Genomic DNA, 71,306 nt, shown 5'->3' with positions numbered 1-71,306 from the left:
AAGGTGGCAGGCCACCCTGAGATATATTCTGAAGAAACTGGTGCTTGAATTCTGCTGTTTCAGAAGGCCATTCTCAGCATCACCATGCTCTTCTCTTGAGGCACACTCAACTTCTGCCATGGCTCTGTCAACTGGCTCATTTCCAGCCCAGTGCAGCAGGCTGTCTCGGGCTGCTGACCTCCCAGATTTGGTGTTATTGATCCCACCACCAGCTGACACATGAAACCTTGGAGCAAAATAGGCTTTGGAGTATAAACGTCTCTTCCACCACAGCCCAGCCCAGCAGCTCCCTTGCCTTCATAGCTTCCCAAACCATGAGGTCTCACTAACTGGGTAAAGAGAGAAAAATCTGAGAGTTTATTATAGTGTAAATTTAGCTCTGTACAATCTGTGTGTGCTAGCCCTGAGTAAAGCACCCCCGTGCAACCACATGAGAAGGTATTCCTATACACAGTTCTGCCAAGTTTCAATTTGGATTTTGGAGGTCTTTGTTTTGTTTTGTTTTTATGACCAGTCTCATGCTGCTTGGCATTTCCTTTAATGCCTGGCTCCTAGACTCATGTGATTATACAGAAAATGTTTGAACAAAAGTGAGGGTCCAATTTGCCGTCTTGGAGAAAAACTAGAAGACCTCATGCCTCAGAGAAGCAGCACAAGATGGCAAGCAGTGCAGTGCCAAACTAAACCTGCACATCAATCAGCATCATCATAAATTGATCAAATGTGCTGAGGGCTGGAATCCAGTTTCCTGAGCATTGTGGCCACCAGCCACAGTATAAGTCAGCCCCATTTTTAAAAGAGAGCCCATCCAAGATATTTTGTTTGATACGGGCAAAAGACAGTCACATTTAGTAGCAACAGCTCATCTTGACTAGTCCTGAGTCCCTGAACAGCTTCTCCTTGTCTGCTGTGCCCACAGAGAGGTAGGACAGGATCCGTCTGCCCTAACTTCAGCCACCTGGTTTGTTGCTCTACAACCAAGCTAGCTGCGTGGGTTTCTACTATAATCGCCAGAGCAATGCAGACAGCTTCCAAAGGTGACACATCGCTCCCTTTAATAGGTGCCTAGGAAGGTGGGCATGAATTGCCCTCTGTCTTTCTCCACTAAATACAGAGGCTGTCCAGACTTGGCCAATGCATTACCAGTATGTGCCTAACGTCAGTGAAGATAAATCCCATCTGCAGTCAGTGCTGGATCTGATAACTCAACTGCTGAAGCCACATTTGAAATGCAGACCTTGCTTTTAGAAAAAGGTATCACAAACTTATTGGTCTCAGATGTTCTCTATTCATGGGCACTCCTAAAAGGGGGGAGGGGGGAGGAGGGATAGTAACCCCTTGATTGTGAAATTACATGATTACTAAATGAATATGATTCTCCAGCAGGCTGTTTTTAATGTCTAGGTTGTGTTTTTAATGAAGGAAAACATGTTGTATCACTGATCCATATCGCAGCGCTCATGCTGTCTGCTATCAAGACTAGGCAAGCTCTAAACACAGGATCTCAGATTTTTATTCATACCTGCAGAAATAAAACCAGAAGGTTGGTCTTTTTTAAAATCAAAATAGTCTCTGTGCAGTGTATCTGATTCAAACCATATTGCTAGCAAGGTGGAACCTTGAAATCATTAAGATTTTTCTATGGTAAAAGTTAAAGATTAGAGGGCCCTGAGGAAACAGAACACATGGGCCAAAAGTTTTAAACCCAAATATTAAAGATAGCCAGCCAAGTCAAAACATTGGCATCTACATGAAGGGGACGTGAATTACAGAGGGACCGAGCACCCACTGAGTCTGTTTATTCCCTAGCACTTCTGAAAACTACTCTGACTTTAAATGAATACCTTCATGGGGATGAAGCCACTTCATTTTTGTACAAAGGAATTCATACACTCTTTGCTTTATTAGAGGAACCCCCAAAGGGTTGGGTCCCTTGTCTTTGTCCACCAGCAAGGGAGGAACTATGAGAGCAGTCTTCGGAGCTGACAGATTTTTTTTTTATCTGAATCAGAAATAACCCACAGAGGAAAAAAAAATAAAATAAAAAAGGAGAGTCCCATCACATAATTCACCAATGGTTCAGCAAAATGATTTTGGAGGAACAGATACCTCCCACCACAGCTTAGGGACATGGTTTAGTTGGTGACATTGGTAGTAGGGTGATGGTTGGACCAGATTATCTTGAAGGTCTTTTCCAACCTTAATGATTCTGTGATTCTGTGACTTCAGCAGTTTTGGGATCAAAAGCTGGGCTAGATGGGCTGACCCTTCTGAGCGGCACAGCTGAGTTTCCACAGCTGCTCCTGCCTATGGTCCTCCTGGGGCTGCAGACAGAAATGCATTGCCTTGAGTTACCTCAAGGAGCTGTACTCACCTTTCAAGTATGAGAAAACACAACACTGAAATAATTTCAAAGCCAAAGTTTAACTTCTTTGAATGACAAAATCTTGAATTACTCCAGATTACATGGTAAAAGACAATAGGTGTCATATTTTAGGTTGAAATCCAGTCTTTATATCCCACCTGACAGAAACAAGTATCTGCTACTGCAGAGCTAAAAGTGGCTCTCCCTCACCAAAGTCAGGCGGACCTTTCCTAATCTGCAAGTTGTGACAACAAAATGTGCCATCTGCTGTCCTTCTGGCCTCACACTCCTTGTGGGGTGGTGGCATGGGGCGACTGAAGAAGCAGAGTGGGGAATCCTCCACCGAAAGGCATTGGGGCAGCCGTCCTTCCACTGCTCTTCAGCTAAGAGTGGAGGAAAAACTTTTCCTTTCTCAGTTTAAAAGATTCTCTTAGCTGAAACCCATAATTCACATTTGCCAAAGTAACCACAAGCCAGGGCTTCTCTGCTGTTCCTGTCCTTCACTGAGCAGCATGGCTTTGGACAAGGCACAAAAGATTTGTCTGTAGACACCTTCTCCACTTGCAGCGTAGTGAGCCCTGGTGCCAAACACAACATCATGAGGGATGCCAGCCTCAGGGCAAGGCACTCGAAAGCTAAGTAGTGAGACAACTAACTTTTTAGACATGCAAATCCTTCATTGGATGTATTCATAAACCTCTCTAGCCCAACTCTTCATAGGTGGTTAATGAACTGGAGTGTGACTGATTTTTTGTGCCTACTCTGAGACACCCCAGCCCAACTGTCAGAGGCTGTCTGTTTTATTGTCCATAGCCCTGAAAATACATTCTTGTTTCAGTGTAGACAGAAATTGCTCTTCCTCCCAATTAGAGAACCAGATGAGCATTCCCAGACTCAAGAATGAAAATCTATTCCTGTCTGAGGATATACACATTATGCGTTTCCAATTTCTTGCCTATAAAACCAGTTCAGTGGCAGTGCTCTACTTCGTTTTAGCCCTGTGAAGCTGGGTTTGTTTTCACAACCTGGAATAAGTGTGAGGATGTTATTTTTTAATTATTAGGCTCAGAAGATGTCAGAAGTTTACAAGGGATGGGAATTATAAATCACACTTTCACCTCTGAAAATGCGGAATCCGATACAATTTGACCATGCAGCAGAAAATTGATCAGGCAGTCATTACCAACGCCTAATTGTCTTTTTTATGTAGTGGCCCATGATGCAGCACCGTCAGAAGGGATACAGCCCTGGTCACCTTGCCCTTCAGATTCCTTCTGGTGTGTAGGATTTTTTTGCTCTATGTAATAAATAAAGAGAGAGCACCTAAAAACTCTACTTCCAGCTGTCAGGGGATTTAAGAGCTGAATTTCAGACTTTTTTTTTTTTTTTTTTTTTTTTTAGATTTTTCTGCATATTTGGCCATTCTTTTCCTCAAAAGGTGTAGGCAATCTAGGTAGATGAACCCCATTTCCAAACATCATGGTGCCCATCAAAGATGTTTTGGATTTTACAACAAAATAAAAAGGGGGTTAGAAATTAAATATTTTAGGGATTTAAGACTAAGGTCCACACTCAACAAAAGATTTAGACTTGTAACTCTTGTTTAGGCTTTTATGTCCCTACTGGAATCTGGAAGAAATTGGGACCACACAGGTGTTTGTAGCCTAAACCTTTTGTTTGCGCTGGCCTTAAATGCCTTAGCAGGGCTAAACTTAGGAGCCATTGGGTGTCAGTGGCACTCAGGTGCCTCATCATCCAAAATCTCTTTGGCAAACGTAACCCGTCCATCCAAGTCCCGTGGGATTTGCAGCATGCAGAAGTGATAGCCAAGGGCATTGGAGAACCTGGGCTGAAACATAAATAAAGTTTGAGTGGCTGATGCAAATGCACCTTTTGCTAGCCAAGGCTACACTAATATTTTATGACCTGAGACACAGACAGAAAGATTTCTGTGCTGCTTTGGACCTGCCTGCCAACGTGGAAGACGTATGTAAATACAGCAAAGCCGGTATGTGTCATTAAAGGTGTTGCTCAGACTCTGCATCTGTAGCAGTAATACAGAAGCAGAGTGAAAGTAAATGTTAAACCTGATCAAAAACCTCTACCCTGGGTTAGCAGAAACGCCTCATTGTAACACGAGGCACTTAGGGGTGGCAAGAGATGCAGAGAGGTGGCAGGTGCCTGTAGAGACTGGCTCTGACCTTATGTGAGCCCAGACCTGCCTTGGACAGTCTCTGTTACATTTTGCTGCCTCTGCCGCGGGACTGGGGTGAGCAAGCTGCTAATCTGGGCAACTCGCTTGGGGCCTCAAATTCATTTTGGGAGGTCCGCTGCCTCCCAAAATAAGCATTGCTCTGGCTGTGAACATGGGCATGGTCGCAGTGCCCTGGCAAAAGGGCCACGTCGTAATTTAACCTTCAAAATGAGCATACGCTCCAAAGCTTTGGGATCACAGAGCTCGCTGGGATGCCAAAGCAGCAGCAGAAATGGGGACCCTCACTGCCTGCAGGATGCAGCAGCCTGCTGGGGCCCTCCCAGAAGAGGGATGTCAAATATCTCAAATATGCTGGGCTGGGAGGGCTCCCTCCCACCCACCCTCTGCTCTGTTCAGCTTGGGATTTATTCATTCCTCTTTTCCCTCCGTTATCCCGCCCCCCCCCCCCCCCCCCCCAAAAAAAAAAAAAAAAGTACCTTTACCAACTCTTCGCATCTACAACGACACAGATAAAGGCGAATAAATTAAAAATGCGCAGGCTGGGGGTTGCTCGGGGGGGGGACAGCCCACAGTCCGGGATACAAAGCACAGCAAGGGCACCTCCCCGCTGCCCCATACCGGGGGCGAGGGGGTCCCGGGAGGAGCTGTGCCAAGCCGAGCTGTGCCGCCCCCGCTGCTCCCTGCCCTGGGCGGCGCGGCACGGCTCGGAGCGGCCTCCGCCCCCCGTTAGATGGCGCTACAGACTTTACAACCACGTGTTAAAAAAAATAAATAAATAAAAAATAGGGGAAAAATCAAAAAGAAAGAACCGCCTCATTGTCCGAAACGGGGACACCCGGCGGTGCGATGTCGCCTCCTCCTCGGGTCCCCAGGGCAAGGCGGGGGTCGGGACCCCCGGTGCCGGTGCTGCTCCAGGGGAAGTTCCCGCACCGGGTGGGACTTGGGGGGGGGGGTTTCGGGCCGGTCCCGGGATGGGGGAGCTCGGGCAGAGCCGTGTGCGCGTCCCCGTCCCTCCCCAGCATCACTTTGCCTTTCCCAAAAGCCGCTCGGGCAACCTGCGCGGCTTGCCTGGGCTTTGGGGTTTGGTGTTTCCCTCAGTTCCGTGCGTGCCCTCGCTTTTTATTTTATTTTATGGGTTTATTTTATTATTTATTTGGGACGTTCGGGACGCGGCAGTGAGGAAAAAAAATTTAAAAAATCAAGTTTCCAGGAATTCAGCCACCGCCGCGGGGAAGCTCCGGGGCGTTGCGCACCGCAGAGGGGGATCCAGGGGGGATCGGCGCCCGCCCCCCCTTATCTCTCTGTCCTCCCCTTGTCCCCCTGTCCCCCCCCTTGTCCCCCCTGCCTCGCCCGGCCCCGTCCTGCGGGTGCTGCTCGGTGAAAGCCCCGCAGGCTGCGAGGCAGCCGGTGGCCGATTTGGGCCAGCGGTGTCCCGAGTGTCCCGGTCCCCGCTGCCTTAGGATGGGGTTAGGGCCGCCGGGTGTGTATGTGGGGGGGGGGGAAGCAGAGCAAAGCCCTCCCGCCCCCCCCAACCCCCCCCCCCCCGAGCTTGGCGCTTGGCTGTGAACTTTCCGCTGGGGTAAGTTCTCCTTTAAGAAAAGGAACTGCTCCTTATGCATATTTAACGCCGGGTGTCTGCAGTGCCCAGATGACGCGGGGCTGGAGGCTCGCAGGCAGGACCTGAGTTGTAGGGGAAGTAAAGGAGCCACCCTTCACCCGCACCCTCTCGCTGGGAGCCCCTTGCTCTGAACCCATGTAAGTCGGAACCGCGGGGCTGGGGAGAGGGGGGGGCTCCCGGCAGGGCGACGAGGGGGCTCTGTGGTCTTCCCCACCACAAACCTGATAATGCGCTGGAGGGCAGGACACCCCGGAGTTTGTTATTATTTATTAGCGTCGTTTTTCTTATTTTCCTGGGGGCGCGGAGCCGAGCTCAGGCGGGAGGAGCCCCCCGGAGCATCCCCCCGGGGCCGAGAGTGCGGGATGAGGCCGGGCAGCCTCCCCCCGCTGGCCATGTGCGCTCCTGGAGCCGTCCGAAATGCCAAAATTGTAGGGGGAGGTCAGCCGGGAGCTCTTCCCCCGCAGATCGAGTGGGATGGAGAAAAACTTTAGGTGCTGCGCTCTCGGCGGTTTCCTGCCTTTTAAAGTGAACTTGATCGAGTGCGTCGCTCCCAACGCCGTTCAGTTGCTGTGCCTTCAAATTAAGTTGCTTTCTCGGTCCTCACTGGGAAAAGCAGACATGTGTCCTCAATTGTATAGTATTAAAAAAAAAAAAAAAATAAAAAATCTACTAGGTACTTTATGATTCCATCTGGAGAAATTAAAAGCCCAGAGCTGTAATGTTTATTCTTACATAGTTTACAAAAAAAAAAAAAAAAAAAAAAGGGAGGGGGGGAAATGTGTGAGACACATGTCTCCAAATATAACCAAAGTGCTTTCCCTTCTGGTTAAAAAGTTGCATGCGAATGTTTTCGTTTTAGCACTCCCTGCCACCTGTACTTCGCAGGGAAACTTTTCCTGGCGTTAGCGGCGGAGCACCAATAGTCCTTATTAATGGATTAATTATTATTATGGCTGCTGAATTGACTTAAAGTGCTTCGGAGGCCAAACTAATCCATGTTAATCAGTTACAATTAATTGTGTTTCAGCTGCTGTTTTAAACACAGTTTCCCAGAGAGGGGAGAGGAGGCTGCTCGTAGAGGGGGGGATGCTCCTGGGTGCCCCCCCTGCCCCCGGGGGTCTCTGAGACCCTCTCAGCCCATGCCCGGTGCCCGCATAGGGGTGCGGGAAGGTGCGGGGGCAGCTTTGGTGCCAGGCTCCGGGTGCCGAAATCCTCTCAGAGCAGGGGGTGCGGAGCGAGGGGCACCTCCCGGAGGAGATTTCCCCCCCCCTCCCCAAGAGCTCGTATTGTGTAGAGGGCAGCAGAGGTGGGGGCTTGTCGTGCTCTGTTTGCTTGGCCGCTTCGGCCCGGGGCTTTTGCTTTGTCCGCGGAGAAAAGGAGGCAGCGGTGGGCAGGAGAGTCAAGGGAGGGGGGAGAGGAGGGAGGAAAAAAAAAAATCCCACAGGGGACAGCGGCGGCTGGGCTGGCCCAGCCGGGCAGGGAGCGAGCCGGGCCGGCTGGTGGCAGAGTTGGGCAAAGTTTGGGAAAGCCCCCCCGGGGGTAGGGGGGCACGCACCCGTTGCCTGCGCCCCGGGGGAACCGGCAGGTGGGGGGGCTGCCCCTCTGCTGCCAGGGAACGGGTTTTTCCCTAGGAATAATGCTCCCCCACCTCCAAGCTCCCTACCAAACTTTGGGACGGGGAAAGGAGGAGGGATGGAAAGGGGCCGGGGGTACCCGGGGGGCAGAGCCCGTCCAGGGGGACACGAGGGGTCACCAAGGCCAGCTCGCACCCCCTAAAGCAAAATCTGCCCCCCTTCCAGCCCTAGCCTTCAATACGATTATTTTTTATTATTATTATATTTCTTTTATGGGAGTCCACAAAGTGAGAAACTACACTCCTCCCATCCTCTCTGAATTTAGGTTGTTGGGATTTTTTTTTTCAGTTTGATTTTTTTTTTTTCCATCTCCCACTCCGGTTCTTTCTCAAGGATTCGCCCTCTTCTTTTTTTTTTTTTTTTTTTTTTTTTTTTTAATTATTTTTTTTTTCCCCATCCCATTGACTCTGCTCAGCTTTTGCATAACACGGGCAAGCAAAGCACCAGCCGGCCCTCCCCTTCTACATGCAGACGGACCTTTCCTGGAGAGCAGCAGACCAAAGAAGCAAAACAACTTCTACCTGCAAGGTAGAAGAACAGTGTGCACCGCCAGCCCCCACAGCTGTAATTGTAATAACTTGGAAATGTGGGGAGGGGATGCATTTCTCCCGGGGGAAGGGGACAGACAAGGTGGCAACGGGCGGCCGGGTGGGCAGGGCACCTCTCCCCTGCTCGTCACGCGTGGAATCGTTTTGTCCAGCTGGAGCAGCTCTTGGTCTTCTCCCAGGGGTGCAGGAAGCACAAAAGGAGGCTGCTTTTGATGTGGCACGCGTCCTAAGCAACTTTCTCCCTCTCCCTCCCTATTTTTATTTCTTTCTTTCGGCTGCGGGGACGTTGGCGCCCGGGGAAAAGAAAAAAAAAAAAAAAAAAAAAAAAAGAAAAACACCCTTTTGCGTTTGTGCAGGCACTTTGTCGTCGGGGCAGCACACCCGCATTAGATTATCGCCGGGGAATTTATTTGCATGCAGCTGCAAAGCCGCAACCCGGCTGCTGACCGCTGCGCATAAAGGGCTGCCGGGGCCGGCCCCTGCCCCACCGCCGCGGCTCCCAGCGGGAGGGGGGCAGGATCCGGACCCCCCCCCCTCGCCTCGCCCCGTGCTTTTTTTTTTTTTTTTTTTACTCCCGGCACAGCCCCGAGGGGTCCCGAGGCTGCAGGTGCGTGCGCCCCAAGGCCAAAAGGGGCGCTCGGCGGCCTTTTTGGAGAGCACCCCGAGAAAAGCTCCCCCGACGCGTGCATCCCAGGGAAAAGGGCTGGGGGCGAGTCCCCAGCATCTCCAAGGGCTTTTTTTTTTTTTTTTTTTCGGTGCTTTGAAACCTCCAGTCGTCCTGCTGGTCGTTTTTCCCCCTTGTCCCCTCTCTGAAGCCCAGGCAAGCAAGCTGGTAACCTTTGAAGCAAGGACTTTAGGCTCTGACCACCTCCGCTATCCCCAGACCCCTTCCCCACGCGTGGCGAGCGTGGGTTTGGCAGCACCCAGCATCTCCGCGGCTCTCCTCGGGCCTCCATCCACCTAGGTCCAACCTAGACCACCGGGCTAGGTCGCCAGGTCTCCTTCACCTCCTCCTAGAGAGCCAGGAGGTCCCCCGGCCTCGGACCCCAAGGGGGGGAAAAAAGCCCCGAGAGGGGCCGGGGGTTCCCTTCTCTGCGTTGCAGGATGGGGTTAGGGGAGCCCCCTCTCCGTCCCCCTGCCCCGACCACAAGCATGGGGCTGCAGGGATGGAGACCCCACTGTCACAGCCCGCTCCTCCCCAGCCTCCCACGGCGCTGCGTGGGGATCTCCTTCTGCCACGCGGGGCGTGGGGTGAGGCGGGGAGGGGGAGCCTGTCGGTCTGTCCTTCTGCTCCCTGCAAAAGGAGCAGGACGCGGGTTTTGGCGGCCGGGAGGCAGCCCCCGGGGCTCGTCCCGTCCCCGCGTGGGAGCTGCGTGGAGCCCCCCGCGTGGGGCGGCCGCGGCGAGCCCCGGGAGCTGGAGCCGTGGGCGCTGCCAGGGGAGCAGAGAGCAGAGAAATGGGAGCAGGAGTGAGGGAGCGAAGGCTTTTGGCAGCCTCCGTGCGGAGCGGGGTGCGTGGGCAGCTCTGCGGAGGGTGCTTGGGTTTGGGACAGCGGCCGGAGGGGATCGCTCCTTCCCGGGAGATGCTTCCCTATAGGGGCGTCGGGATGCAGCTCGGGGCCGAGGAACAAAGCGGGCATCTCCCGTCAAGGTGACTGACTGGTCCCCTTCCTTTGTTCCTGCCATTGTTAATGACGGGGCTCGCTCAGCTCCGGCCTCGGCCCTGCTCTAGGCGGCGTTAACATCGCCTTGGCAGGGCAATTGAAAACCCCAAACCGAACCCCACCGCGACATCGAGGGCGTCAAACCCAAGCCTAGCTCTTCAGGTAAAAGCCGCCTCTTCTGGGCCGCTGAGGGTGATGCTGTCATCTCGCCTGGGAGCCACAGAAATCCACCTACCATTCATAAGATTAGGCACATCCATATCCATCGGTAACACCTAAGGGAGACGCTAACCCCATCCCTTAGCCCAAAAGAGCATCATTTTCAAACGTTCACTGCTAGAGCACAAGGGAGCTCTCACCATCAAAAATAAATAAATAAAAAAGGAAAAAAAAAAAAAAAAAAAAAAAAAAAACGAACAAAATAATTCTTTTAATTACGATCATCTAAACGTAGCAGATAACCTGAGTGTTTATTGACTCATTTTCTTCTTCTCGAGGTAGCGGATGGTATTTAAAGTTCAACATTTCACACAGCTCCTTGTTTAGTTTAATTTCCCCGACAATCTAGGCGATTTCGGCAAACTGAGTTAAGAATTTTTGTACACATTTGGGTATGGATCTGCATAAAATAGAGAAGGCAGCAGAACTGGAGAGCAGATAATTTATTATTTTAGGACGAGAAGGAAATGTATGTTTGCATGTGTGTGGGGGTGTGCGAGAGAGAGAGGGAGGGAGGGAGAAACAAATGGAGAGCCTTGCACCTTACATTTGGTCTGTGGCTTTAGTGTGGTCTCTGCAACAAACATCTATTAGATTTCTTTGAGAAATGTCCCACTCGGGCAGATGGGCCCCTGTTTTGAATGAGAGATCTAGAAGATGAAAGAAATGTATGTTTCTCCAGCACAATTCTTCACCAAGCCATTTTTTCCCTCCTTTTAGAAAGATTAGTTTCAGCTCTGCTTTCCTGGGCCCATTTTCTGTCGGGGCAGGGATATAATAATGATCAATGCCCAGCAGTTCTCATTTCTTTTGTACTTGGTAAATATTCGGGATGCCTTGGACTTGGCAGGGAGGTGGAGAGGTGGACCCAAACTCAACCTCTGGTGTCCCCGTCCTCTGGCTCTCACCTGCAGCCACACAGAGGGGGAAAACCCCAAGGAAACAAAGAAAAACAGCCGAAAGAAACCCCAATCTGAAGCCTCCTACCACCAGGCAATTGCTTTTGGTATTTCAGCCTCGTGCTGGGTGAAGTGCTCTACTAGGCTTTACGCGAGTAGCCCCAAGTGTACAGCAATAGTGCTCCAGTTGGAAATGGAGCCTGGAGTTGTTGAGCAAACAGCCCCTGCTCGGCTGTAGCGCGCGCTCAATGCTCTACAGTCAGCTCGATGGAGCGCTGGCAGGGAAGCATCACCAAGCACTTCCAAAACTAATAACAAAAAGGTTACTATATATAAAACGTTTCTACATCCCACACTGCCTCAAGTTGTTTAAATTTCGGTTTTCTGCACATAAATATAGCAGCCATGCGGTTCCCCATTAGCCAAGCCCCTGCTTTTTTAAATCAATTCATTTCAATTTGAAAGGATGGCCCCGGACACAAGACAGTCAACAATCCTTTGGCTTTCTACACTCAACATGGACCTGGGAAAGAAATAGCGTCTGTCTTTGTCATTTCACACGCCTATCGCGGTGCCTTGACGTTGGGTTTAAGAGCAGGCCTACTCCCGACAAGGGCAGCAATCGCCAGCTGTTTTCCCCTTTCTAATCCATTTCTCCTCATCTCATTTTAGGCTCCCTCTGAGGAAAGACCAATTCTGCTGGCACCCCGTGTCTGGACTTTGGCGGGCATGGCACAACAGCTGGATCCGAAAGCACCATCCCCATAGATAGAAATCCTCTTCTGCACTACGCGACTTGCAAGGAAAGCAACAAGGGGACACGTGGAGAGCCCAAACGTCTGGCATCGAGGAGCCGAGATCCACCTCGCACTGCCCTGAAGGAAAGTTTGTTCCCAAACTGATTACGTTGTGGTGTTCAGTGCTGTTGTCAAATCGGTTTGAACCATCCCAAGTGTAAAATAAAGATCTCTGCTCGGGTACGCCCGTCGTGCCAGTGAGCGTGTCTTGCTAACCCTCTTCTGTTTGCCTTGAAGGTATCGAGCTGATGTAGCGCTGTCTTTTCACCCCACCAACATGCGCAATAGGAACAATTCAGGAAAGTTATGTTTAGCTTTTTTTTTTTTTTTTTTTTCCCCCTTGCAGCTGAAGAAATGCAAGCTATCAGAAACAAGCCTATGTTTGAAGGTACAGTTTTCAACACGTGAGTGGGAAACATATGTACTGGCACAATCCTGCTGCTCTGCAAGGGCTGCGTTCGGATTTTGGCTTTTAATCTCAACTCTGTTAGGGAGAGGGAGAGATGCAGAATGGAAGGGAACATGATTATTTGTGCTGTAGCTTTGTGATAGTCATCCTATAACCGTTGGGAAGAGAAGCAAAACACTCTGCTAGAGCTCTGGGTGAGCCTGAGATTCAGGGGGACTCGAGTCTTCACAGGTTCTCACTTCACTGCCTTTCTTCCCTCGGTGTTTGTTATATGGGGTTCTTTTTTTGTCTGCTGTTCTACGTTTTAAAGTGAGTAGAGGCTAAACCCTGCTGAGAGAGCGAGCTCCCTCCCTCCATCACAAACTCACGTTTGAAAACGTCTACCCCCCTTGACCACCCCCCTTCAAGCCATCCTCCCCCTTTCAGGGGAGAAAAGAAAACCTCAAAAGAGAGTGAGAGAGAAGGGGGTTGGGAGGGAAAAGGGAGGGGGACCCCCTGATTCCTCAGTGACCTGCACCGCTCGGACAGCCCTCTGAGTTCCCCTTCCCCTCCTGTGGACAAACCCCATCAGAAAAACACATGCCCGGACCCAAGCAACTTTTAATGTGGTTTGGGTTTCTTACAATTCAGTTTGTGTTTTAGTACTTCCAAGGGGGGGAAAAATAAAGGTGGGGATGGGGAGGGGAAGGGAGGAAGTTAGGATTTAGCCTTTTGCTGCTGAAAAAGCACCATAAAATAAAAAAAAAACATAGCCAAGAAGAAACTAAGCGAGCCTGTCCCACAGCCAGCCTTCCCTATGAGGGAGCTGAAGGCACACACAATAGCACACAAAAACCAGCAGCTCCAACTCTTAATACCAGCACCCTGCACTCACTGCCATGCCGAAACGCCCTGGCCTGCTCTTGGTGGTGCCCTTCAGAGCGGCCACCTTCTGTCCCGCTCTGTGGCCCCCGTCCCCCCTGCCTGGGGACTCGAGACTTGGCAGGAAAGTTTCTGCGCTGCTGCAGGCGTATATACACACACAGGGATCTATGTTATCCACACACATGCACACACAGCTTTATATATAGCTACGCATGTAGGTGTAGAGTCTATGTTTAAATACTCCTATATATACACACACAGTCCTCCTAGGATGAGGTCATTCCACAAGATCTGGCTGCATCGAACGCCAAGATCTTATCTCCGCCGATCTAAGAGCAACACAGACGACACGCTAGCAGAAGTGGAAAGAAATTTGGGAGACAAACATTCAACAAGGTGTCCCTGGAGGCCCCTCTGCCGCCCTCCCTGGCCCAAGCACCCACTCGCTGCTTGCCTGAGCTGCGCCCTGCAGTATGGGGCTGAGCCCTCCTGCTGCTGCACCTTGAAGTTTTCCCCCTTTTTCTTTCTTTTTGCACTGATACTCGCCTCCCTAACGCGCTGGTGGGCTGCAGCTTAATACATATATGCATTTTTCCCCCGTGGCTCTGAAAGTCTTCATGTTTTTTTGATTTCAGCAAACCGAAAACGGAAGGGGGGGGGGGAGAGAGGATGCTCGGCTGCAGGACTCCGAAAGGTTTCGCTTTCCAGCTATCAGCAGCGCCAGGAGACAGCTCCATTAAAAAAAAAAAAAAAAAAAAAAAAAAAAAAAAGTAGTTTTCCACTGCTCTTGAAAAGCCGTTATTTTTTACATCGCTTTTAGGGAGATAGATTAACAAAACATCACATTTCAAGCCACTCTGATCTGTAATTAAACGGGGGAGCCGGTTTGTATTCTCCTATGGCTTTTACAGAAGTTGCAGTGATCCAAAGTCAGGTTGCTGTGTCAGAGTGGCATTTTTATTAATGAGAATACAAAAAGCTTGCATATTCTTAGCCCGGCTTGAATTTAGTTGCTAAGCAACCGCTGTATGGTAATTCATCCGCGAAATTTAAATCGGGGAGAAAGGATCGTGCGGTTTTTTGCTCAATGGGCGCCACGAGGAACACAACTTGTGGGACCCGCAGCAGCCGCCGCCGCCGCCACCGAGCCGCCCGCCCGCCGCACCCCGGCACGGCCCCGGACCCACCGGAGCCCCCCACAAGGTCCTCAGGGGACGAGGACGGGGTTTGGGGTCGGACTTAGGGTCGGGGTTGGGGCCGGGGAAGGGAGCGGTGGCCGCCTCGTCGGGGCTGCCCACGCGTGGGGCGCCCGCGAGTGGCCTCGGCCCCGAGGGGTCCCGGAGCGCCCCGGTGCCGCTGCTCGTTTGGCGGCGGGGAGGCCGGGAGGGAGGCTAGCCTCCCCTCGATCAGGCCTTAACCCCTCCGCTTTTTGTCTCACCAAAGCCTCTGTCGGGCAAAGGAGAAGGAAAAAAAAAAAAAAAAAAAAAAAAAAATGAAAAAAAAAAAAAAAATAAAAAAAAAGAAAAAAGCAAAGCTCCCTACTGCTGTGTCATTGATACCACGGGGTCGCTCGCTCCCTTTCTTTTCGCCTTTCTCAAGCCTCCCATTGAAGGCTGCACCCGCTCAATTATCGCAAACTGCAACTGAAAATCCTGGTGGGCTCGCTGGCCATGTGCCTCCGCTGCCCTGAGCCATCCTCCTCGCCCCAGAAAGAGCGCTCCCCTCGCCCTACCTGAGCTCCTGGGGGCCTCGCCACCTCCTCCTCGCCTTAAACCCTTCCTTCCTCGCCCGCATCCGCGGCCAGGACTTGTTGCATCCCTTTTAGAGTTTGATTAATTACCCTGGAACTTAAGCAAACTACACTGCATGTGGCGAAGGAGCTCATGCCTACAGTGCTGTCCTGCAGCTGCCAGCCCCAGACGTGATTTTACGCTCTCGTGCGAACTGGAACGAATAGGACTGTGCCCCTAAAGGGCTACCTGCGTAAATAGATAGAAGTAGCAGCTTGAAGGCGTCGACCATTTATTACAAAAATAAACGAATAAATACGACAATATGTTGTTGCTTTCAACAGGATAAATATTTTACAAATATATCATTAAAAAAAAAAAAAAAAAAAAAAAACGGATTGTTAAGATTATTTCAAATGTTACACTCATTGATAAAATTATCGGAACCGATTATTCCCTAAGCGTTCCATTAAAACCCGGCCGTACAAAACGAGTTGGGAACATTGCAATGTGCAAACACGAGTCACTACATTAAAGCAGGAGGATTCTTTAGAGATCACTTCCGAGAGGGACCGCTGCGTTTTTCAACCAAGGCAGAGCTCTTGGCTGAATCCCGGGAAACACGCGGCCCGGCAGCGGTGAGATGACTATTTAAATACACCTGAAAATGATTTATTGTACACAAGACGAGACGGGGGAAGGATGGGATGGGAGTGAGAAGACCAGGGCGTAGCAGAGGACCGCAGGAAATGAGAATGTAAACTATAAATAATCACATCTCGGGATTACCCAGACTGAGCAAACATAACTTTGTAAAAGCATTTGGCTTTCCTTTAGGTAGGAAGAAAAAAAAATAAAAAAAAAGGAGGGAGAAAAGGAAAATGATGCCGACTCAGTCACCAAGCACAAAACACTGATATTATAAATGAACACAATTACGAAATTCATTAGGAGATCTGGCGATCTATAACAATATTTTCATTATTTACACGTGTAACAATATCACCCTTAACGCCAAACCTCTCCGTGATTATCTACCCCTGGTTATCTCGCAGGCTCACAGCCCTGAAATTCCCAAATACATTCAGAGGATTCAGTTTCGGGGGGGGGGGGGGGGGGAGGAGGATGATGGGGGGGTGATGGGGGGGGAGCGGAGGGGGGACACGAGCGCGGCCTCACTTTTTTGTGCATGACGAGCAGACGGAACCGGGCACATTTTACAAGTCCCTACAACCGCAAGCTACCAAACCCTTTAAATCCCAGCTCCTCGTACGCAGCAAAACCGCAAAGGTTGCCTTCTAATGGCAACCAGCGCCAAGCCTGGATGTTAGCTCTTTGTTGCCATCCAACTCCCAGGAACCGAACCCCGCCGAGAAATGTCACCAGCCCTTCCCCGTGCCCCACGGCCCCCTGTGTCCCCCCCACAAGGTGCCAGCACCGGGTCCCTCCTCGCGTGTCCCGAGCGCCCGCCGCCTGCGCCCCGGGGCCGGTTCCCATAAGCGCGACACCGGCCGGGCTCCTGCTACAGCGAACAAAGAAGCAGCGTCCTTTACCCTGTCAGGCTTTTTTTTTTTTTTTTTTTTTTCCTTCTCCCTTTGTGTTTTATTTATTTTTTTTTAATCACCGTTATCACCATTATTATTTGTTCTTCCGTGTTAGCAGGGCCTTTAGGGTTTCCCGGGTCGAACCGGCGGTGCTGTTTGAGCGGCGTTCGCGTACCGCATCCCGGCACGCTCGGCTCGCCCCTGATTTATGAACTGACACCGGGCCTATCTGCAAGGAATAAATGTTTTGTTGTTTCTACGGCGGTTTTCTGGGGTTTTAACCCCTGCGTCCATAGCACGTAGAGAAGCGAGGGATGGGGAGGGTGGGGGAGGAGAGGGGGGAGCGGTCGAGGGGGAGGGAGAGGAAGGCGAGGAAGGAGCCACGGACTGGATGGATCATAAAAGCAAACCTTATTCTCCCGTACAGCGTTAGTGGGGGCGGGCTGAGGCGTTAAATGCAGCAGCTATCTGCTTCCCACCACGTCCCCGGCTCAGAATGAAGCGAGCCGAAACGGTCAGTCACTTGTCCGCACAGCGCCATAAATTCAGCGGATAAATTTGACAGGCTTACCCACCGCATCCAGCGGCAGCTTCACCGCCACTAACACGCACGCTTGCTCGCGAAGAAGGTATGGCAGCACTACCGCAGAGAGAGAAAAATAAAACAAAACAAAACGAAAAAAACTCTTGCTACACCACTTCACACCCCATTGAAAAAGCCTAAACCAACCACAAACAACAGCAGCAGCAGCAACAGAAACGGTGAACCGTGCGGAGGATGCTGGAAGCATTATCCTGTATATCCTTCTGGGGAAAAATAAGAAAAAAAGCACCCTCTCCTTCGATAAATTAAACCCCAATCTTTGCACAGACACGAAATGCTTCAAAATCATTGATAGCTCGCCCCCCTCCCCTCCCCGAGCCTTAGTTTGAGAAGAGAGAAAACAAGAGTGAACTTTTGGAAACATCCCTGCTTTCAGCATCGGCCATTGATTATCGGCGGATACACTCGGGCATGCCCTGCCCCTGAAGTGCGATCCTAAATCCAAACGCTACCATCCCCTCTCGGAGAAACGTGGCCCTTTATCACCTCTAATCTCGCCTCACTTTCCCATGCCACGGGGTCCCTGTGCGGGTGGAGGACGATATTAAGAATTTTGACTGAGAAAGAGCGAGGATTGTGCTGAGCACCCGGCGGGGATGCTGGCAGGCTGCAGCCCCAGGGACCCCGAGCGGTGTGCGGAGAGCAGGTTGGGCTTGGGAGAGCCCCTCACATCAGCTTTTGCAGCATTTGCCTTCCGAGAACTTTTTTTTTTTTTTTTTTTTTTTTTTTTTCGACACAGTGGTTTATGCATCAGACACAGACTCTTTCATTCTAACAAATTTATTTTCTCAATCAGCTCTTACGGAATCACTACTCAAATTAAATTACAATCAAATTATCACATCAAAAGATACCCTTATTACCTAACAACTGTCCATATTTTCATTTCATTTTGATTTGTGCTCGTCTGAAAAAAACACGTAATACAAGATCTGGGGAAAAAATAAATTACCGTTTTGCAGCAGTTCATAGGTATTCTGAATAAAATATTAAAAGAAGTCATTTAATGAAAATATAAAGCAAATTTTTTTTTTTTTTTTAGATCAACAACGGATCTAACAATTCTATATTGCCGTCTTTTTGAAAAGTCTGTTTATTAAAACCTACCAAAAACACTGCTTGGAAATGGCAGTATTATATAATCACATCCACAGCACCCATTCAATCAAAGTTGGCAACGGATTTAGGAGAGGAGAAGTTCAGATAAGTGCAGCTGCAGATGCTCAGTCCTTCTAAATCCCTTTATCTGAATCAGTCCAGAAATAAAAAATAAAAATATTAATAAAAAAAATATTAGCAGTGGATTTTTTTTTTTTTTTATGACTCTTCCATGGTGATTGGCAGCCGTCAGGAGCAGGACTTTGACAGCCCTGAATTATTTCCCTTTCTCTCGCTGGTTCCCTTAATTCATGCAAAGTCCTTCTACAGAGCTCGAACTTTAGGGACCAACAACCTCTCCTTCTCCCACCCTCCCCCCGGTGTCTGTCCCTCCCCCCTCTCTCCTCGGGGTCAGTTTTCGGTGTGCGGGCATTTATTTCCATATTTTTGTTCTATAGCTATACCTATATATATAGATAAATATATATATATGTATTTGCTTCCCTATGCAGTCTGCTTGTTTTTAGTGCTGTGTGCATATTTTTTTTTTTCCTGGAAAAAGTGGCCCTTTTCATTTTTGCAGAATATATAGCTATATAGATATATATGTTTTCAGAGTGGATGTCTGCCTTGCACCAAAATTCTCCAGTTTGGCCAAGAAAAACAGGGTGCTGGAATGCAGCAGGCCCCCTCTGATTAATCAGATTATTTTGCTTCTGCTTCCCTTTTTTTTTGGATTGCTCCCATTTAAGAAAAAAAAAATAAAGGAAAGAAAAGAAAAAAAAAAGAGGGGGAAAGAAAAAAAGGGGGAAGAAAAAAAAAGGAAGAAAAATAAAGGGGAAAAAAAAGAGAGGGAGAAAGGGGGGGAAAAAGTTTCTGTGATTCAGAGAACAGAGCCCTTTTGGGGATAGGGGGGAGAGTGCAGGGGGGGGGAGGAGGGGAGAGAAGAGGTGCAGACATCAGTGGCGTTCCTCGCTGCGAGAGAGGGGTAACTGGGGGAGTAAAAAAGCAAAACCCTAAAGAAACCAAACGAAAACCCACCCGGCCAACCCCTGTTCCCACAAGCAACCCCCCGACACATCTGCAGTTTTGGTGCATTACCGCATCTCCGCCCCGTTTTACCCAGCACAGTCTAAACGCTCTCGCTCGGATCCTTCCTCCACCGCTCCCTCTTGGTCTCGCTCTCACATATATATATATATATATAGATGCACGCCTCTATCCATATATATATAAACACAAGCAGTCTGAACGAGCCTGGACCGTGTGTGTGTGTGTGTGTACGTGTGTGTGAGTGCGTGCGTGCGGGTGTGAGTGTGTGTGTGTGAGTGTGTGTGTGTGTGTGTGTGAGCGAGCGGGTGTGCGCGGCGCTGCCGCTGCCGGTACCGCTACCGGGGCCGGGGCCGGTGCTGGGGCCGGGGCCGGTGCGGCGGTGCCCGGCCCGGCCCGGCCCGCGGTGCCCCGAGCTCCCTCCCCGTCCCCCTCCCCGGCCCTGTCGGTGCCCCTCACTGCACGCTCGTCTGCAGTCCGTGGTGAGGGGGCGGCGTGTCGGAGTTGACGGTGCCGACCTGCGAGTAGACATCGTCGGGGGTCTGCTGCTGGATCCCCGGGGGGGTCATCCGTTTCTCTTTCTGCCTCCGATTGCAAAACCAAACCCTGACCACCTCCTTCTCCAGCTGCAGGCTGTCCGCTAGGTTCGTAATCTCCTGGGCGGAGGGCTTGGGGCATTTCAGAAAGTGGCTCTCCAAGGCCCCCTTGACACTCACCTCGATGGAGGTCCGCTTCTTCCTCTTCCTGCCCTGCGCCGCGATCTTGTCGATGCTGGTGGGGCTGCCCGTGGAGGAGTCGGCTTCCTCCAGCCACTTGTTCAACAAAGGCTTCAGCTTGCACATGTTCTTGAAGCTGAGCTGCAGGGCCTCGAAGCGGCAGATGGTGGTCTGCGAGAAGACGTTGCCGTAGAGGGTGCCCAGCGCCAGCCCCACGTCGGCCTGCGTGAAGCCCAGCTTTATCCGCCGCTGCTTGAACTGCTTGGCGAACTGCTCCAGGTCGTCGGAGGTCGGCGTGTCCTCGTCCGAGTGCGGGTCGTGGCTGTTGACGCCGCCGTGGTGCGCCGGGTGGTGCCCGGGGTGCTGGTGGTGGTGGTGGTGGTGGTGCCCGGGGTGCTCGCCCAGCTCCGGCGTCTCGCCGCGCACCAGCCCGGGGTGCACCAGGCTCTGCCCGCCGGGGGGGGGGCTCAGCATGCCGTTCACCGTGAAGCCCCCGGGCTGCGAGTAGAGGAGCGACTGCTGCTGCTGCTGCCCGCCGGCCATGGAGGGCAGGTGGGCGGCCGCCGCCGCCGCGCCCCAGGCCGCCGGGTGCCCCTGGTGCGGGGGGCCCAGGTGGGGCGCCCGGTGGTGCAGCGCCGCGCCCGAGTGCAGGTCGTCGCGCCCGCCGCCGCCCTTCACGTCGGGCGGCGGCGGCGGCTGCTGGGGGCTGCCCGTCATGCCCACGGGGCTGCCGGACCAGGGCGAGCCGGCCTCGGCGGCGGCGGCGGCGGCGGCGGCGGCGGCGGCGGCGGCGTGGGGCAGGGCTGTCACCCACTGGTGGGCATGGCTCAGCATATGGCCGCCGTTGCTGGCGGCCATGGCGCCCGGCATGAAGTCGCTCTGGACCATCTTGGCCGCCGGGTCGCCGCGGTAGCCGCCCGCCGCCACCGAGGTGACGGCCACGCCGCCCGGCTGCATGCCGCCGCCGCCGCCGCCGCCGCCGCCGCCCGAGTCCGCGTGGACGATGGAGCCGGCCGCCAGGATGCCGGTGCCGGGGAGGTAGGGGTTAGACGTGGCCGCGGCCATCCCGCGCCCGCCGCCGCCGCCGCCCGCCGCTCGCCCCCGCCGCGCCGCCGCCGCGCCGCCGGCTGCCGGCCGAGCGCCCTTGCCCGCCGCTGCCGGGGCCGCTGCCGGGGCCGCCGCCCGCGCCGCCGCCGCCGCCGCCGCCGCCGCCGCCTTCCCAGCCTCGCCGGGGCGCCGGGGCGCGGGGTTCACCTGCTAGCGCTCCGCGCCGCGCCGCCGGCCGCCCGTCCGCCGCCCGTCCTGCCTCGGCTCCGCGCTGCCTTCGCCTTGCCTTCTTCTCCTCCTTCCCCTTCTGTGGTCGTTGTATTTTTCTTTTTTTTGGCTTTTTTTTTTTTCTCTCTCTCTTTTTTTTTTTCTCTCTCCGGAAAAAAAAAAAAAAAAAAAAAGAAAACACACAAATTGTATACGGAACGTGGAGGGGGGGGGGGGTTGTCCTCCGCCGCCTGCTCGCTGCTCGCTGGGAGGAAACCAAACAAAGGCTAAAAAGCGAAAAAGAAGCGGCGGGGGGGGGATCGGAAAGCCCCCGTGCCTTCTCCCCTCCGCTCCCCTAGGAGTACATCTCCACCTCGCAGCCTTCCCCTCTCCGAGCGAAACTTTTCCTTTTCTTCTTTCCTTGAAGGCTCGGGGCGGCGGGGGGCTCTTTTCCTCCTCTGTCTCTCTGTCTCTCTCTCCGCCTCTCGCCTCGGCTCCTCGGTCTCCTCTTTGCTCTTTTATCTGCAAGTTTTTGCTCGGTGTCCTACGAAAACTTCCCGTGACGATGATGATGGTGGCGGTGGCGGCGATGATGCATTGCTCAAAGTTGTGCTGCCGCCGGAGCACTTTGTCCCCTTTGAAACAAGAGTCCTGCCGGAGCCTTCTTGCTAGAGTCACAGGCTGGATAAGACATCTTTTTGTTTTTTATATATATATGTATATATATATATATATTTCTCTACCTTTCCTTTAAGCGGTTGGAAAAAAAAAGAAAAAGTGGAAAAAAAAATCAGAAAAAGTTGAATTTTCTCGGTACCTCGCGGATTGTTTCTCTCTCTCTCTCTCTCTCTCTCTCTCTCCCTCTCTCTCTCCTTTTTTTTTTTTTTTTTTTTTTTTGGTGTTTGTTTTGCTTTTTTATTTTAATTCCAGCGGCCGCTCGAGGGAGGAGGCGGAGGAGGAGTGCCTTGCCGGAGAGGTGTGCGTTATGTGCGTGTGCATATATGGTATCCTTTATACACTAACTCCGGCGGGCAACTTGGGCTGCCGGGCTCGCGGCGCGCACTGGCGGGGCCGGAGTCCCGCCGCTCGCCTCTCCCCGCCTCCCTTCCCTCCCTCCTCCCTTCCCTCCCTCCCTTCCCTTCCCCTCCCCTCCCCTCCCCTCCCTCCCTCCCTTCCCTCCCTCTCCCGGGCCGTGCCCGCGCCGCCCCCTCCCCTCCGCCCTCCCCGTCCCCTCGCCCGCCGCCGTCTGCCCGCCGCCCCCCCCCCCCCCCGGAGGACCCCCCCCTCTCCAAAGCCCCCCGGTCCCCGTCCCCTCGCCCGCCGCCGCCCCCCATTGGCCGCCGGGCCCCCTTCCGGCCGTTCCGATTGGCTGCCCGTTAATTTAGGCAAAGCGCAGTCGGGGCTGGAAGTCGCGGCCCCCCCCCCCCCCCCCCCCCTTTTTCCCCGGCCTCCCTCCGCCGGCCTCTTCCCCCCCTTCCTCCTCCTCCTCCTCCTCCTCCCCGCCTCCTTCCCTCCAGCCGGCCCTCCCCTCCTCCCCTTAACTCTTCGTGCACAGAGAGAGAGAGAGAGAGGGGACGGGGGGGCGCACACACACCGAGGGGGGGGGGATTTATTTTTATTTTTTGGGGGGGTGTCCCCATTAACAACGAGCAGCGCCGGGCACGGCCTCCGCGCAGCCTCCCCTCCCGTCTCTCTGCCTCCCCCCGCTCCTTTTGTCCTCCCCCCGTGTCCCGAGCCCCCCCCTCCAGCCTCCGTCCCGCCGTCATGATGGGGGGGGGCTCGTCCTCTCCCGGCGAGCAGCAGGCAGCCGGCCTGAAGCCCCCCCGGGCCCGCACCCCCCGCGGTTATTTCTCTTTTCCCATCCAGCGGAAAGAGTTAAGGGGGGCGGGGGGAACGGAGAGAAAAGGGGAGGGGGTGGTGGTGGTGGTGTGTGTGTGTGTGGTGGGGGGGAGAGAGATGCGACCGAGCGGAAATGCTGCCGCACACGGGCAACCTCAGTGAACCGAGGGGAAAGGAAAAAAAAAAAAAAAAAAAAAGAGAGAGAGAGAGAGAGAGAGAAAGTGGCAACAAAAACAAGGGCGAATTGAACGCTCCTCGGGGATTTCCAGCGCAATAACACAAGTCGGACGGTCAGGGGGACGCACCGCCGCGCACACGCTCCCGAGGTGCGGGGCATCTCCCCCCCGGACCCCACTGTCCCCCGAGCTCTTGGGGCCGAGCTCCGGGCCCCCCCCCCCCTCCCGGCAGCGCTCCCCCGGCGCAGCGAGCCCCCGACGGGCGCCCGCTGGGCTGAGCCCGGCCCCGGCTGGCGAGATCCCATCTTAGGTAGGTCTCGGGAAAGAAAAAAAATCCCCATCAGAGCCAAGCTCCGAAGGGCTCTGGGAACTAAAACCCTAAGCAGAGCCCTTTTTTTTTTTTAATTATTTTTTTTTTATTTTTTTATTTTTTTGTTCCCATGCGTCCTCCAAAGGTTCCTTTTTTATATATGTATAAAAGATCCAACACAGATTTCATTGAATAAATCTGAGATCTCCAGGTGCAGACGTTTGAATAGTCGGTGCCAGAACCCCATGTTTTCCTTTCCAGCCGATTTTGCTTGGATCAGGCTCAAAAACCGAGCGAGTCTCGTGGTTTTGTTTACACTGAATGGGGAGGATAGGAACGGTGCCATGGGGCCGTCTTTCATTAATATACAGTGAGGATTTTGTCTAAATTACTGCTATGAATTTCACAGTACACGCTTTCAAAAGCCGTCTCAGGTGGCCTGATGAAACGTGATAGCGCCTCTGCAAACAGATCTACTTTCTTAATAAAAAAGGAGGGGGGGGGGGCGAGAAATCCCCCCCCCCCCAAATAATAATAATAAAAAAATGTACACCCTCATAACCGCGACAACAACAACAAAAAAATAAAGCTCGAACCGGAGTAATGTCTTTTATGTAAAAAAAAAAAAAAAAACACAAAACAAAACACACAAAAAAACTTAGTTCCCCAACTCTTCCCACCCCCTCCCTTGCCGAGTGTGATTGTTTTGTCTGGAAAAAAATCCAAAGTATAACAAGGGGAGAACAGTTAGTGCTGATTTTCATTTGCATAAATTTTCATATATTTTGGTGAAAATAATAGACTAGTGGAGAGCGGGGCTTAGTGGAGTCAGTGCAAAGGAAAATCTTAACATGGATCGTTTCGCTGGAGTTGAGAACATGATTTTCCCCCCTGTCACCTTATTAAAATCAAAAATTAAAAAAAAAATCTCTAAATCCTGGAAGTATGATCGGTAAGTGTTTTACATTTTTTTTTTCTTCTACTTTTGTTTGCTTTAAAGTCTTCTGGATATGGGGTTTCAAAAGCCTAGGACAAGACAGGGAAACCCATGGCAACTGCCTGGAAGGAAACAGGCTTAGGGAAAGGGAAAGGAAAAAGAAAAAAAAAAATCCCACCAGCAACAAAAACCACCTTAGTGAAATATTACATAAAAAGCGTGGATTCATTCCAAAGCTCGAGGCAGCAAAGCAATTCTTCAGACTTTTCTGGGTCCCTGCTTCACTTTCCTGGGCACTCTTAATTATCGTAACGCCGGGGCTCGGGGCAGGGGGTGGGTGGGATGGAGGGGAGAGGGAAGGGGGCGGGGGGGGGGGGAGAAAGCTCTCGAAAACCTTTCGGGGATGGAAAGGGGGCTCGGGGACAGAGGAGGGGGCCGCTCCTGGAGGGGGGGGAGCCGGGTGCGGGGAGCCGGGCACCTGCTGGCGGCGGCGGTGCGGGGGGGGGGGCCGGGCGCGGTGCGGTGCGGAGCGGTGCGGAGCGGTGCGGAGCGCGCACAGGGTTAACGCTGTAGCTAGGGAACAGCCGGCTGGGCTCAACATCCCGGGCTGGAGCGGCGCAGGTCCGTCGGAAAGAGGATAATCAATCAAAACTAAGCAGGGCATCCCTCCGGCTTCTCCTCCGAGGGGAGAGGGGGCCGGAGGATTTACAGGGCAGGTTGCACTTTGTTTCTCCCTCCTGCCCCCTCGCTCCGCTTTTCCCTCCTCGATTCCGGCTAATTGAGAGGTGGAGGCTAACGAGCCGCAACTATTTTTTTTTTTCTTTTTTTTTTTTTTTCTTTCTTTCTTTTCTAGCGGTGGGGTCAGCGCGATAAATAATGTGATAAATAATGTAGGCTGAAATTAGTAGGCCAGCTCCCTGCAAACTTTACCGAGGCTTCAATATCCCGTTACGCGACTTTCATTTATTTTCATTTCGCCGTCCCATTTGCATAATATACATATATATATATATATATATTCCCCACTCTGTGGCTGCTCTTTTGGGCACACAATAGCTGGCGATCATTGTGATTTCCTAGAATTAGTTACTTCTTTGCAAACGGTCGATCGTCGAATCAATAAAACGGCTTGTAAAACTAGGGAGGGATAGGTTTCAATTTGGGGGGGGGAGAAGAATCGCTCATTTTCCACTTCTTGTTGACGTGCCCGGCGTCTCTTTTGACTGGGGTTAACTCTGTGTGCTCCATTGGAACAGATGCCGTATAGAGCTGCTCCCTCAAGATCATTTGTTTCCTTGATGGGGGAACATTTCTGAGCAGAACATATTGGTTGCCATAGAGAAAGAAATAAAAGGAAGAACACTAGTCACATTAAGCTATATGTTTGTGCACTGGGCTTTAGATAAAAGGGCCCTAGTTCAGCCAAAGAGAGCGCGGCCAAAGCCGAGCTCCTTAGCCTCACCAAAACTAGCTTTATTTTGTTTTGGACTTTTACAGTTGAAACATGTAAGCTAATTTTATTGGCTCTCGTTAATTTTATACGAGGCGGCTTGCTGAACAAAATAAACTTTTTCGAGGCTGAGGGAGGACGGCAGGGGGCGCCCGGGTGCCCTTCCCGGCACGGCTCGGCCCGGCACGGCCCGGCGGGGGATGCTCGGGACCCCCGGGCACCGCCGCCCCCTCCCGCAGCGGGCACAGCCCCGTGGCCGGGAGCCCCGGGCTGGGGGAGCCCCAAATTTGCAGGGGAGAGGGATGCTGGAGGCTGGAGAGCAGGGGTCCGACGGGGCGGGAGGGAGGCGGTGGGGAAGGGGGTGCGGGCTCCCAGGCGGCCCCCAAAGTGTCCCGGGCGGTGCGGTGCCTCCAGCGGAGCCGAGGCCTGCGGGGGAGCCAAATCAGCTAATTAAACTCAGGGCAACCTGAGGTGCCACGCATGTTTTTTTTTTTTTTTTTTTTTTTTTTCCTTTTTTTTTTTTTTTTTTTTTTTTTTTTTTTTCCCCAAACAACGCGCTTAAGCCTCTGGAGATGCAATAAAACGACTCTTTTATTTATTTTTTTAAGATCATTTAATATTTAATTGCTGTGTTAAAGCTGGAAAAGTAGCTTTTTTTTTTTCTCTCTCTCTATTTTTTTTTTTTTTTTTTTTTTTCCCCCCTCCCACTGGCCCCTCCTTCCCTCCCCTCACGCCTTTTCCCCACTGGCGAAGCCCCCGCCGCCCCCCTTCCAGCCCCCCCATCCCGGCCACAAGTTGTCGCCAGCCGGGACGGGACACTGGCAGGAGTTAACCCGAGCTAAAACCAAGCACATCGACGGCCGGCACGGCTTAGCCCACCACAGCTCGGCCCTCCGGCCTTTTGCAAAAGCGCAGTGTCAGCCCTCTGGCCCAAATCCCCTCCGTCTCCCCCCAAACCCTGCCAGCTGTCGCGATAGGGGACAGCAACGACAACCGCGTCGCTGTCGCTCCCCCCACCCCTTCGGGGAGCAGGCTGGCCAGCGGGGCTGCAACACCAGCAGAGGCACCTGCGAAGGGATGTCCCCACGGTCCCGGGGGACACACACACGAGGGCACTTTGTTCCCCCCTCCTCCCCGAGCTGCAGCCCCAGCGGTTTCCGTGCGGCTGGGAAAGTTTGATTCCTCGCCTCCATAAAGGAAAGACCAATTGGAGCCCTGGAAATCACACAGCCCATAAATATGATAGATGCTGGCAAGATGAACTCCCCGCCTAAAAACCTAATGCATACCCAAAAAGAAAGAAAGAAAGAAAGAAAAAAAAAAAAAAAGCAGAGAGAAAGAAAAGTAGGCAAAGAGGGAAAACGACCTAGGAGAATACATCCACTTTTGATTTAAAGTGGTGCTGGTTCTTCCTTGGGAAAACGGAGTCAAGCCTCAGCGTGTGTTGACCGTGCGGGAAAATGCTCGAGATATTTGCGTGGACAAAACTTTCCACCTACCGCATTTGGCCAAACAAGCAAGAGCAATATTCCAGCCCGGTGAAACACATTTCCAGAGCGCAATTCCCACCAGGAAGGCGGTCGCTTTTTGGAGCTTTGCCGCACTTTTAGTGAACATTTCCCTCGCCTCCGAGCGGGCGGGTTGGAGTTTGAGGAGCCCAGCAAAGTTCAGAGCCCCGGGCTCGAGGTTCAGAGGCTCCCCTCTCCCAAAATCTCCTCTCCCTCCCGCTTGCCCCAACCCTCCCCGTGTACGAAGCAGACCCCGAGTTAGCTCCTCTGCTTTCTGCCCGCGGTGGGCAGCAGCAGCAAGACTTCGGGGCAATGCAAGCAGCAAAGCCACCGCTAAAACGAGCAACAAGTTAGCTCGGCGACAACTTGCTGTCCCGGCTGCGGTTCTGGGGCTTGTGCCTCAAGTGGCCCCGTTAAGAGCCTATTTGGGACGCCTTTGTAAAGTGGGTGTGTAAACGGAACGGGCACCGAAGTGGGGAAAAGAAAGTGCGTGGCGACTGTCTCGAGGAGTCGTTTACTCAGGGTGGGAAACGCTTAGGTATCTCCTGATATAACGGCGGAGACCGACTGCCTCATTAGCATTTACAAATGAAAATGTTAAACATCGAGACATATTCCGTATACAGCGTGCTATATGTAAAACACAGCCGTGCATAATCCAGCAGTCAGCTGAAAACGCCGAGTTGACTGGGTTCCAGCTATGTGGCATTCTTGGCTAATGTGATTTGCTCTGTGTTTTTCAAGCTTACCCATGCTGTAGTTCAGAGTTCTTATGACCACGTTGATAGCTGCACTAGGGATATTAGACTAACCAATCTGGAGAAAACAGGAAAATACACATATTACTTTTAAAGGCTTACAATAATAACGATAAACACAATAGGCAGGCGGCTCATTTGTCCATACCTTTTATTATGAAGGCTTCGCTCCCAACCTTATTTATTGTTTTGAGCGTAACAAAGCGTTTCTGGTTCTGTAATAAATTAGAACAATAACACAGGACCGCACATGCAAAGCTGGATAGGTTTTAAAATAGAGGTCCTTTCTCTCCCAGCTGCATAATTCCGATATTACCCAATGTGTCGTGCTTAGGGCTCACCTCGCACGCACTGTAATGAAAGTTGCCAAATGAATGGAACAATCTATCTGTTGACTTGAGCTCAACGCAGACGCATTACATATGATAGAAACCTAATGCTCCCACCGACGTTAAAATCATAGGGATGTATAGTTACCATCCGGCTCCTTGAACATGTAGATTTTTATTTATAAGAATAATCGTGCATGTAGCAACATAAAAAGGGGATTTACAAGTTGGAGTCCTTTGTAAAAGACTGTGAAAACCTTAGCCCCGCTTTTATTAGACATGATATCATTCTGATTTGCGTGCTTTTTTGCACACGTGAAAAAAAAAAATAGAATGAAAGAAAGAAAGAAAGAAAAGAAAGAAAGAAAGAAAGAAAGATCCATATGCATTACATAGATTTTCTTTTACGCGCATAAGGACTGGCAGTCTCTTAGTGGATAAGAGGGTGAATAATTGTGCTACACCAGAAAACAGTTCGTGCAGTTTGGCAGCTCTGTTTTTTATTATTAGATTTTTTGACATTTGAACTTGTCTATTGTCTGAGGAGCTCAGTGCAGATTGCAGCAGGTCAACCTTAAGGCTGCTCTTTTTGGCATTGCACACAAACATGCACACGCTGTCTGTTCTCCTTGCGTGAATGCAGCAGCTACAGTTTTACCGTGCATTTTTTTTTTTTTTTTTAATGCACATGTATTTATATTTATTTAATCCGCTTGGGGTTTTCACGGTCGTGCGGTTAGTTTGTCCGTGCCATCATTTTACACCAGTTCCTCCCCATCTATGCGTTTTTTTCCCCGGTGCTGGATACTTTTAAGCACTCAGCCGCTTTTACAGCAGGGTAATTCCAGCATCACGATGCTTAATAAAAGGGACTTCAGTAGCCCCGGGATTAAATGACATATTTCCCCGCAGCTTCGCTCAACTCTATCATGACTCCTACAGTCAAAAGTTAACATTATTCATCATGTCCTCGCCTTTCTTCCCTCCTCCCCCTCCGCATCCAGCCCCGGTCCGGCTCCCCGAGCCTTTGAGAGGGCTGGGGTCGGCCGGGGGGGTGGGCAGAGGCGGGGACCCGGTGGGGAGAGGGCGAGGGAGATGCGAAATGGGGGTCGATGCCCCCCGGGGCCGCAGGGGGAAAGGGAAAGGGAGTGGGAAGGGGGTGGAAATAACTTTTCCTGGCAGCGATTTGAGCCCCGGTGTGCTGGGGGTCGGGCTGGCTTTAAAGCGGGACCCTTTTCAGAGTGCGGGGAGGGGGGGGAGGAATCAGGCCGAAGAGCCGACCTCCTCCTCTAGCAGGCTTTCACTGGAGCATATACGTGCAGACATACAGACGTGCACACGCTGTGCGCCCACCGGCAGGGGCATGAACCCCGGGCACGGCCACGCACCGCGCGGCTGGGTTCGCTCCCCCCCCCCCCCCCTTATCTTCACCCCCCTCCCTCCGTCCTTCCCCTTAACAAGCGCCTGATAACGCGTTTAAAGCTTGTTATTTGAACTCTCCCGATCAGCATGCAGAAACGTAATTGCATCGTTTTTCATCAGGAGAGAAAAGAGGGGAGGAAGGGGGGGACCCCCCCATGCGCCCTCCTCTTCCCCCCCCCCCAGCTCTCCGTAACCGCTGAGTCACCGCACCGGGGGGCAGCGGGGACGCGCAGGAGGCAGCAGCATCTCATTGCTCACCCCGGCTCAAAACGCATCCCTCCTCATCTCCAGCCCCGCAGGTCCCTCCCTCCTCCTGGATTTATCAAGCCAGACTTGGAAGAAAGTGGCCCAAGTGCGGCCAGGGCCCTCCTTTGTCACTGGGTGTCCTCCTCTGGCGCACTGTTGTTGAGGAGGGAAGAAAATAAGCCTTAAAATAGTGGTTTTGAGGGATTTGGGGAGGAAGAGGGATGGATAAGCACCGGCCACTTCACCTGGTGGACAGAGGACAGGGAAAACATCTGGGCACCTTTATCCCTATAGACTCCTTCTTGCTGCCGGGATTTGTCTCAAGCAAAATGGGGGTGCTGGTGGCTGGGAACAAAGCTGGTGGCAACCAAGCGACCCCCCAAAAGGGGGAGGAATAGTCCCTTCAATTCCCTGTCGAAAAGCGTGCAGTGACGCTTTCTGCTGGGAGCTGTTTCCTGGGGTCCCTGCGCAGCAGGGGTGCTGAGCGGGGTGTCTGGCTGGCACCCACTTACCAGGCCCACTCAGGGAGGGTTTTGTACCCCCAGGTACATGCCAAAGGGCCTCGGGGACAGTTTCTGGGGGCTGTTGGGTTGCTTGAGCAGCCTTGAAATCAGTTTGCAGCAAGGCCTGCAGTGGGAAACAAAGAGGCAGAAAATGTTGGGAGCCCAAGGAGAGCCTGAAACACAGAGAGAGGCATTGAGCTTCCCGGAGATGCTTCAGCTCCTCAGTGGGGAACAGAGCGGTATCGTTTTTGGGCTGGCTCCGTGCAGCTGAGGGCTGGACTGTACAGCCCACACTGAATCAGAGGCATTGTGTGCAAATGAATAAGCGCACATTGTTTTGAAATGCTGCTATTGTGTTTGGGCTAGGGGGAGGAGGTGGCTGCATTTTGAGTGTGTGCGTGTCTGTGGGCTTTCTAAAGGTGAGTGCAGATTGCAAGAGTTGCTGCTCTGTTTTTGTTTGTCAAACAGGGCCCTTCTCTTGGGAGAGGGGCATGTGGCGGATCCCAGCCCAGGATTACATTAATCAAAGCATTATTTCCCCAGGGATGCGCAGCACAAATGATAGTAAATCCTAATAAAATTGGATCGCTGAGAAATTGAACGCTTAAAGTAATCTGCTCTGCCTGATAAAAACTTCAAATTTATAAGATATTATGCATCCCCACCCCCAAACACCTCAGGTATCACCACTGTGTGTGTGCATTACGCATCTATCTGGAGGAGAGAAAACACTGCTCGGGTTAACAGGCCCCTCGCTACTGAATGTATACATATACACAGATGTGTGCACGTGTGCGTGTGTGCACACATATTTCACACACGCACACGCACGTGCAGAGCTGTGAACTAAGCTAACACCTATACGCACGTTGCAGTAATGAGGATGGTCAATATTTGGCTATGCCACCTTTGCTGTGGCAGGTGCTGTACGAGGCTGGGACATGGTGCTGTGCCAGTGCCATAACATGGCCTGGGGACTCTTTGCTCTTGCTTTTTAGTGGTGCCCACCATGGGCCTCCATCACAGCACCTGCGATCTCAGCCCTGCTCAGAGCAGCTTGGTTTCTCACGGGGCTGGTGGGAAGATAAATAATAATAAAATAAAACACTAGATGGACATGAATGTCCAAAGCTGAGCTTAGAAAGCCTTTGGGAGGATGAATTTCAGATGGAAACTTGGACCAGGGGCACAGGTGAAAGAAGGGAAGAGTTTGCCAGGTTTTCCCTGGGGTGCACAGCACACAGCACCCGCAGCCCCCGCACCCAGGGCCGTGCCACCACAGCCCCTGCCCCTCGGCGAGGGTCAGCCGAGGCCTGGGTAGCCGCTGGCAACTCGCTTAGCTTCAGATCCTCAGTCTCAGCTACTTCCTCTCTGCAGAAGGAAAGTTTGTTTGTAATTGCGGGACATTACAGTACGCTCAAAGAACCCCACTGTCCGGCGCAGAAAAAAAAAAAAAGGGAAAAAGAACGAATTTTTTTTTCCCCCTCCTCCTCCCCCTTACTGCGCTTCGAAACGTGGAAGGGGCAGAAGGCGTTGCCACTCGCCCAGCTGAAACTCTTTGAAGGGCTGCGCGTTTCAGACATGCCGATCATTCCTCCTCGCCCCTGCCCTCCCGGGGACCCCTGAAATGTGGCACGGCGACACCCCCCCCTTCCCGTGAAATGCCCCCACGCGTGACCGTGGCCGCTCCCGCCCCCTGCCCTGCGCCCCCCCGTGCGCCCCTCGCTGCCCCTGGCACCGCTCGGCACCGCTCCTGCCCCTTGCGGGGGGGTTTCATGCCCCGTCCCGGCTCCGGGGGCTTGTGGAGGGGGGGATGTGTGCGTGTGAGGGGGGGGGGGGGCGGCCTCGTAGCGCCCCGCCGGAGCGGGGGGGTGGGGGGGCTCGCCCTCTCCCAGCCCCGAAATGACGCAGCCCCTGCTCCAGCATCGGCTCCCGTTCGGGCTGGCTCCATTTCAGGAGCTCCGTCTCCCCCCACCCCCTTCTTCCCAGCCTTCCTCCTTCCTCCTCCTCCTCGCCTCACCGTCACTCTCAACCCCCCCCCCCATCCCCCCGCAAGTCCCCGAAACCCCCCAACCTTCCCCTATCCCCCCCCCCCCCCACCGCCCCGCCGCCCCAAACTCCTTCCTCAGGACCGTGGGATGCTGGCGAGCCCTGGCGAGAGTTGCCGGTCTCCATTTCCAAGCGGGGAGCCGCCGGGAGCGGTGAGGCAGCCGGCAGGGATGGGGGGGACGCGGGGGGGCTGCGCGGGTCCGGGAAGGGATGTTGGGAGGGGGAGAGAATGAAGGATGGGGGGGCAGCACCCCGAAACATCCCCCCTGCAGCCTGGATAGGGGCAGCGCCTTCCCTTGCCCGCCGCCGGCACCGCACGGTGGCCCCTCCTCATCCCTCCTCGCCCCTTCAGGGCTGCCCGGTGCCCCCCCAAAATCCCCCCTTTTTTTTAGGGGGGGATCGGGCTCCCCTCCGCCCTCCTCCGCGCCAGCAGTAGGGGGACCCGCTCACCCCGCCGCTGCCTCTCCCCCCCTCTCCCCTCCCCTAAAAAATAATAATTAAAAAAATCTCCATCCCCTTGCACACCACGAGGCACCCTTGATCCCCCCCCACCACCTCTTTTCATTCCGCCCCCTCCCAGACCGACCCTCTCCCCCTCACCCGCCCCGCATCCCGGGTGCAAGCGGATCACCAAAATCCAAGCTGGTTCCAATTTCCCCCAGTTGTCTGCCTTTGAAACCCTCAGAAGGTAGGGATGGCTCATCGTGGGATAATGCGCTCCCACTCCCCATGTGTTCAGGAAGGTGGCTGCCTCCCCACCCTCCCCTCCCCGCTTTCTTCGCCTTAATTGGCTCTATCTTGATGTGCACTTGTTTTGTTTAGCCTATTTTAACATTGCGGACGAGATAGGCAGAAAAAGGAGCGTTTGACTCGGTATGTCTCTCTGATTTTTTTTTTTCTCCCCCTTCGGAGGTTAATTTGCATTTGAGGTCTAATTCATATTGCAAAATCCTGGCGTTTGAGGACTGCAGAGGAACAGGGCATTCTTTTCTGCTTCTGAGCAGGAGGCTCTCCTGTCTTTCACTCTTCTGAGTATAATTTCATTGTATTCACAATTGACAAGGATTTGCATCAGTCATTTGGCAAGTTATTTTTTTAAAAGAGTTGGGTCAAATTTTCATTTTTTTTTTTTTTAATTGCAAAAGGAACAAATATCAGCATTAAAAAAGAGGATACCTTACTAACAATGTTACAAACTTAAAGTTTAAGGCACAGGCTATATATTATTATAAGTCTTAATCTGCATTCCTTGGAGTTGGATTTCTAACTCCTGAACATCTGATTTTGATGGAAGTCAGGGAAAGTCGACAATACAAATACCGAAGTATATTTATAGCTTCTTACATCTATTCACAGGTGATTTTACTGCTGTTTGCCACTCTTGCTCCAGCATTTTGTAATTATTTCACTCCTGAAAAGCATTTCATAGGATTATATGCTGCTTTACTTATTAAAGGTTTTCAGCCTGTCCAGCTATAACTTTCATTCACGTCTCTGGAAATAGTTAAGTAGCCATGTGGACTTTATGGAGAGATTATAAAAGATACATGGTCATATAAAAAGATTCTGTTTTATATCCCCTGTCTTTTAATTCTTTGGATGTGATGAAGAATCCACCTACATTTAGGCCTTTGTAGCTCCTTTAAGGAATACCTTCACATATTTTATTTATGTATATAAAATGAATTTTATTTATGTATATATAAATACAAAGTGATTACATGAATGGCATATGTTGTATAATATGCATATGAGACATTTCAAGCATCTCTACGCGCACACAAATTTATTTTTCATAAATGGATATGTGTGTGTACGTGCGTGTATATACACGTGTGTGATGATATACATGCTGGAAGATAAAACTACAAAAAGTAAAAAAAAAAAATATTCATAAAGGAAAATCTGTAAAGGTTGTTTTCTCAGAGTTCGCATTTAGTTCCTTGTAAAAAATCACCTAAGTTACAGACTTTACTGTAAATACCTACTTACACCCCCACCTCAGCATAAAAATATTTGTGCATATATATTTGTCCTAGAACAAACTAAACAGGGCTATGAATTATACCTAAAAGACGATACTGAGATTTAAAAAAAAAAAAAAAAAGGAAAGCAAAAAACAAAACCAAACTTATAAAATAATAATGGAAAATGGAATTTTATATAATGCCAACAACTTTAGCATGATTCTTGGCATAAGCAATTTAGTGCAATTTCATTTGTCTGAACTAGAGTGATATTACAAAGTGAATTAATAGAACATTAGTACTGAAAAAAAAAAAAGAACAGTTCTTCCTTTGAAATATGAAGTGCCTCTAACTTGAGATGAAACCTGAAAGTCAGTGAATAATATATGGGAAATATTAATATTTTAAATGTATCATATTTAAAATTGCTATGAACTTAAACAAGGTTTCATAGCAAGAAAAAACAAGTAATTCATTTTAGATTCCAATTTTATATGCACCATTTTACAAATGAAGCAATTCACTAAAGAAGTGAAGTCAGGTATGTAAGCATATTTTGTTATTTTGCACATGAAATACGGTCATTATGGAATATAAATTTAATTTGGGAAATGATAAAAAAGAACATTTGTTTCATTTTCTACTGCACTGCAAGGAAAACATTTTTAAGTAGCTGATTAATGAGATGAAATGAAGTGATACAGCCCATAATACCTGCACGTGTTTTTATACATAGTGAAACCGTACCACAACGGGACATTTATGAAAAGTATGAACTCAAGTAATGCAATAAGACTTTACATTTAGAATGGGAGTTTATACAATTCAGCCTGATGTTGTAAAAAGTGAGCCCTGTGGCATTTGACTTTGCATTACTGAAAAATTACTCCTGCAAGAGAAGTTAGTAGAGTGTAGCAGAGTTGAATCCTGCACTTCAGCGCAGGCGAAATTGAGGTGCCACTGGCTGCCTTGCCATTGGTTTCAGTGGGAAGAAGGTGCAGCCCTCAGTCCTTTCCCTAATATGAGGTCTATCGACTCCTGGATTTCATTGCCTTGCTCCAACCCAAGCGAGCAGGTACAGCTTAGCCTCTGGGAGCCAGCCGTGTTCCTTCAGTTGGGCCAAATCCTACTTGCCGTGTTCACTGAACACACCTGGTGTTTTGTCTCACTGAAAAGCACAGAATCTGGCCATCAGTCCTCTTCCTGGTGCAACTCCTTTGGACCTTAATAGAAACAGAGGGATTATTTTTGCATGTTTCTAATGTCAATGAGAATTCTGCTGGGCTCAGGGCTAGGCTGACCTTGCACTTATGCTGAAGAAACCTACGGTTTACACCCTACCTACTTTGGCTCTGGCTTCAGTGAACCAAGCCAGCAATAATTCGAGTTGATACATACAATACATAGGATACATATGAGTGGGCATTTGGAACAGCTAGGCAAAAAAAAAAAAAAAAAAAAAAAAAAAAGTGTGTTTGCACCAGTGGAAAGCACTGGATGTGTATGAGTTTAGTGAAGAGGGAAATGACACCTTCTGGCAAGTGCTAAGGCTGTCATGAGAACTATAAGCACCTAGGAACTGTCTTGTTGAAGGAGAGCAAAAGCCTGGGTAGTCTGTAGCCTGGTTCCCAGCAGGAGTTAGTCACAGGTGCCACGGAAGAGGGCAAAAGTTAGTGACCGAGGGGGAGGTAACACACTTGTCACCTTCCACATGGCAGATCTCTTTCTCACCACTTTTGCCTGAAGCCCTGGGGCATTTGATATACTTCCCCAAATGACTTCCCATTAATTTCAGTAGCTTCCATTTTTGTTATAAATGGCCAATTCACTTCTGAAACTCACTATAGTTATTTTAAATTCAGAATAATAGTGACGAGAAAAAAAAATCCTTTTAAAACAGTTTTACCACTCTTTGTTTAAATATACATTTCCCTGCTGTGAAATAACCTTTCTTTCCACATCTATATGTATATGAACAATGCTAACTCATACTAGGAACAACATTTTAAAACTGTGTCATGCTTATGGGATAATTATTAATCTTGTCAGAATAAAAAGCATACTAAAAGTACTCCATACAAAGGTTTGTGCCTTAATGTTTTTGAAAGTTTTTTTTTTTTTTTAAAGTAATCAGACATGTCATAACAGAGGAAGAAACTATACAATATATAGCACATAGTAAAAGTATATGACTCCTACAGGACTATTTAGAAATATACAAAGATTAATTTTTCTCCTTTTGCTTAGAAGAATACTTGATGAGAAGGTATGTTTTTATTTTTATTCCTGCTTGTGTCTTACATTTCTGTGAAGATGATGTGGAGCTACAAATCCCAAATTTTAGTGGCTATAAATGATATAAAAATAAGCAAGAGAAATGCTCGTGTTACGTATCTGGAGGGATAAATACACAATAATCATGCAATTTGGTAGCAGAAAGAATAACTATTTGACAATAAAACCAATGCTAAATACAAACAGGATAATATTGTTCTAGTGAAAAATATAGCAAATAAAAATATACAACAAAAAGATGATCTTGAAATTCTCTCTGTTGTTTTCTCTCTCTCTGATTAGATCTTTTTCAGTTGAATGTAGATTTTGAATGTTTTGTGACCGCTGAGACCCTGTTAGTGAACAAGTTAGTCAAAACTTTTCCATCTTGGTTATCATATCCCATGTCTACAAATCCAAAATGTAACCGGTATCAACCCCACTTAACACTAGGAAGGTGTTTTTGCTGTTCATTGCTTGGGATTTGCTGGAGGTCTGATTTTGCGTACACTTACTTGAGTGCTAAAATTGCTGGGTTATGTGAGTGGTATTTGTAGGTTCGTCTACTTATTTTGTGCAGGAAGGCCAGCACTTTCAAACTGGGAGTTTATGCAGGCACAAGAATGGGATACCTACTGCAGGGGAGGGGCCTTTTTGTCAATAGGCATGGGGCATTTTCAGCTTCGTTTGACTTCAGTGAGAACTGTAAAAACTCAATATCTTCCAAAAAGATGGGCCACTTTTTTTGAGAAAGTCAAATGTGGATATAAAAATCTGACTTCCTGTACTTCTGACTAAAAAAAAAAGGTAAAATATTGGTGTTTTATCTTCATATAGGTTTAGCGTCAGCCCTACGGATATAAATCACAAACCTACCTTTTCCCATGTGACAACTGTTTGCTTTGCCTTTCGTTTCACAGAGGTAGGATAAACGATTAAACCACAACCACCCTGAAAAAAAAAAAGAAATAAGACATCAATAATAGAAATTATTGTTCATTACTCAATTAAGAAAATAAGAAGACTGGAATCTACATAGGGGGAATTATGATTTTACGTGTTGATGTTTTGACTTTTGGAAATTAGGATGTTAGTACTAAACGTTGCCACGTATTTCTCCCTAGCTTTAGGAAATAATCACATGCAAATTTTACAGGTCTTTTTGAGGGACAGCTTCCTGCACTGTGGCACACTGAAACTTGAGGAAAATATTCCTAACATTTGGAGGGGCTGCCAACAGCTGGAGAGGTTACAAGATGCCAACGACCCCTCTGCATTGGTAAATCAGGCAGCAGGCGGCCTCTACCTGGCTTTACGGGCCCATATTCAGAACAGGAGAATTAGGAGAACTGAAACAAATGAGCAAATATTGGCGCAAGTCCCCTCGGTACAGCATGACCATTTTTGTGGTCAGTTTTGGCTGGAGGGTGTTGAGCAGAAAGCAGGAAACAGGCCCAGTCCAAAGCCTCCTCTGCACACACCCAGCTCTGGGCCTCTGGGCACTCATTGCTTTGTCTGCAAGTTGGGGGTGAAACAACGTAAATGAGTCTATCGTCCCAGCAAAATCCCTAAAATTAGTAAAATGAGTAAAATCACATCCCCTGTTTGTGAGCCGTGCCCTTCTTTGTCCTGCTCCTGGGCAAAGGCCTTTGCTGGTCGAACCTGTCAGGGCCGGGCCCCCTTCCAAACTGTGGCTCGAACTTTGCTCTTTGGTTTCATCCCAATCCCAAACCATGCTTTGAGCTTTTTTTTTTTTTTTTTTATTTTTTTTTTTATTAATTTTTTTTTTTTTTTATTTCTTTCTTTTTTTCTTTTTTTTTTTTTTTTTTTTTTTTTAAATCTTTGCTTTGTCTAGAAATGATTGGGCTTTGCAGAGAACCGACTGTCTTGATAGGCTTGAAGTCCCTGGGAAACCTCAATGCTCGCATTTTATAAAAAACAGTAAGCAAAGCACACTAGCATATTAATAGGTGAAAGACATTTTAAAGGGACACTCTCGCTCGGTAATCCAGTCCAGTAAAATTTATAAACTGAGAACAGTTTGCAGGAGCTGCAGCAAGCCACAAGTGTTCTTCTCAACGTAAGGCTTCTGCATTTTAATTATTATTTCTTTTTCTGCCACTGTGGCTGTGTAAAAGATCCCTGGAGACAATGGGGACTGTGACACTGAGGGACAGGTTGCACTGACGCCACACAGAAAGCCATAAAAAGCACAAAACGGGCACACAGAATAACATACAGAAAGAGAAAAGAACAGTTTCTCTAATTTCTCACGTTTGTAGTAGTTAAGTTACATCAGGGGTGGGTAAAAGGAAAAAAAGCAGACAGAAATGTGATCCCTAAACTGACAGAGCCTCTTTAAATTTGCTTGAAGAACCATCTCAGGGAGAAAAAAAAAAAAAAAGAGGGAAAAAAAAAAGACTTACTACACTGTTCTGGATTTTATTTGTTTAAATGCAAATTTATGGAGCTGGCCACACACCAAAAATTGAAGAGTTTGGTACTGCAGTTGCTTTGGTGTATTTTTCAGCATTGTAATGGGCTACAGGGAGACAAAGGAGAATATGAATATATGGCAGTTGGTATTGAGATTTGGGTGACATTTTTGCTTGTTGTAACTGTCATTTTTAAAAATCCATTTTCATTCTATCACGTTATTGAATCGCAGCAGACGTTGATATATAAAAGCTGGAATTATTTAATAACCAAAATTAGGAGTGATTTTTGTACTACATTTCTCGCTACCAACCTCATGATTGATCACAAATCCTAAGGTCCAGGATCACGAATCCTAAACTTGCCCATAGGGTAGAGTAGACTGTTCAAGGAGGAGATGATAGAAAAAGTAGTTTCTTTTTAAAGCTGTTCAAAGCATACTGTTTCATAGGGCATCAAAAAGCAAGCTCAAGTGTGACATTACTATCACACCTTTCACAGTATTTTTTTTCAGGAGTTTGTCCCCAGAATTAGTCCGAAGGAGCTGCTTTGGGGAATCGTGTTTGCAGTCCTGGTGTTTGCCTGCTAAGGAAGAGGTGTGCCCTTTGTCCCTACCTGCAGATGGTTTGGATGATTTTACTCTTCGGAGGCAAGCACTTCCAGTGGGCTGCATTCAGAAACTGCTTTTCATAGCATTAGTACAGAACCAAGTTACAAAAGAATATTAATCTAATACATTCCAAAATTTAAATATGTGTGATTAATAAGCATTATTATCTATAAATAAGGCTCTAATGATACTTTGGCAGTGTTGTAAACACAAGAATCAGAAGCAATTATTGTCATTATTGTTCTGCAAGTACTTTCCATGAATACCAAATGGATATTACTGTCCAGCTCCTTGGCACATAGAAATCCTGTAAAGAAACAGTTGTCAGTCAGTAAGGTCTGGCCGGCTGCTGTTAACTACGTTTGTCTAAAACGCAGGGTACCTAAAGACAAAGCGGGCGAGGTATTGAAAGCAAGACAATAGTTGATTTAAAAATTCTTCTTTGTCTTTTTCAACCCACCAAATTATGTTAAATAAAGCCTATGAGAAAGTTTTCACATCCTGTGAGATGAACTGTTTGTGTGATGGCTGTGATTAAAAATGGAAACGGGTTCTCTGCCAAAAAAGCTACCCTTCCTTGTGTGAAACCTACAAAGGTGAGAAAATTCCAGATGAAAGGTGGTGTGAAAATAATTACAAAGACCCTCCCTCTCCCCAGCCATTAGAGGTAACCCACAGACTGTTTTCAAGGACACGGGATAAAGGGGACATTTATCTCCGTCATGTTTACCTATCTCCAGTTTTCACAGGTCCCATAGGCTAGAGTCACGCTGGTGGCCGGGTCCCACTCACTGTGACACCCCCACTTGCCTTCCTTTGGCAGTCTCACCTCCCTCACGAAACCTCACCACTTTAGACAGCGCCAGCCAACAGCAGCATTTTGTGGTGGGTGTCATGTTGTTCTTCGGATGCCAGGGTGTCATCGCGAGCGGGAACAGTGTGGGTCTGACTCTCCGAATCTGCAGAAAGAAAAAGAAAAAAAAAAGAAAAAAATAAAACCAAAACAGTAAGCTTTACTTTCCAAATGTGTTCAATTCTTCTTTCCTCTCCTTGATATTTGGGGTGTGCAGCACCCTATACCATGTGGTTTAACATTTTGTTCTCTATTTGTAGGTCAACATTTCCATGATTAAACTTCATCCTTTATTCAGCCTGTTCTGGCTAGGCTTTGCAGCACATGTGATATAAGCTGTTTTCACAGCTAGTAGGCCAAATCTTACTCTGGATAAGTGAGCCAAACATATGTGACTGAGTCAGACACTTAAATCAGCTCACTGGTAAATGGGAGATAACTCCAGGTGCAGTGTTGAACACTGAGAACCAAAAAAGTGGGAAGGGTGGCCAACGTTCCTCCGTGTGGGAAAGGAGACATCCTATGCACACAGACAGTGAAATCATAGCCCTGCCCAAATCTCTCTCTCCCACATTTGCCTGAGGATATGGAGCCTCCTTCACTGAAGTCCTTGGGCATTTTTCCATTGACTTCGGTGGGCTCAGGACCAGGCCAGGTTTGGGTAGTCTTGGTGGCAGCTGGATGTGGTATGGGAGGAAGCAAGAAGCTTCTCACTTTCCCAATATGAAAAGCCATCACTCTTTGAGTACCCACCTTGTATTTGCAATACACACCAGGTGGTTTCTTGGGTGACATGGAACACCACACCCATGGAACCCCATTTCTTTCAGTCAGTTTCTCTTTATTGCCCTTAGATATCAGGCTATCAGTCTCATTTGCTGACAGAAGCTGATGAATCTTTCACATTGTGACAGACATCAGTTGCTCTAATGTGTGGTTGGACTGGGTGACCTCTCCTCATAAATCAGTGGAACAATTCCTGGAAGTGCTCATAGCCTTGAGTGAGCATTACCCAACCCCATCATCTTCAGTGATGAGGATTTCCATTAAAGGACTCTTTTTGGCTGTGTGGCCAGCAGTCCTCCTTCTCTTGTCCTTCTTTTCCACTGCCTGGTAATTCTGGTAAGCCTGTGCAGCTAGTTAAGTGAAAATAGAAGAGCCAGATCAGCAGGCAGGTGTCATATATATGATTCAGAGCTGGCCTATCATTGCTGTGTGACATTCTTACTTTCAGGGCTAGACTGGTCTTGATTGTTGGGCTGCTAGAGGACTTTGACCCTTTTCCTCACATTTACACAGCAAATACCAGTGTTGACTAGCTAGAACAGCAAAGGAGAGCTCCTGCAGCAAGGCCAGGGAGGACACATTTTCCTAAAATAGGCAAAGCTGTACCTGTAATGCTGCAGAGAGAGGAGTGCCCTTCATCTATGCTTTGGTGATGACTTGCGTCATTGCACAAAGGAGCTGGCAGAGAACAGTTTCCCTCAGGAATGAGCCCTTACAGAGCTCTGCTTGGGCTGTCTAAAGGAAGTACTGGGAATGCAGATAGCAGGACTTCCAGTGATTTTTGCTTTTATCTTTTTTTTTTTTTTTTTTTTTTTTTTTAATGACAGATCTTTCAGCTTTTGTGCATTTGCTTTGAGTTTTTCAACAGCTTTTTTCATTTAGAAAAAAAAATATAATCTCCAAACTAAATCTACTTGTTAGATCTTCAGTGGATGAGCTCAAATAATAAATGATGGTTACCCATTGCTTTCAAAGTCCTGTCCTGATAACGCACTGTGGCATGTTGGATGAAGTGTCTGTACTACTCTGAGGACCAGCCCCATAGTTGGGCAGATCCCTTGGCATGCACGTGGGCGTCTGATTGACTTCCCTGCTGTTGTGTTGGGAAGAAAAGCCTGCTGGGAACAGCAAGAAAGTTGCTGAGGAATTAATAGAGGGCAGGTGCCATCAGCTCTTGTCATGTGAGTGAATAGCAGGCCAGGAAGCGATTAGGGCATGCTGTCCTGAAGTGAAGCACAGAAGTAGATGATCTGGTCTGGTGTGCCTGGGGACATGAAAAGGCACAAGACAGAGGAAGAATTTCCTGTACACTTCCAGAAAGCAACAGGGAGAGTACCACATTTCTGCTCTCACTGGTGTGAGAGTTAATCAAGGATATGCTGGAATAAATCCATTTCTGCTTCAAAGACATGTTGGTGTCAAATTAGTGGAAAGGAGCGGGGAATTCAGGCCAGTAAGATCTGCTGATAGGGTCAAGTGGCCTCCCTGGCCCTGGTTCTGCCTTTTGGAAACACAAACTGCACTTTGGATTCACTTTTAAAAGTGTGAGCCAAATTGTGGTGCTTACAGAAAGCAAGAGGAGAGGAGGAAGGTGGGGAAGTTGTGTGCTCAGAGTACGAGGAACATAGCATGCTTCAGTGATGTAAAGTTGAGGAAAAGCAAATTAAGCTTTTTTTCTTAGTGGTTATTTAGACAAAGGAAATTAACTCACCATTTTCTTATGCTTAAATAACAGTCTCCCTCTTCCACAGCATAAAAGATCTCAGGATCACACTGGAATGAATTAAGACTATGGTACCAGATGTAATTTCAAGTTAATGAAGAGACAGCGTATTTTGTGTTATCTTTTCTCTTGTTTCTGATTGTCTTTTTTTGGGGTTGATATTACTGTAAGTAAATACATTTGTCTTTTGTTTCATTTTCCCCTTGTGACCTATTTCATTTAATTAGAAGGAAATGTGTAATAGGAAATGAGTAGCATCACACTGGGCTCCATCCAAAGTCTGTGAAATCACTGGGAATCTTTCCCATGGTTTTCACCGGCACCGAATCAGGCCCAGCAGAAATGAGAGGATATTTCCACCTTATCTGGAACAGGAGGAAGAATGCACTTTGCCAGTGTAAAAATATTACAGTCGTCATTTTAAGATCTGGCCCAGATCCTAGGGAAGGATTTTGCTACTGCATCTGCCTCTCTGTGCCACATGTTTCACATCTGCGGCAGCACGTTAAGGATAAAGGTTCCTAAAACCTTAACTCTGGCTATAAATATAAAAAGAAGATACAAATTAAGTAAAAGATAAAAGATATTGATGGAAGTACATGAGATGCTCTTTAACATGCATATTATTGACTCAATAGATTGTTACGGCTTCAGAGCTATTAGGGTCTGCTGTGTCAATGTGTACTTAGGGACTGTTTAATATGCAGATGGTTGACATGACAGACCGAAGCCATTACAGTCTATCATGTCAGGGGGGATACATGAATACGCACTTTGCCAAACACTGTAAAAAGTCCCTTTAAAATACAGTTGCTGTGCATACTTAGCTGCTTTTTAAAACCCTTTAATAGGTTTGGTTATTCTGATACCCAGAGACTACGGAGTCCTGATTTATCAGCAACAAATTTTATTTCCAAATTAAGCCATTTTCCATGTGGAATGTGCAGTCAGGAGGACAGGGTGTAATCTCAGATCCGCAGCTCCTATCAAATCTTGTAAAATTAGCAATTGCACTTGTGTGTGTGTATAAGAGATCAGAATCTATCTGCTGGCATGTGTCTTTTTGAAGAATATAGTTTTGTCTTTTTGAGGGGTAAGGGAGAGTGTCGTCTCTTTTTCATTCAAATAATCTTCAGTAGCAATTAAATAGCTTATGCTACCTAAGAGATCAGTTATTACAAGATAAGCAGCATGACAGTTTGGAAAAACTGAATAAGTCTTTGATTATTTACTAAGTTTTGATATCTGCTATTTGCCTCAAAATGCTAAAAAGTGAAGTATAAGATACAAACATGAAAGGCTCATTTGATCATCATAAGGAAAGGAATCAGTAGTTTTGCTTTTCTTTTCCTCAACAACTTATTTTTTATTAAAATAGCAAAGCCAAGTGTTGTGTTTAATAAGATATATTTTTTTCATTTGAATATCAAATGGAAAAATACAATTAAAATATTTCTGCTTTTACATTACTTGTAGGCTATATGTCAGCAATGCATATATCTAAGAAGCTCAGCATACACATTTGGTATATATTAGATGCTTCTAACAGATGCCCAGACCTCTTCCCCTGATTTTTAATGTTCTTTTTTATGGCAGTGATCCAGGGACATTTTAATTTGCAAGCCTGTGAACTTGGAAATAATACTTGTAGTGGGGCATTACAGCTAGTCCATTCCCTCTAAGTTTATTGTCATGTATCACCTAGCTCTGACTTTTAGCTGATTTGCTGGACCGAGGTGCGTGGCGCAAATCCAGCACGAAATTCACCTAGGAAAAAGCACTCTGCCTTTAGAATAATAGGAACAATGCAACACTGTAGAGGCCTTCCTTCTTATTTGTGGTACAGCTTCGGTGCAAATCTTGCAAAGGAGAGAAGTGGGTTTTCAGAGAAATGTGCTGGTGTCTTTTCTGATGGCTCTTTTTACTGCCTGGTGCTGTTGGGGAGGCCATGGCTGCAGTTGGGATGTAGCGAAGGGCATGTCAAGTACTGGGAGGTAGAAAGGGAGGAGTGGATGTTTCCCATTACCTGCCACACACCTGCTCCCAGATTTCCGACTAGATTTCTGCAGCAACACAGGAAAGGTAGGAAGAGTTTGGGGGAATAAAAGGGTCTAGAAAAGCCCAGAGGATGAATGCTTCTTACAGCCAAATGAATGCAACCTGTGCTCCATCTCTTACGGGAGATGTCTCTCCCTGTGCTGAGGACCAAGCAGCGGGAGCCTGAGACACAGAAAATCATATTGTAGCCTCATACAGCACCAGTGCTAGCAGGAAAGGTGTGCTGGTGACCAAAGACCCTGGGATCAGCAGCCCCTGAAGCCCTTCCCACCTCACCTTGGGCTGTCTGTTGTGTCCACAGGGGCATGTTCATGTCTCCAGATCTCTGCTCTCCTCCTTCCCCAGTGTGTGCCCCTGCAGATCCAGTTCCAGGTCCCTCTGTGCACCCTCGTGCACAGAAACATCATCTGAAAATGGCCTATATGAGTGTGCGATGCAGAGCACTGCATTACCTGGTGCTAATCAATAAAGTGAAAATGTCGCTTTTGACAGCGCTTGTAATTTTGACTATTGCAATGGTGTGCCATTTCTTTGAATGCAGCACGCTTCTGTGCCCCATTAAAGCATGGCTGGCATAGCTTTCAACTATTCACAAATGCTGAGATGTTGAAAAATGTAACATTTACAAAAGATACATCTGGTGTATATTTACAAGGCTCAGGAATCATTTAAATAGTGCCTGTGCCATCACCATATTAGGAGAAAAGTTAGTCCCAGCCCCATATGTGAAATCAGTAGTCAAATGTGTGCTGGTTTAAATTCCACTGATATGATATGGCATTTTGGGGTATTAAACTCTAACGTACCATACTGGGTGTAGCACCAAACGAGGTAACACAGAGCAAAGTATAGACCTGAATAACGCACGTGATAATTGCCAGTATGCATCAGTTTCAATCAGTGTGGTTGGAAAATGATTATGGGTTTTGAGGGGCAAATACTTAATTTTTTAATTAAAGAAGAATCTTTGGTTATTAACTGTGAATTTTATTTTATTTTATTTTATTTTATTTTATTTTATTTTATTTTATTTTATTTTATTTTATTTTATTTTATTTTATTTTATTTTATTTTATTTCATTTCATTTCATTTCATTTCATTTCATTTCATTTCATTTATTTATTTATTTTGATTCCACAATGGGAATTGTGAGATATACCCAGGAATCAAGGGAAAAGATGTTGAGCAGCTTCCCTTATATCCTATAACAGTCTGAGGACAAAAAGTGTTTGTCTTTTCCTGCCAGTGTGATATGACTTAAGCTACATTTTAAAACTATTTTTAATTAATATAATGGGTCATGTTTTCACCACACCAGGGCAGGAAATTCAAGGTAAACCAGATACTCTCTTTCTCAGTCACACAAACATGAATTAAGCATGTAGCATCAGACTTAATTTCAATTTCTAGGTCTGTAATTGAATCTAGCTCAATGTGAACTTTTTTTTTTTTTTTTTTTTTTTTTTTTTTTTTTTTTTTTTCACCATCACATTGATATCTGGATGTTAGTGACATTATTTAAAGCAACAAATCAACCTATAGGACTGTGTTCAGCTATACTTTCTTTATGTCATTTGACAGTAAATGGAATAAAAAAAATGCTACTTTTCTCTAGGGGAAGATTTGTTAAAGGGTTTTCGTCTTTTGTCAAGATATTTAATCTCACAGTGTTACCAAAAAAAAAAAAAAAAAAAAAAAAGCACGGTTTGTACAAGTGCAGATTTTTGCATGCACAGTTTGCCTGATTGCTAATTTGGATGAATGCTCTTAGGCTTAACACAGGCAAATGAGAGAGGAAAGATAATTTTTGCATATATCCTCTGAATCAAGTGCGAGTCCCTGGACTCTAAGGGAAGCAGGTATCCACTTTTTGGGCTGAAGGCTGTCACTCTGGATCGCCTGATATATCAGTCTTAGTTCATGCATGCCAATGAGAACAAATCCTAACAATGAGCTGTTGAGTGATGCCAACAGAAATGAATGTTTCTGAAAGCTTCAGGGCTTTGGAGAAAGCAGCTGAAGCTAACTACACGGCACTCTCACCCCCGCTAACTGGCCGAAGCAGGGTGAGATTTTGGCTAAACCCTCCCACATAATGGACAATTATGAACACACCTTTGTTTTGCAGTGGGCTGAGTAAAGCTGATATGGGACCGTATAATTAAGCCAAAATACCCAACCGTGTTATTTTCTCGGAGGGGTTCACTATAGAATGGCCTATCCAAAATTATTAGCATTCCTAGTAATTATTATTATTAATTCCTGTTTGTGAGCCTGTCGCTCCATCACGGCAGTGATCGCATGCTGGGATATCCACTGCTCAGGACATAACACGCCTTTGCAAGTGGATGATTGTTTAATTGATAGATTGTAAAGATGGGCTGACCTATTGCCTTTCCATGTTTTGCTTTGCTTCAGCTGCCCGGACTCTTGCAGTTCCTTAGTGCCTTTTCTGATCCATCATGTCAGCCTGGCAGCTGTGCCTCTGTGCTCTGCCTGCCTGCCCGCCACAAGCCAGATTTCAGTCTCTGATGCCTGGTACACACTCCTCCCTGGCTGTCCTCTCACCGGAGAGCTGACTTTGTCTGCACCTCTATCAAATGGCTTTCTTTTAACCAGCATGGCTGCTTTTCCCTTGGGTCCTCTCAGCCCAGGGCACCAGGTACACCAGGACGGAGGAGTTCACGTTACCAGATAGATGTCCCTATGTGTGTGCTGTGCGTCAGAGATCGGGCTCCTGCCTGACACCTGTGGTCTGAACCTCCCCACCCCAGTGAAATGTGAACCATTTTTAGTCAGAGGCATTTCCCGTACACCTGGTAACTTCTGCCCTTGTTGTGGACTGTCTCTCTGCTTTTCTCAATTTTATTTTCTTGGGGGCATGCAGACATGCAAAAGACAGTGTCTCTCACTGATAAACTCTTTTTGACGGCAGTACACCTAGAAAATTGCCCTAGGACGTCTCCACCCCCCTTCCCAAAACTGGGGAAAAAATTATTAGAAAATGGTTGAAATTTTATGAGCAAATTTTCAAGTAGGAAGAGATATTTTTTTTACTGCCAAGATGTATAATAGGTGTTTTTGAGAGGTCGTTAACTTCAACAGCATAGTCAAAAACAGTGTTACACCCCACACTGCATCATTCGTTAAGCAATTAAGTTACTGATAGGCTTTTACATTTATTTACCTTGATGGAAAGATATGTTTACTCAACCTGAGTACAAATCAACATGAGGAGGCAGAAGTTCAGAGTAAATTTGACTAATGATGTTATGTTTTCATGCTTAAAAAGAAAGAAAAAAACCCTCACTGCTTTTGATGCTATTTTATCTTCATTGGAAGGGATCCGAAATGATCCCAACTGTCATGTGAGTGCTCAGGGAGGCTCAGATCCTCTTTGATTGCCTCTGAATGTCTCTCTCCGTTGGCTCATACCTTCCGTACATGAATACAGTGTGCAGCTCTTCAGGTTGTTTGCTGAGCAGTGCTTTAACTCTCCCCTGTGAAGGCTCTCATGTCTCGTGCACAACAGGGGCTGTGGCCACCTTTGCCTGGGGGGATGTTAGAGCAGCCTCGTGGCTGCTGTGGAAGCATAATTTGCACTCACTTTTAGAAAACTCCTGACTGACTGGTGCAAGTCACATTTCTTTCAGTGAACTTTAATTATCTCTCATTTTCTTTCAGGCCCACTCTGTTCTCCAGCCTTATTACATGGGTCTCTCCAAGTCATTCCTCAGCATCGCCTTGAATGGCATCTACTGCACGTGAGCATCCTCCACCGTCTCTAAGATACTTTTGTTGTTTTTCTTTTTTAAGCGTTTGTTTTTTAAGATGACATTGATAGACGTGAGGCCTAAGTCTGGAGATGTTCTGTGGGTAGAGCTCACATTTATTTCAGTATGTAGAGCAGTTTTAGGATCTGATCCATGTGGAAGACTAGCACTGCGTAATGAGGCCCGGGCATATAAAAAAATATGTATTCTAACACAGCTCACTCAAAACAAATATGTTCCCTTCTCTTCAGCTGGTGTAAACAAACAATCCCCATTGTGCTCAGTGTGGCTCTGCTGTGCTGCCTTACAGGAGACCAGAATTTGGCTTCCCAGGTCTTGTGAGCTCAGTTCATGACGCTGTATTGCTGTCCATAATCTTATGATTTAGGATGCCAGTCCTAAAAGCCATCCTCAAGTTTGCTGTTGTTGCAAGTGCTTTCTGGAAAGAGCTTTTCATGCTACAGATTTACTTGTATGGGGTCTTGCTTCTGAGTCCTGGTCTCTCCAGTTGAACTCTACTGTCTCTGAGTTCCAGGAGAGTTTTACACTGAAAAAGCAGAGAATTGGTGCAATAGTTGTAGCAAGATACCCTCATGTTGATCTGCACAATGTTGTACACTGATATCTAAATTTTCTTTTGATGAAAATCGGCAGCTGCACAAAAAATCTGTGATGACTCGAGGCAGAAGCATTAGCAGGGACTAGTTCAAAACTCCCATGTGATATCCACTGCCCATGTGGACTAAAGTGAGTTTGAACCCAGGTGTTTGTTCTTCATCTGAGCTCAGATACTGTGCTGTTCTGCAGAACCATTATACTGCTCTGTAACTTGTGCTGGAAGCGGAGTGAGCTGCTTTGGCGCTGAAATGATTTAATTGTTAGGCTAAGTGTTACACAGATGGCATTCTTAAATGTAAAATTCTTTTTATGATTCTTTCAATTTCATATTTATTTCATTAGATCATTATTTATGTTAAAGAGACACCATTAATATGAAACGTGCTCAGCTTAAAAGAAAATGATGAGAGGAGTTTCAGGTATCTGATCCTCAATCCTTTAGTTTTCGTGTTTCACATTTTCCTGCTTAAAATGTTTTTTTGTGTCTCTAGGTGCTATGTGACAGATCCACACAAACAACAGAGGGGAAAGAGCCTCACTTAACTGATTAGAGGAGAGAAGCAGTGAAAGGGAATATGCACAAAGCGCTGCCAAGTTCACAGAGCAAAGGAAAAGATAAAAAATAGAATAATTTCAACAATCTTTTTTTATTATTATTTAGAGTAATGTGAGGTATTGCTTATAATAGCAGCAGGAAAACAATTTTCAGACAAAAATGTGATTTCTTAATCAAGGGTCTCTAATTCAAAATATATTTATTTAATAAACAGTAATTATGATAGCTGCAACTACTCATTCATATCAATAATTCATTCAGAAATAAACCACATCAACATATTAGCATTTATTTTTCCATTTAATAGGCTGTGATTTAAAATAAATGTAAATCGTCATAATCATTCAGCTCCATATGCTGGGAAAGGAAAAGTTACCTTAAACCAGATGCATATCATGAAAAAAAAGGGAAGACAAGTTGTTCTAAAGAAACAGCATATGGGGGCAGATTTTAAGCTGGGGTAGAAATGCTCTGCTTCCTAGATGTCAGTATAACTATGCTGATTTACACCAGCTGAGACTGGTCAGTAATTTTTGAGAACTGGAAGTTTTAGACGATGTTCCACAGAGCTATGTAATGATTTCTTTCTATAAGAAAATAGATGAGTATAATTGCTTTCAGTTTTCTTTTGAGTATAATTTCTTTCAGTTTTCTTTTCTTTCAGGAAAAGGCAGTGCACATGATCAAGTAAATTCTAGTTTGAAGATTTTTATATGCGGAAACAATAGACTCTTTGCCTGAGTCGTAGGCTGGCACTGCACATGTATGAGTGTGTGTGTGCTTGTGTGTGTGGAGCTGCATTTATTATTTCCTGTCCCTATTTAGTTAGCTAAACCCTCTCCTAACTTGTATCCCTCCCTACCTAAATACCCACCTCATTTTGACAGCTCTTTTTAATCTCCCTAACCCATTAGCTCTCCCTCAGCAAGCTCTGTTGAAAATATTTTTCTGAACCTGGTTTAAGGTCCAGAGAACATTATTTGGAGGCTATGGAGCAGGGTTTCACATGTTAGATTTTTATTTTATTTTATTTTATTTTATTTTATTTTATTTTATTTTATTTTATTTTATTTTATTTTGCTTTGAGCACAGGGAAAAAGTGGTCAAGGGCTAGACCTTCAGCTAGCACATGTTATTGCTATTAGAGCATCTCTGGCGCTCAGTGCATATCTTGTCTTACAATGACAGATCTTTCTCTTTTGCTTTCAATAGGTAAAGCCAGGGACTGTGGCTGGGAAATACACATGATAGGGATGAACCTGGAAAGCCTTTGGTACTCCCTGTGTGAGCCCACCCTGCTCGCACGCACAAGCAAGAGACGGCAGCATGCCTGCCAGGCCCTGTTGCAGCCTTAGGGTCCTCTTGTACTGCCATGAGATAAGCAGAGCCCGTTTCCTCCTCAACACAGAGTGCCCTGTGTTCTTGCTGAGGAAACAAGGCCACAAACCCCTTCTTTCCCCAAGTTCCTCAATGTTGCTTTCAGGGGATGGCTCAGGGCAGCACCCACAGCACAGCAGAACCAGAGAGCATGCAGGCAGCAGCATGGCATGGGACAGCCATAACATGGGTTAGTCTGGCAAAAAAGGTGTTTTCACAGCCTCCCAAGTACGTTTTGTCACCCAAAGGACTGCGGCATCCAGGTAGCTGTTATCCCGTTCTTCTTTCAAGGCTGGCCCTGCCGTGATGCTGTCCTCCACCTACAGCTTGCAACTGCACTGGGCATATAGCTGTAGGGCAGCCAAGGTGGTAGTCGACATTTTTTTTTTTTTTTTCCCCAGTCTCTGCAATGTTTTACATTATTACATTCCTCCAACAGTTTCTGAGGAGAAAAGTGAGTCATGTTATTTAATTTTCCCCATCTTAATAGAAAGGAGCCATGCTTTTTCCACAAGTTATTGCATTATTCCTCTTTACGGTGTGGCTCTGATTTAGTGCTGGATGAAGCTCAAAAGGAGGATTAGTGTAGATATACTCCCATATGCTTGGATGCATTTCTGAACCCTGTCTGTACCATCCTCACTGCTTTTGATGGAAAAAGCTGGGCTATAAACCTGATGAGAACAGGCTTCCATGCAAGATGTTTAGTATTTCCTGCTTCCATTCAGGCCAGCAATATGGCACATCCAGCCCCTTTTGGCCCTGCAGCTCTTGGTCATGGTCTTGTCTGAAATTCAAAAAATCAAAGTGGCAGAAAATGAATAGGGAAATAAAGGGAAGCTGATTTTTCTCAACTTTAATATTGTCTAGATTTGGGTTTAGTTCCACCTGTGGCTGAAACTTTGCTGGAGGATGGGCACAGGTAGAGTGTTTTTATTTAAGTGGAGTTGGTTCATCCATCTCTTAGATGGTGGCATTGAAGCGTGAGTCCTAAGAGGAAGAACCTGTGCTTCTTTATAAGAGCTGTGCCTTCTGGGAAAATTAGGGCTGGCTATAAAACCCTGACTGTATTGTCAGGGTTTATTCAAGCAAACCAGGAGCACAGGAAGAGGGAAGAGGGAAAGGGGAGCAGAAAGAGTGAAAGAAGGATACAAGGGAGGCTTTTCCAAAGATTTGTTGCTACAGTGAGTCGTGCTGTGATTTGGTAGTGCAAGCTTCACCATTCCTACTTCTTGCCTGGCATTTCCTGGCTGGTAATCTAGTTGTTTAATAGCTGAACACCAAGCCACATTGAACTTGATCTTAAAACTGCTGTTCTATTGTAATTCGGGTGCTTTCTTCTTTAGCTGACGTTTTCTAAAAGAATTTCTCAATAGCACTGTAACCAGTCTTTTTTTTTTTTTTTTTTCCAATTCTCCTGTCTCCAAGAGTTTCTGAATTTGTGAATTAGAGGCTGTGTTTTCTCAACCAAATCCCCCACTCTTAGGTCTACTAACAAACTAAGATTAATTTACAAGATATGACTGAAAATGCAGCATCTTTCCATACCTGTGTAGCCAGCTGGAGGCGTGAGGCATCCAAGCCAGCTAGGCAGACAGACACCTTTTTCACATGCCCCAGGCTGGCTCCTGCATTGCTCCATGACTTTCTATCAATCCATACAATGGCTGACATTGTCTGCAAGTAGCAACTCGGATTACGGCCCCTTCCAGCTGTGCTGTCCCTGACCCTGAGCCTGCCCCAGGCTGCCCACGCTTTGCCCTCCCCACCAGCACCGAGACTTCAGCTGCAGCCTGCTGCTGCCTGCGAATGTTGATCCTGGTCTTGAGGGTGGCCTTGGATGCTTTTCCACAGCCAGCACAGGCACTCTGTGGAGATAACATGGAGTGATTATTTTAGGGCAGATTTTCCCCTAAAAAAAACAGTTCTACATGCACACAGTTTGATCTTCACACAAAGGATTTATATAAGAACTCACTTCCCTCTGTCAGTTATGAAAAAAAAAAGCATGCTGGTGGGATTTAGGGAAGTGTGCAAGCTAGAGGATAGCTGCAGACAAAAGAGAATTTTTCTTCTAAGAACAACTGCACTGCTGGAGCTCTGGCAGCGCTGCAGTCAGAAAGCCTAGGTGTTACCTGGCTGAGACAAGTGACAATGTCTGCTCAGGACCCTCCTGACACACAGATTTGGCCAGCACTTCCCAGATCCCTGTCCTCTGCCATGTACATACATATGCATATGCATTGTCTTGTCATCCAATGCCCAGTTTTTGGGAATGTATACTGTAAACAACTGGCCTGAAGGGAGTAAGGGTGAAGGAAGAAACTCTTTGTGACTCCTTTATATGCTAAGGCAGATGTGAAAGAGGCCCAAAACTCACCTAATCTTGTAGGAATAATGCTGCTACAGTGACCAACCTAAAACCAGCATCCCAACTCTTCAACATCATAAAGCGATGTACCTTTAGCTCACACTGGAGAGATTTAATGACAAATCTGCTGAAAAAAAAAAAGACCCATCAGGATAGGAAGAATGCTTCCTTTTGGTGCTTGCACCCACAAAAGTCCTTCTAAGGCCAGGCCACCACCTACAAGCATAACATGGACTGACTGTGTCCAACCTGCTTTGTGGTATGGAGATGTGCACATCAGCCTGGAGTTGCTTAAGTTTTGTTCGTTTTGGGCTGGCCCTGTTCAGATATCTCTGCTCTCCCAGGGAGAAAGTCCCAAATGCAAAAACAGAGCTTAACAACACAACTTGTGTGCTTGCTCTTAATGTAGCATGATGCTTGAAACTGAATATAAACCAAGATGAGGCTTTAGATCTTACTCAACTCTCAGTGTAACTTTGAGGTTGTCAGACAGTACTGAAGTGAGAGATCTGGAGTAGGAAAATTAGTGAACACAAAAGTCATGATATTTACTCAGTTTATGCGAAACCTGCATAACTGGCGTGTAATTGTTTTGCTAAGTGAGCCTTGAAAGCAAAAGTCTTGATAGCTGTCAAATATCTTCTTTGTAGTAGTGTGTTGTCCTCAGAAGCTAATCAGTAGAACTTGCTCAGAAGAACTTAATCAGCAGAACTGAGCACATTGTCAGTGCTTAACAAATAATAAATTATAATAATAACAACAGTTCCTTTTGACACAACCTATCAAACTTTTGCTTTATATCTGGGAATGCTGCCTTTGCCTCTAGTTAAGTTATGTTACCTACTGCTGCTCTGCTTACTTTGGTTGAGAGGACTGGTGATACAACGTAACAGGGTGGAAGTATTGATCGAAATGAAATTTTGACAAATGGCAGAAAAAGAATCCTGAGAAAGTTCTTAGACTGTTCCTTTTCACTTATTGATGTTACTCCTAAGACTCTAAAAGAGAATGTAAGAGTATATTTGATCAGTTCAATTGTTAAAATGTAACATGCTATGCTTACATGTTAATAGAATCACTTTTGAATTTCCTGATAAAAAAAGAGAGAGAGTGAGAGACTCATTAGGCTTTCCTTACAGAAAGGTGAATGTATCCAGCAGCACATCTATTATTATTAATTATTATTATTATAAGGGGATTGGATAGCTCAGAGGGCTGTTAACAGATCTGAGGCTATCACTTCTTTGTCACCATTGTAATTTGGCCCAGGCTGGGAGTTACTGACAATCATTTCATTTTCTGATTGTTTGGTGGCTTATATGCAATTAGTTGGTGGGTTTTGTTCACTTCCAACAAGACACATATCCACATTATAAAGAAAACCACCGGGTCAGCTCTAAGCTGCCGCTAATTGTCGCAGGCTTAAATGGAGCCGTGTCAATTTATCCCAGTTGAGGATCTGACCGAGGATCACAACTGGCATTAATTAGCAGATGTGTTATCAGACTCTGCGGAGATGCCCCGGGTTGAGTGACAGTGGGCAAGCGCCATGCCATCGCAGCCGGTGGAGCAGTGCCCAGTGCTGGCAGGTGGGAGCTCTAGGTCACCCCTGACTGGGACACCTTAGTGGCTTCTGCTGCTGTGCCATCACTGTGCCACCAGCTCTTGGGCAGAAGGAACCCCAGAGCTGGGGGTGGCCAGTTATTAGAGCCCAAGCAATGCAAGGCAGCTACTTAAAATCTGGGAGGGGGAAAAGCAAGGAAGGGGAAAGGGAGGAAGTACTAGGGCTGAGCTGACTCCTCTTGGAGCTGGATGTGTATGAGACTGTGCTGCTAGAACTAAATGAAAGCCCCTGGCTCTGATTTTCTGGAGGTACGTGTGCACCATCTGAGATAACACTGTGATGCTGGCTGCATGTATGTGACAGAAGGGTGGAGAGATGCCACTGAAAATATAGGTACCCAAAGTCCACAGGACAAATCTGGACTTCCCATAGCTCAGGGAATAATCTTCTCAACCTTCATCAGCTACTAACACACTTTAAAAATTAGCTCCAATTCATAACACCCCTGGTTTTCAGTTCATAACACCCCTGGTTTTTGGTGCACTTGGAAAATTTTTCTTTTCATTCTAAGACCTTTTTGTAACCCACAAAAGGGAAGAAGCAGGACAGTGGGAGTTCAATAGTAGTAGAAACGAATAAGTTATTACACTGATCTAGTTGATGGGAAGATACGGAATATCTGAAGAAGGTGCAGTAGTAACTGTCACCTGCAAACTCTCCATCTACCTTTCTGCAAACCCTTTATTCCTATTTTAAACAAGATATGAAAAGATGGTTAGGTACTTATTTTCTGTGGGAAATCTGGATCCCTCTCTGAATAGTCATCTCTGGGCCTAAAGACAAAAAGGAAATGACTTAGACTCAGGTAGGATAAAGATTTTCAGGTTAAGGATACCGGTTCGCACATCTGCAAAGTTTATCACCCATATTTTTGTTAATAAAAATATCGACATCTAAAATCCTTCTTCCGCTTGTGCTTGTTGGCCTGGCAGTCACCAGCTTATCTGGGCTGAACTTCTCAGCAGCTAACCCCCAATTTGTTTCCTGAAACTTTGCATTGCTTTGCCCACAGCTCTTAGGAAAAGTGACCTGGCAAATCATGTGTAAAATCATGTGTAACACACCATCAGGATTGAGCAGCATATAAAACACAGCAGCTGTCTTCACTTCAGAATAAATACCTCCGATGTCCACCTGAGCTTCAGGGGTTTCAAGCCCTTGTCTGCAAATCTGTATCTCCAGGAAGCTACAAACTAAATATTCTCAGGGGTAGATATTTTCCATACTTCCTGCAGAAGTGGCGCTGGCACACATATGGTTCTCTGGGAGGAGTTTAAGGCAATGAGGTGGAGAATAAGATGCCTTTTCCAGCCCTCCTCTGCTGACTTAGCTTGCTCTACGCTTATTTTGGATTGGCACAAGATAGAGGATTTCATTCAGTATACTCATTGCTGTGTAAGGCGTTTCAAGAGTATTGGCTTCACAGACTAATAAAAATACAATGATTTTTCAGAAAAATCAGTAGAACATATCCTCAAAGGATATACAGATGTGATGATTATTGGAGTTTTAATTAAAATAGCAGGTAAAATAAGTATTATGGTGTGTTATTATTTCTAAGATAACAACAGAATAAAGGTGCCCATTTCTTTCTCGAGTGCAATTTCCTAAATGAAAAAGTAAACATTAATATCTTCAGAGATCTTACTGATCTTGTACGATAATTTAGAAAAATATCTCTATTAGGGATAGTTATATATGCTTTTTGTTGGAAATGCAATCACAGAATATGCACATAGCTGCAATCTGTAGACAGATTAAGTAAATTAAATCACTCAATGTCTTTTTTCAATAGCTCTAAAGTTAAAAGTAATTTGCAAAGAAAATACTCAGTTTCAATTGGTTTGTAATATCTGTTAATGATCTTTGGAAAAATTTCTGATAACACACGGGAATTCCCTCAGGGACAGGGTTGTGAATAAGTGGATTTTTTTAAGTTTCAGATGTCATTAGCTAGTGATTTCTTTGAAGTAAAAAGCTGTTACAGAATAAATTGCAGAGGTATACAAGTGAACAGGACAATCATTTTTATGAATAATATACATTTTTCTTTTCCACTGTGCTTTCTGCCCCCAAAAGAAAAAAAAATCTAACTTGTCATTGCAAACATACTAGAATCGCAACTCTGTGGAGATTTTGTTCTTATTTTATGTGCATACTCTGTCTTTACATGAATGTACAGAATGCTGGTGTAAAAATCCTAGTGGAAGGATCTGTTTTGCTCTTTTTGATGTGGTGTTATTTATTTATTTATTTTTTCCCTGGCAGATAACTTTTTCAGCCCGCAAGGCTGAAACACTTCCTGTGACTGAAATGGCTCCAACAGAGCTACTTTCTAGAAGACATTCTCCCTGATTTCTTGTGGTGCCTGTAAGATATCTGGCGATGCAGGTAAGTGCAAACATGGAGAAAAGGGCCTCTATTCTCATGGTACCTTGTTATCATGAAGTCTCTACCACCTTATTGACAGTTCAGTGATAAACCACATATCCAGATACCAGATACCAGAATAAGGTAACATTTCTCAGAAAGATCAATGAGAGGTCTCCTGACCTCTGTCCCCATCTGAGGATATCTGGAGTAGAAAAGAACAACAGAGGCATCATAGGCTACACTTGCCCATGGGGAACATTGTCCTGCCTCAAAGTTCAGCTGTACAATTCAGCTGTGGGCAGACGAGGATGGGCCTTATGTCTCCATATGTTCCTTGTGCGTGGGTGAGGTGTGCGTAGGTTTAGGTAGAGGCTGGGGACACTCTGAGGGGTTGCTGTTCAGGAGGATGGGGGACTAGGACTCCTGGATTTACTGTCATAGATCTACGGATAAGCCTAGTTTCAGCCTTTGAGCCTTTGGCATCCTCACATTCCTTCTAACCTCTTTTCTCAAGGCCTTTCTATGCTTTTTCCTGATCTACACACAGGGCTGTATAGCATACCATGCTACAATGAATGTGGTCGTTCCCTTCACACAGGGTTGGGGGAGAAAGATTTGCCCAGCTTTAGTAAGAGAGTTGAACAGCTACAAGTTTGAAAAGTCTCCTAGCCTTCCCTGGGTCTCTGAAGGCCCAGCGTAAGAGTCCACACTAATCCTGATTATCCATAAGTAGGTCAGACAACCTCCCATTTCCGAGACAGGTGTTCAGTGATGCTCTGCAGTTACTCCAAGAATAATGAAATTTCCTCCGGTGTGTTCCAATGCCAGTCACTGGCATTGGTAAACCCTAAGATGCCTTGACTGTGACAGAGGCCAATACCAGGGACTATTCCCCCTTCCTGCCTATTTAAGTGTGTAACAGTTTACCAGGGAGATGATACCTTACTAACATATATCCAGAACTACTGATATTATTGCATAATACCTGGTTTTAAAATTCACAATTTTTTTTTTTTTTTTTTTTTTTTTCCCTCAAGGCTAGGAGCAACCATTATTATCATCTAGTCTGATCTTCTGCATAATATATGCTACTGAACTTAACCCAATCTGAACTTTGAATGAAGATTTGCTTTTATGCCTAAAAAATGCCTGCTCATTTACAAATATGATGCTGTTTCTCTGAGTACTATCTGTGCAGCAGCAAGTTCCATTAATTAACTGTACATTGTTTGGAAAAGCAATACCTCTTATCTGTTTGAAATTTGAAACCTCTTCATTTCACCTTGCAGGATAGGAAAGGGTTTTTATTCCTTTGCTGCTAATTAGGTTGGAGGATCATGAGGACGAAATGTTATTTATATTATAGTCATGCTTAAGTAGAGCTCTGACGAAGCCTGGGGATCCCATTGTGCAAACTGAGGGAGACTGTGCAATTCCTTCGGGGCTGAGACTATTTGAATAGACAAATGGCACATTTTTGAAAGAGCTGAAGGATTTCACTGAAAAAAATGTTAGACAAGTCAATGGATTCATACTTCTGAATTACCTGTGCATTTCTGAAAAATGAATCCAAAGTCTGAAGGAAAGAAAGGTATGGAAAAATGAAGTTTTTGAAACTGAGACTTAAAAAAGAGTATGGGATGTAGTTGATGAAAATAAAAAGGTGTAGCTAATATGCAGCACTGTCCTTAGGTCACTTTGGCTTCCAGAGTCTCATGCTCTGAAGTCATCCCTTTAAGAGAGCAGAATGCACTGAGGAAAGAATTTGCAACATCTCTCTCATGCAAGGTCCCTAAACCTTCCAGCTAGAGGACAAGGGCATCTTCTAGATTAACTCAGGCAACAGAGTTTGTTCCAAGTTTATGGAAAGGTTTCATGTAAAATCTGCAGTCCCATGAGGGTGAATCTACCCTGAGAGACAGGCTGGGACTTCTGTTCTTTATCTTTTCTCAAAAAATTCCACATCCTTTTGACTTTTATCATTTTTATTGCCATTCTCTGGACTTGTTCTATTTCTACTTTCTTTTTTTTTCAGGGATGAGGTGACCAAATTTGAAGACAGTATTCAAAGTGAGGATGTGCCACTGATTTATATAATGGCATTATAATATTTTCTGTATTATTCTCTAAAACTCTTTTCTTCGTACAAACCCCATAAGATTCTTTTTAATTCTTTGAACTATAGTGCCTTTTAACATCTGTAGTTTACTCTGATCAGATTTTGACAAAGGAATAAAAGGCTCCATTTTTCACATAGAATTTTATTTATTGTTTGAACTTTAGAGGAGAAATTGGTTAACTTACAATTTAAAATTCTTGGCAATGTAGACCATTGGGCAAGGATTTCATTATTAGTCCTTCTATACTTTCTAGTAAGATAGTGCAAGGCTGAAAGTTGGTGTACAAAGTCTAGGTTTAAAAGACTTGGCTTTCATACTATAAACACAGCCAAAGACTTATTTGGAGCTGTGAGATTGCCCAAAGATGTTAGACATGTTATTCTTCTGTACCCCCTTCCTGATGCAGGATTCTGAGGCTGTGCACTTACACGCCATCCATGCATGTATGTAAGCAATAACTGAGCACTGCTGTCTCCTGTTTAATGTACCTCATACCTCCACACTAGGTCAGGGGAAGACCCCTATTGAAAATGAGGTGCTTGATGACTGCAGAGTGTGAGGATCTTGCTGTCATGTCACAGCTGGGCATGATGCCTTCATCAAGGTATTAGAAAAGGCTCAAGGAAAACAGCTACATCCATTCTATTGCCTAAGACACTTCCCGCAGCTACCGGCTTGCCTTAGAGTTACCAATCCAAGTGCTGACCCTGCCTGACCCTACTTATCTTGTAAAAGCTGACAAGATCACAGCCTGAAGCAGTATAGCTACAGGCTCAATACTGGCTACCAAAATGTCTGTTTAGTGTTTTCAGGAAACACTGCTCTTAAGATTTACAATACCAGCTGCTAGAAATATAGACAACACCAAAACACAGCCCTGACCCCTGAATGTTCAGCCTCACTTAGACAGAAATTTGTGCCTCTCAAGGGGCCAACACTGAGTTGCCACAAAATAGTTATTCCCTACCTTCAAGTGAGCTGGAATTGAAGCATCTTATGAATGCAGATACTGGGCAGAAATATTTGAAGATACAGTCTTGAGTTCAGAATTCATTGTTAGCTCCTTTCATCTGTTGCATTACTACTTTTACACTAGAAAGAGCTCTGCCATTTTTGTGTAATGTCTTTTATTTATTTATTTATTTATTGGTTTAGTATAGAAAATTGTCTTAATTCTTCCACGACCAAAGCAATTTTTCATCAGAAGTTATTTTAGGATGAACTGTAAGTTTCTTCCCTACCAAATATTTTAACTCTTCTGTATGAAAACAAACACATATTTGTTTTCCTGATTATCTTAAATGATAAACACAGGTTTAAATACACAAGAAATATTAAGGGACAAATCTGGTTTAGTTGTTTGTACATTCATACACAGTATAAATTCATAGTTCTTGCAGGGTGGGGTTTTGTTGTTGTTGGGCTTTTTTTTTTTTTTTTTTTTTTTTAAGAAAAACAAAGACATGGAAAAGACACTGAGGTCTTATTGCTCCTATCGGAAACTTTTGCTGACTACAGCAAGAGTTGGATTGGGCCCAGAGAAACCAAATACACACAAGGAACAATGAGTTGGCCATACAAGCAAGGAAAATCACAGATAACGGATGCACACAAATTAGCAATGTACCTTTTAGGTCATCCAGTACAGCTTGCTGACACCGTGAGGCATATGGCATATTTTTGGTTGTTTTCTGTGCCTAGATTAAATGTCCTAAGTGAGGCCATGTCCCCAGGGAGAGATTGTGATGTCTAGTGTATCTTGTTAGAAGTGTTTTTTTTTTTTTTTTTTTTTTTTTTTTTTTTTTCCCCCTTTCTTCACATCCTAGTTATGCTCCTTTGCAACCCCCCTTCTTTTCCTTCATGGATGCTATTTACCTCCAGTGTCTTTAGATTACAATGATGTTGCATTTAGTTAACATTAAGTCAGCCCACACATATTTAGCTCATTTAATTTTCTCTGATAAATCACTCCTTTCAGTCCCCTGGTTATTCTTCATCTCCTCTTGTCCCATTCCTGCCTGTCAATATCTTTTGTGGTTATGAGATTTTAAAGATGTGATGTATTTCTCTTAACTAATGACAGACCCGGTATAGATCTGAGCACCCTCAATCTCTTCTCGATGAAAAACACTCCTGATGCATCCAGGGGAAACATTGTTTTTTTGAGCAGACACACAGGTATAGTATCCTGTTCAAACCATTTCCTTGGTACCACTTCTTCTACTGGTCAAAAAAAAAAAAAAAAAAATCCTATTAAAAGAGTTAATATAGTGGTTCAAAATTCAAATACTTGTCACTATGGATTTATTTTATTTTTCACAACCTTAGGAGATAGATTAGCATGGATGAAAAGGTATTTGTTGCTGTTGTTGATGTTTTCAAACTCTTGGTCATGGACATCACAATCTGAAATTATGGAAGATATTGTCTTGTCTAGCAACTATATTTAAGTGCCACTAGAGTACCTTGTAAAAAGTAATTATATATATAGTCACAAGCTTAGCTGTTCACTTCAAGCAATAAATTCTGATCAACAAACAACACTCCTTTAGTTCTAAATGAGATCTTGGTTGTAATTGAATGTCTTTACCTTTGTGTTCTGTTGGATTGGAGGAATATCATTTTAATCTGCTCTCTTTAAATTTTCATTAAGGAACGTTTCAGCTACCTGCAGCCTCATCTGATGATGTTTAATGATATCAGCTAGCTCATTCTTCCATGCACCAGCAGGGGCTTCTTTAAATTGGTCAACTGTACAGAACATTGTTTTTGAGCTTAATATACTTGGAATCAACCTTTAAAAATAATGACATCTCTACAGACAGTTTATATACACAGTGCACACACATATGTGCGTGTATTTATGTGTGCATGTGTGTGTATGCATATATATGCATAACTGCACACTTTCATACAGAAACATTGATCCTATTCACCTTCTTGAAAACATTTCAGCTAGTATTAACATAAATGTGCTGTTAAATTGGCAGTGTTATACATTTTTGTTAGAGTTTACTTCTGTAACCTAAAATCAGAAAGATAAGCTGTGAAACTCATGCAGCTGATGACATAATCCTAGGATCTCGTGATGCTGAATCTCATATTTCTAGGAGTGTAGGATGGATGTTCCTTGCTGGATAATTATGCTGCCTATTGCAATATATGTTTCCTTGTTTTCATGTGGGCACTGAGATGTTCAAACCATTAAACATATATGGTATAATGAGTCCTGTGTTCCTTATTTATTCTAAAGAAGGCATTAACTTTCTATGGTTGTTTTATTGTATAATAAAGCCAACTATTCTAAGAATCTGTGATGAACATAGCAATAAGCTGTGACAATATGCATATTTACATTTAATACTGATGTCCAAATGTACATATGCGCATATAAATATGCATATATATATGTACAAACAGTCAAAGAGAGACATATACACAAATTAAACACAACCAATTAGGATATGGCATAAATAGATTCAAAGCTTACCTGTTATGGCTATGTACATGTAAAGGGAAAATCTGAGCCACAAAGACTCACAAGAAAGTAAAGCTCAATACACTCCATTGGCTCGTTACCATTATGCTCAACAGTGACAGGCTGTATGCTAAGACGGGGTACCAGCAGACATTCGCAATGACAGCTGGTTCAAAACAGAGCTTTCAAAATAGTGCAACACCCCTAACTTCCTTCCAAATCCTGGTGTTTGCCAGCACTTAACTGAGGCTGGCTCTTAAGGTCAGATGTTCAGATAGAAGTTATTTGGAAAGAATCTGCTTATTTGGATTTGAAATGTTTATATATTCAACATACAGACTCTTCATTGCCCAAGAATTTGTATTTGAGCTAACACCTGGGTTGTGCTTGGCTATTACCTGAAAAAATTTTGGACATTTCTCCCTGCTACCATGACTTATTTGCCAGAGATTGTCCTCTATCAAATTCTCCACTTTTTTGTGGGCTACATAAAATTATAGTCATACACTAGCCTTTTGTTTTTACTGGGGAAAAAAAAAGGAAAAGGAAAAGGAAAAGGAAAAGGAAAAGGAAAAGGAAAAGAAAAAGAGAAAGAGAAAGAGAAAGAAAAAGAAAAAGAAAAAGAAAAAGAAAAAGAAAAAGAAAAAGAAAAAGAAAAAGAAAAAGAAAAAGAAAAAGGAGAAAGAGAAAAAGAAAACGAAAACGAAAACGAAAACGAAAAAGAAAAAGAAAAAGAAAGTATCTCTTGAGAAATAGAAGAAAAGTACCTTCTTTTTAACATCACCTACATCACATGCACTGTATTCAGCCAATTAGGGACACAAAAAACATAACAAACAAACAAACAAACAATCCCCCCAAATTGGTTTGTCCTGTGTGACTTTTCCCAGCGGATGTATATAGAATCTGGAAATAAACACACTCCTCCTTTGGAAGAAAATGCAAACAGGGTTTATCTATTTGCATTTGAACTCAGTGAAAAATAACCAGGCACAAAAAGCAAGCTTGAAGATAAAGACATGAATATAAGCAAAGCAAAATTTCACCAAGCTAAATTCTGCCACACTGTTATAATTGCTACACAGAACATGAGCTAATTCATTGTTACATTGTGCTGATGAAATTGGTATGTATTACATAGGGGGCAAGTAAAGGAGCTTACACTGGGATGCTATTGACTTTGCTGAGCAGCCAGTATGTGGGGAGCATGCCATGAACAACCTTGTGAAAATGAGGCTGGTGAACCAACTTGGTCTTGGAAATGACTTCAGGGTGGGTAGAATAATATTTTAAAATTATGATAAATTGCAGCTGCAGAACAGGAATATTAAGTGTGTGCAGTTTACCATTTACCATATCACCTGGGGACCCCAAGCCCTAAGCGTCAGATCTTCAGAGGAATTCAGACAGCTAAACATGCTGCTCTTTGGGGATCTTCAGTACTGCCCAGAAACGCCTCCTAACAAAATCACGGAGAACCAGCTACTGGGGCTCTTCAGAAAAACATTGTTCACTCCTGGGGACCTTTCTGTGTTCCCAGACTATTGACACTGTTTCAACTGGAGATGCCTCTAAGGAGATGCTGAGGGGAATAGGATGAGTCTGTGCTCATTTCTGGGGGAGGTATGGCTCTCTTGCAAATGAGAGACATGTGCAGCACTGCTTCCCCGCAGCACGTGTGCTTGGCTTACCAACATCCATCCCACCAGCTCCAAAGCAGCATGCAGTGTGGGCTGCACACTCTGGCTGGTGATGCTCCTGTTTGCCATCAGCCTTCCCTCCTGGATCGGGGCTGCTACCAATTGCTGAGGGGTGGCCAGGAGCAGCTCCCTCTGGTGAACCTCTTTTGTGCCTTTATCTCCCTCTTCTTGGCAGTAAGCTGACACTGGCTCCCAGCCATGGCCCTCTCGCCCTCCCCAGTGCCCAGCATGCATGCTCAGCCAGTGCCTACTTCTCTTCCAGCAGCTGGCCCTTCTTTTCCTCCACAGCTGGCTGCTGCCCCCTACTGTGGTAATTATTATTTATTATGGATATTCAGTGTACATTATGTGTCTAGAGTCCAGTATTGTCTGAATCAGTACCAGGGTCCCACTGTGTGGGCAGAAGCATGCAGCAATACAGCGTTGTTCCACTTGACTCTCACACAGGGACAAACTGAGGGGGAGGGAGTGAAGGTGACTGTTGGCACCTATTAGCACTATCTGATGTGACACATACTCTGTGTCCTGTTACATGACTCTGGCGACAGCACAGCTGAGTGCAGAACTGCTTTTTCTCCACTTTGCTATCAATAGCAGGTCTCCTGCTATTTGTGCTATCTAGCAGGAAACACTTGAGGTGTTTTCCAAGAGTCATGGTTGCTGCTCAGCCACAGCTTAGCTCCCTGTAGCTGTGAATGCAGATATTGTTTGGTGCTTGGTTGCTGTCAAGAAGTGATGCCCTTAGACCCCAGCATGGTTTAGTTGGGCATCATTTCCTTTCCTGTTTCTCTCCCCCACCCTCTTCTCCAGGACTCTCTGTTCATTCCAGACCCTTTCTGCATGTGTTTTTCTTCTTGCACTTCAACCTTCTTCCCCACCTTGCCTCCCTGAACATATCACCCTCAGGTAAATACAGAACAGCTTTAATTCTCACAACTTAGTGTACAAGCAAAAGCACCTGGAAAAAGCAGCAGCTTACGTGCATTCAGAAGAATACAGAATCCTAAACATATTTCAAACACATGTACATGCGTGAGAACCAGGATCTCAGCTGTAGTGGTTAGGTTTAGCTCTGTTCAAGATGATGGAGTAATACTGTTTTGTGGCAGTTGAGGATCTGTCCCAGTATGCAAATGTAAATATCTATTTTTACAAGCCCTCCTACAGTTTGCTTTAAAAGAAAGCTTTCTTTTTAGACACTGCGAGTGTACAAGCCAGTCAGAAATGTCCCACTTTCTATATTTTGTTTAATTCCTACCTCTGACTTCCTTTGAAATCTAATGATTTCAAAGAGATAGAGTGAATTAAAACTGAAGTAGCTTTGCCTCCAGTGCACTGAGCCTGCAGGAAATGAAAACAAAACAAAACAACAAACAAACAACAACAACCAAAAAACAGGAGAGAAATTGAAAGCATACAAAATCATGTAAATCCAAATAATTTAAAATGTTTAATGGTAAGCAGGCTCACCAAACCTAACAAAATTCACAGTCCTATTGCTTGTGGTCTTTTTCCCTTTCAACTAGCTGCAGCAAGTTAATGTTGAGAGCAAATACTCATTCATGCAATCTCGGTATCAGAGCACTGTCTGCCATGTATCACTTTTAAAATTGTTTTGAGTTTGCATCAAATTGTTTCCTCTGCATGTTATACACATAGATACCCACACTCTGTATTTCATATGTATCTATCAAGTGGGCTACAGTCCTTGGTTATGGAGTATGCAAACCTCAGAGCTTTACAAGTTTGAATCCAGGAACTGTTTCGTCCTTTTTTATGATAGGAACCACATGTGAGACTTGGATTTAGATCTGCAGTAGACTCTGGATACTCTAATTTAAATACATTAGGATTTTGGATCTAGACTTTTTTTATTCATAATAAAACTAGTCTTAATAACCCACTGCTCAGTGCTTAAGTTTCCCCTTACCAGAAAGAGGAATGTTCATATATTTACTTCCTCTGGATTGATTTGCAATTCATTCCAGTAACACCTCATCTTCTAGATCTTTTTCTCAGTTTTATTTTTTACTATCCTCTATAACAATTGCTTATTAGTGGCCTCTGCAAAACCTTTTGAATATTTGGAACACTGGCACATGATCACCCTCTTCTGACAAGTACCTATTATTCCACCATCCCTATGAAGGCCTTTCCAATGGTTCCTCAAAATATTCCAGTCTCATGGAGAGGTACTTGTCCCCCGATACCAACCTCAGTCATTTCAAAGACTGAGGAACACCCTCATAGGGTGTTCCTGTCCAACAAATTGTCTCTTTAGCTACTGTTTGGAACTGGTTTATTGAGCTCCCTAAAACTGTGGTAAACTTCAAAGCTCTGCAATTCCCAGGATTTTCCTCATCTCCTTTTGAAGACAGGCAACATAATAGGCCTTCCCAGCCTTCTTGTGCTGCTACATTTTTCAAGGGAAGAAGGCATCCCCTTGTCAGTATCTTGGCTTTTTCTCACTTTATTTCTCCTCAGAACTCCCAGATGAACACCATCCGGTTGTGGTGATTTACTGCACTTGAGTTTCTCAAGTTACTCTACAACTTCCTCCTCAGAGACTTCAATCTGTATAAAGGCCACACTCTGATTTTCTTTGCAAAGTGCCTTTGGCACAGGAATTTCTGCACAACTCTCAGCAGCAGACATGATGCAAGAGATTCATTTAACTCCTCTGTTAGCTTGTTGCACTTGTCTCCTGACCCACTTTACACGGATTTGTGGGGATCTCTGGGGCGTTTTGGTGCATAACCCAGCATAAGATTTATATTCACCTTACAGGTGGGGCCTAGCTCTCAGCTGGTATTCTCTAGCTGTTCCACTGAAGGATGTTTCTGCACATTGCTGCAGCCACTCTCATTAAACCTTATTCAGCTGCCTTATTACACTCAGTACCACTGCTCTGCACCGCATCTGTCACAGGTGGGTTAAATGCTCGCTGATGCAAACCAGCGTTCCCCCTGGGAAGATGCTTTGAAGAGGAGCAGCTCCCTGCAAGAGCCCTCTCCTCCAACAGCATGGCAAACGGCCCCCTGGCATGCAGCAGCAGAGTGACAGGCTGAGTGTTCAGCACCACAGAACAGGAAGAACAGGACAGGATCCTAGCCCATGGGCTAGCCCTTAGCAAAGCAAAGGACCATTTGGTCTTTTACCTTTGGTGAAGGAAAGTCAGAGTGCTGCGGCAATCTTTTCTCTTTCTCTTTTTCCCTCTTTCTCTTGTGTATATTTATTTGTTTCTTCCCACTCCTTTTCTGTTTAAAGAAAGACAGAAGTTGCCATACGGCCTATCCAATCTTTAATGATTACGAAGGACAGAACTACAACATGAGAAATGGGGCAAATATTCTCCATGTCCTCATTTATTCTCTGGTCACTGTAGGCTGGCCTTAAGTCCAGACATTTCAAAAGAAGGTCATTTTTATAATGTCAGCCACAAAGCATGGGTTTGCAAACACTACTGAGCTTTGTGACATAAAACTTATTTCACTGAACTTTGATGACCATTACACGGTCTGTTTACAGAATTAGACTCCTGATTACTATTTTAATTAGTATTACAAACAGCAAAGATATCTATATACCTGATTTGAGATACAAGACAAATTATGCTGCCCTTTGGTATGGGATGGATAGACGTCAACTATAATAGCCTATGGCACAGGTATGGAAACTGCTTAAAAACAATTCTTTGGCTTCATCTGTCAAACGAGAAAAGTGTTTCTGCTATGACTGGGGTGGTCCTCACTTTCAAAATGGTGGAGATTATTCTTGTTTCACTCACTTTCTTATTTCAAGTGAAGGAGAAGGAAAATCTGACATAAGACAGCTCTGTTTCTTCATTGGCTTTTGGGAGTAGATAAAAGACACTGAACTTCCTAACTTTTTTATGTTGATGTTAAATATGTCTCAGGATCCACAGTTGTAGAGATGTCAAAATCCAGTCCAAGAAATCCATATCAAGACATCAACAGGCATGTTTATGCCTAGTACATCTGTTGAAATGAATGAAAAAACAAGGCTTATAAATTTATTTGTGTCCTTAATTTCCTAAAGTTTGTGAATTTACATACACTGCAGGATTCACTACCCCTTTCTTTAGTTGTCTTAGAATTAGCTATCTAGTCTCAGTTTTTTTCTTTCTCTGTCCTCTACACATGACACTTCCAGATCTTACTCAGTTCAACTAGCTCATGTGGCCACTTTAGGGTGGTATCTCAGATTTCTATAATAAAAATAATTCTCCATTACTGGTAGAGTCTCTATCTCTCTCTCTCTCTCTCAACTACAGAAGGAGTGCAGGTGATTGCCTTAAACCAAACCACCAAGGTGACATTATACCACTGTCAATGTCTTGGTTCATTACCATCTTTAATTTAAATCAATTTAGTGCTATACTGGTTTGATATATATATATTTTGTCTTATGCAGTAGTCTGCAGCAATAATGATGCCCCCCTAAACATCCCAGTCTTAATCTTTTTTCATTGAAATGATTTTCAGATTTTCTACTTTATATGATGTAGAGAGAAATGTTACTTTCTTGATCTCATTTTCATCAGATGAAGATGTTTTCATTTTATCTTTCAATACTTTGTCTGCATATCTTTGTCTGATATACCAGTATCCCACTTAACAGTGCATGAGCAAAATCTCAGCAAACGGCCTTGTACTCCTTACAGACGTTAGGATGCAGAGAATGAACTGATGAGATGCATCTTTTTAAGTTATTTCATCTGATATTACCAATTTTGTACAGTTATGGTATTACATTGACGTAATATAACACAATACATTTTCAGGTCAGTTTGAAAGCATCATTTCAATGACCAAAACAAATATAATGTTTGGATATGGCATTTATAAAATGTGCTTAGCAATAACTAAATGAAGTAATTGAAATCGTATTATACAGTACTTAAGGCAATTCCTATTTCTCCATTCTTGTACCCTGCCTTCACACAAAATAAGTGGGTTACACAACTGTCAGGACTCAGGCTGATAATTTTTCTCATTAAAATCTGTACACTACTCTCTTTCTCTGTCGCTTTCCTCCTTCTTTAAGAGACTGAGGTTATTCTTTCTGTTTTGGGTTCTGTTTCACCTGTTGATGGTCTGATCATTCTCAAAATAAGCTTTCTGAATGCCATCGCAACACCTCACTTTCTACCTATACATAGTACTATGTGCACCACCTACTTCATGAGATTTTTGTTGGGATTTTGCAAAGTCTTGCCTGCCCACAAGACAAGACAAATGGAAGCACTACCTTATGTGTTAACCAAACTTTTACCATTCTCTATCTCTAAGGAAGCTAGACAGAATATCTTGTGTGCCTTCTCTGTACTGCCTTCTCTGCACATATCTTATAGTCCCATGTAATGACCCATATTTATGGTTAGGATTTAAAAGAACTATTCATAAACAAATAACAACTATCACTGAATTTTTGTGGTTATCAAACAGTGTTTTGCAGGTGAATTAACACAGATGGCATATTGTAAAGTGATAGGGGTTCTGTCAAATGGAGTAAAAACTATGTAGAAACATCCCACAACTGATAACATCTGCAGAGATGAATACCTCTTCACAGTAATCTATATGCTACTCACTTCTGTCAGTAGTAGCTACTTTTTGGGGGAATACTACCAAGTGGAGGAAGTCCCCTGTGATATAAACTCTACTGTTGATGCATTCTGATGATGCGAAATGAGTGATAAGTAAATATCTTTCAGTTGGTAGAAAGTGTTGAAAACAGAGATGCGCAAGAAATGAACCTTGAACATATACGAAATTAGGTTTGGTTAACATTCATCCTTCCAGTGGGGTGATTCATGTTTTTCTTGTGTCTG

At 45.8% G+C, this 71,306-nt stretch overlaps 1 protein-coding gene and 2 long non-coding RNA genes across 5 annotated transcripts; 2 read left to right on the top strand and 1 right to left on the bottom strand.

The window, feature by feature from the left end:
- Positions 1-6,247: 6,247 nt before the first annotated feature.
- On the top strand, positions 6,248-12,141 carry LOC116501812. Its single transcript, XR_004254519.1, has 2 exons — positions 6,248-6,335; positions 11,834-12,141. It is a non-coding gene; the product is annotated as an uncharacterized LOC116501812 (long non-coding RNA).
- Positions 12,142-19,697: 7,556 nt separating this feature from the next.
- POU3F3 (POU class 3 homeobox 3) lies at positions 19,698-21,038 on the bottom strand. Its single transcript, XM_032207343.1, has one exon. It carries the CDS (start codon positions 21,036-21,038, stop codon positions 19,713-19,715), a length of 1,326 nt encoding a protein of 441 aa, XP_032063234.1. The 3' UTR covers positions 19,698-19,712.
- A 3,379-nt stretch (positions 21,039-24,417) lies between these two features.
- On the top strand, positions 24,418-63,465 carry LOC116501764. 3 transcript variants are annotated; one of them, XR_004254518.1, is made up of 6 exons: positions 32,825-32,906; positions 49,147-49,226; positions 58,050-58,172; positions 60,190-60,224; positions 62,358-62,452; positions 62,928-63,465. It is a non-coding gene; the product is annotated as an uncharacterized LOC116501764 (long non-coding RNA). The 3 variants fall into 3 exon arrangements; XR_004254517.1 differs by lacking the exon at positions 32,825-32,906 and adding an exon at positions 24,418-24,504 and having other exon boundaries at positions 62,358-63,465; XR_004254516.1 differs by having other exon boundaries at positions 62,358-63,465.
- The last annotated feature ends 7,841 nt before the right edge of the window (positions 63,466-71,306 follow it).

The sequence above is a fragment of the Aythya fuligula genome, chromosome 1 (assembly GCF_009819795.1).
Source record: "Aythya fuligula isolate bAytFul2 chromosome 1, bAytFul2.pri, whole genome shotgun sequence".
Lineage (NCBI taxonomy): Eukaryota > Metazoa > Chordata > Aves > Anseriformes > Anatidae > Aythya > Aythya fuligula.
The sequence above is the reverse complement of the archived record's forward strand: the minus strand, read 5'-3'. Positions and strand labels throughout refer to the sequence as shown.

Bases quoted from the DNA above. Each gene is read 5' to 3' on its own strand.
- POU3F3 (XM_032207343.1), bottom strand. From the start codon at position 21,038: ATGGCCGCGGCCACGTCTAACCCCTACCTCCCCGGCACCGGCATCCTG.